Source organism: Zingiber officinale, chromosome 5A (assembly GCF_018446385.1).
Source record: "Zingiber officinale cultivar Zhangliang chromosome 5A, Zo_v1.1, whole genome shotgun sequence".
NCBI lineage: Eukaryota > Viridiplantae > Streptophyta > Magnoliopsida > Zingiberales > Zingiberaceae > Zingiber > Zingiber officinale.
In genome coordinates, this window is record NC_055994.1 from 126,554,946 (window position 1) to 126,625,788 (window position 70,843).

At 40.5% G+C, this 70,843-nt stretch overlaps 5 protein-coding genes and 1 long non-coding RNA gene across 8 annotated transcripts; 4 read left to right on the top strand and 2 right to left on the bottom strand.

Moving 5' to 3' along the window:
• Nucleotides 1-7,484: 7,484 nt before the first annotated feature.
• On the bottom strand, nucleotides 7,485-8,670 carry LOC121981656 (protein PHOSPHATE-INDUCED 1 homolog). The gene has a single exon (XM_042534274.1). It carries the CDS (start codon nucleotides 8,531-8,533, stop codon nucleotides 7,607-7,609), a length of 927 nt encoding a protein of 308 aa, XP_042390208.1. The 5' UTR covers nucleotides 8,534-8,670; the 3' UTR covers nucleotides 7,485-7,606.
• Nucleotides 8,671-9,064: 394 nt separating this feature from the next.
• On the top strand, nucleotides 9,065-23,375 carry LOC121981655 ((3aS,4S,5R,7aS)-5-hydroxy-7a-methyl-1-oxo-octahydro-1H-indene-4-carboxyl-CoA dehydrogenase-like). The gene is made up of 6 exons (XM_042534273.1): nucleotides 9,065-9,363; nucleotides 9,584-9,796; nucleotides 10,035-10,130; nucleotides 22,500-22,645; nucleotides 22,732-22,951; nucleotides 23,015-23,375. The coding sequence occupies exons 1-6, from the start codon at nucleotides 9,187-9,189 to the stop codon at nucleotides 23,201-23,203; spliced, it is 1,041 nt and encodes a 346-aa protein (XP_042390207.1). The 5' UTR covers nucleotides 9,065-9,186; the 3' UTR covers nucleotides 23,204-23,375.
• Nucleotides 10,144-13,962, top strand: LOC121981657. Its single transcript, XR_006111897.1, has 2 exons — nucleotides 10,144-13,398; nucleotides 13,463-13,962. It is a non-coding gene; the product is annotated as an uncharacterized LOC121981657 (long non-coding RNA).
• A 2,341-nt stretch (nucleotides 23,376-25,716) lies between the features above and the next one.
• Nucleotides 25,717-33,677, top strand: LOC121981658 (probable pectin methyltransferase QUA2). 3 transcript variants are annotated; one of them, XM_042534279.1, is made up of 11 exons: nucleotides 25,757-25,845; nucleotides 26,104-26,155; nucleotides 26,257-26,262; nucleotides 26,477-27,113; nucleotides 27,181-27,307; nucleotides 27,948-28,188; nucleotides 29,063-29,285; nucleotides 29,411-29,580; nucleotides 29,680-29,983; nucleotides 31,151-31,289; nucleotides 33,158-33,677. In XM_042534279.1, the coding sequence occupies exons 4-11, from the start codon at nucleotides 26,497-26,499 to the stop codon at nucleotides 33,311-33,313; spliced, it is 1,977 nt and encodes a 658-aa protein (XP_042390213.1). In that variant the 5' UTR covers nucleotides 25,757-25,845; nucleotides 26,104-26,155; nucleotides 26,257-26,262; nucleotides 26,477-26,496; the 3' UTR covers nucleotides 33,314-33,677. The 3 variants fall into 3 exon arrangements, with proteins under 3 accessions (XP_042390209.1, XP_042390210.1, XP_042390213.1); XM_042534276.1 differs by lacking the exon at nucleotides 26,257-26,262 and having other exon boundaries at nucleotides 25,747-25,845; XM_042534275.1 differs by lacking the exons at nucleotides 26,104-26,155; nucleotides 26,257-26,262 and having other exon boundaries at nucleotides 25,717-25,845.
• A 720-nt stretch (nucleotides 33,678-34,397) lies between these two features.
• LOC121983218 (SKP1-like protein 1B) lies at nucleotides 34,398-35,305 on the top strand. The gene is made up of 2 exons (XM_042536174.1): nucleotides 34,398-34,766; nucleotides 35,019-35,305. Exons 1-2 carry the CDS (start codon nucleotides 34,482-34,484, stop codon nucleotides 35,190-35,192), a joined length of 459 nt encoding a protein of 152 aa, XP_042392108.1. The 5' UTR covers nucleotides 34,398-34,481; the 3' UTR covers nucleotides 35,193-35,305.
• Nucleotides 35,306-35,749: 444 nt separating this feature from the next.
• On the bottom strand, nucleotides 35,750-51,564 carry LOC121981659 (diacylglycerol kinase 3-like). The gene is made up of 12 exons (XM_042534280.1): nucleotides 51,117-51,564; nucleotides 50,621-50,743; nucleotides 50,237-50,374; nucleotides 50,072-50,157; nucleotides 42,050-42,137; nucleotides 41,637-41,712; nucleotides 40,977-41,059; nucleotides 39,801-39,871; nucleotides 39,221-39,298; nucleotides 38,187-38,274; nucleotides 37,558-37,674; nucleotides 35,750-36,169 (listed from the first exon to the last, which is right to left on the bottom strand). The coding sequence occupies exons 1-12, from the start codon at nucleotides 51,462-51,464 to the stop codon at nucleotides 36,011-36,013; spliced, it is 1,455 nt and encodes a 484-aa protein (XP_042390214.1). The 5' UTR covers nucleotides 51,465-51,564; the 3' UTR covers nucleotides 35,750-36,010.
• Nucleotides 51,565-70,843: the final 19,279 nt, after the last annotated feature.

The window sequence follows — 70,843 nt, forward strand, 5'->3', positions numbered from 1 at the left end:
CTTTTGATGGACATGTTGAAGGGTTGGAAATTAGATGTATGGCAGCAGATATGGCTGCTTAGTCTTTTAGTATAAGTGGGAGATTGTTAGAGTGGATACTAAAAGCCTAGCTTTTGGTATAAACATTTATCTAGAAATAAGAATCACATTGGTCAAATGTCTACATTTATGATAAATGTAGTTGTTCAATTAATTTATATTGTAGATAACATGGTGTGTGGTGTCACACACAGAGGATCATGTTATCAGTACCTTATAAATTATAAACAGTAGCTCACGACCATAATGGAAAGGAACAAACCATTGGAAGGTCGTAGTGTAATTAGGTATTAGTTTATCTTAACTATATAATTACACTAGTACACTTAGAGTGTATTGAGTAGGACCATTAGAGGTCGTTTCTTTTATACTGATTTTATAAAGAAACAAAGACCTCAGTTATTATGGAAGTGTGTGCTCTTAATCCTAATATAATAACAAGCACATATATTTGATATTTATTTCTTTAATTTATCAATGGGTGAGATTTAGTTCGATGAATCAATAAGCCCGATAAGTTGGGAAATAATATCACTTATAGTGTGTGTTGTTGATTATAGAAGGAAACTGTGTCCTAGTGATCTAGGTTGAGAATGTCCCCAAGAGGAGCTCATAAGGATTGTCATGTTAAACCCTGCAGGTGGACTTAGTCCGACATGACGATGAAGTTGAGTGGTACTACTCTTGGAGCTAGATATTAATTAAGTGAGTTGTCAGTAACTTACTTAATTAGTGGGCATTGGTTATCTTAAACACAGGGAGACTAACACACTCATAATAAGAAGGAGCCCAAAATGTAATTTGGGATTGGTGCGGTAGTTCAATAATAGTTCTTTAGTGGAATGAATTATTATTGATGAAATTAAGTTGTGTGTTCGGGGCGAACACGGGATGCTTAATTTCATCGGAGACCAAAACCAATTCCTCCTCTCGGTCCTATCGTAGCCTCTAGTATATAGAGATTTATACCCACCGATACCCACCTTCTTACCCATCCAATCGGGCGGCCAAGCTAGCTTGGAACCCAAGCTAGGGCGGCCAAGTCCAAGTGGATGAGCCATGTGGGTGGCCGCAAAGCTTGGGTCCCAAGCTTGGGTGGCGACCACTAGAATATTAAAAAGGATTTTATTAAAATTATTTCTTATGTGGATATCATGATTTTAAAGAGAGTTTAAAAATTAAAATTTCCTTTTATAACTTTCTACAAAAGATTAAGAGAAGAGATTAATCTCTTTCCTTATTTGTAGATTAAAAGGATGGTTTTAATTTTGGTAAAACTTTCCTTATTTGTAAATCATCTACATGTTTAAAGAGAGTTTAAAATTTGAAATCTTTCCTTATTTGTTGATTAAAGGAGGATTTTAAATTTTAAGAAAACTTTCAATTTTAATCATGTTCATGATTTAAAAGAGTTTAAAATTAAATATTCTCTTTTATAAGTTTCTACAAAGATTAAGAAAAGATTTGATATCTTTCCTTATTTGTAGATTAAAAGAGATTTTAATTTTTAGAGATAACTTTCTTTTATCCACATGTTAAAAAGAAAATTTTAATTTCCTTTTTATTAACCAATCATGAAGGGATAAAATTATTGGAGAAATTTTATAAATTTCTAGAAACAAATTAGGAAGTTTTAATTTTGTTTTAATTAAAACTTTCCTTGATTTGTGGAATAGTGGCCGGCCAAATAAGTTGGAAAAAGGAAATTAATTTTTAATTAATTAATTTTTCTTTTCATGGCAAAAGAATTAAGGAAGGTTTTATTAATTTTTCCTTATTTGCCAAGACCAAGGATTATAAAAGAGGGATAGAGGAGGCTTCAGGTGAACAACTCTATTCTTTTCTTCCTCTCTTTTCTTCTTTGGTGGCCGCCCTATTTCTTCCTCTCCTCTTGTTCTTATCTCTTGGTGGAACCTTTCTTGTGGAGATCAAGGAAGGAGAAGAAGGAGAGAAAGCAAGCCTCGTTTCTAGCATCCTTGGAGCATGGTGGTGGTGGCCGAACCTCTTCATCCTAGAAGATGTTTTGATGGCCGAAACTTGCAAGGAAGAAGAAGGTGCTTGGTGGTTCTCATCTCGGAAGATCGTTGCCCACACAACGTCCGAGGTTAGAAGAGGAATACGGTAGAAGATCAAGAGGTCTTTCTAAAAGGTATAACTAGTAATTTTTCTTTCCGCATCATGCTAGTTATTTATGGAAATAATACCAAATACAAGAGGCTTACGATTCTAGTATTTCGAATATGTTTTTCGAAGTTGTGTTCTTTTATTTTATTTTTCCTTGTGATTTGATTGTTTTTTTCGGTTAACCTAAAGTTATTTTAGGAAATTAAATATTAGATTTCTATAAAAGGTTTTGTCTAGTCGGTGGTGGTTGCTCCCATATCCAAGAAGGCCATGTGCCTCGCCACGTCAGTACTGGGAACCAATTATGGAAATTAATATTTAATGGAATTAATAACTTAAGGTGATTTGGGTCGAACGTGTTAAGTTCCGCAGGAGATCCAAGTCAAAACCTAAAAGAACAAATAGATTAAGTTTTGGATCAAACGTGTTAAGTTCCGCAGGCGATCCAAAATTTAATTTAAAAGAACACATGGTAGCTAGGAAAAGGTTCAGACCTTTGTACAAAATTTTTGTACAGTGGAACCTCTAGGTTTTCCGAGTAGCAACCAACACGAATGAGCAGCAACGCATTAAAAAGGGGCAATGAAAGGCAAACAAAAAATACAAGGCGCATAAGGGAGCCGAACGGCACGTACAAAAATTTTACATCCGCCGAGCGGATGAAATACAGAAAGTACTTGAAATAACCCGCATCACTCCGGATCCTCAAAATTAAAAAAGGTGTCCGGGATGTCGTCAATCATGACTGCCAGTTCGGGAGGGGGAATGCTCAGGTCAGCAGGAAGATGCCCCCCCTTCTTAAAGTACGCCGTGGTGACCTTGACCGCCTCGAGGAAGGTTGAGGAGACGTTGCCACCAAACTTTTCGCCAAAGCGCTCCGAGCGGAGGTATTCCTGGCGTGCTGCGGCTAGCCGACTTGGCTCTCCCTCCTTATATTTCTTGAGTGCCGCTCGGGAAGCGGTTAAGGTATCTTGGACAGCCTTCAAGTCCATCTCAGCTTTTGTGCGTTCGGCTGCACGGATCTCCCGCTCGGCATTCAGATCGGCCTCTAGCTTCTTAGACTGCTGATCTAGGGCCCGGACTTCGACTTTCATTTTGTCCAGATCAGCAATCGCCCGCCTCTTCCGGCCAGGCGCGTTTCACGTCCCGTCCCTTCTTCACCAAGTCTTGGTCGGGCCACCTCTGCGGACGGATCGTGACCTTCTTACATTCGCCTCGAGTTTGTTTCTCCCGCTCGGCGATGGACCCCGATACTTGGAGTTTTCCAGAGATCCTCCACTGCCCGGTGGGTGGTGGCGATTCTTTCGACCCAGCGTGAAATAATAAAATCGAGTCAAACAATAGCATGGCACATGAAGAAAGATGAATTCACCTGTGTGGCCTTCGCCGAGCTGCTTGGGCCTCATGAGGGCAACTGAATCTGGGCGTCCTCAAAAGCTTGGCGAGCGGACCCGTTAATCGTGAACAGGGCTCGATGGCCGATCGGCAGACAGTAAATATTCCTCCGATGGGAATCGGAGGGTGGTCTTGATGGTCGGATGGCCGGACGACGCTTCTTCAGTTGCAGCCGCTTGTTGCGAAGACTCCCCTATGGTGGAAGTTTCGCCCAACCGACGTAAACGGCGACGAGTCCGGGGAGGAGAGCCGGAAGGCTGTGCGGTAGGCGAGGCCGCTGGAGTCCCGATCTGTGATGGCGTGCTAGCAGGCGAAGTTACGCCGATCGGCACCTGTGGTGCTCCCTCTTGTGGCGGCGGAAGGCTGGAGTCTCTTCGACGCTTTCGCCGAACTTCCAGCGGTGGATCCCCGACCTGAGGGACCCCCAGCTCGGCGGGGGCTGAGGAAACAGGATCCGCCTCAACCTCTGTTGAAGCGGATGGGGCAGCATCTGTTTCAGGGGCGGACTGCGCCCCCCCTCTCCCGCGTCTGCCGGGCGGCTGGGAATGAGACCCCGCTCGGCGAGCTCCTTTTTGGTGGCCGCCTCAATTTCCACGGCCTTCAGTTTCAAATGAGCGGTAGCCTTAGAGCGCCACATGACTTCAGCTGCAGTAAACGAAATTAAAATCAATTAGACAAAAAAGACTAAGAGAGTAAAGAATCCTTACTCATGCGGACGGGGAGATTTGCCCGAACGGGAGACAATCCGAAAATATACAACACCCCCTTGAGCAGCAGCTGATCGATCTTGTATCGCTGACCGGACAACCAGTTCGCCGCATGAAGATAGGCTGGATTGCTTCTGAACTTGCCGAGCTCCGGCTGAGTCGGCACAGCGGTCTGCCATTTGGTTCGGAATGCTGGCCGCTCGGGAAGTCGGATATAAAAGAAAAACTCCTTCCAGTGTTTGTTGGAGGTCGGCATATTGTCAAAAAATTTAAAGCCTATTCTACTTTGGAAAATAAAAGTCCCCAGCTCGGATTGTTTGGGGTAGAAGAAGAAGTGGAATATTTTAGGGTCAAGAGGGATACTGTGCAGCTTGAAGAGGACGACCATCCCGCTCAGCAGCCTAAAGGAATTCGACACAAGTTGGCCGAGCGGGATGCGAAAATAGTTACAAACCTCTAAAATAAAGGGATGGGTAGGAAATCTAAGGCCACCCTCGAATTGGTCTAAAAAGAAACAGATTGTGTCGATCGGCGGGTCATGTGGTCGGTCGGTCGGGTCGGCTACGACTATTTCATAGTTATCGGAAATTCCATACGTCCGAACAAGACGCCGAGCACCCTCCTCATCAAATCGACTCTCCATGGTCAGGTACCAAGGGCCATGAACACCAACAGTGGGTGCAGAGGAGCTTGCCATCTCGGAGAAGCGAAAGAATGGCAAGAAATCGAAGGAAGGGAAACGAAAGGGGCGAAATGAGCAGAGAAGATCTTGTAAGGGAAGGGAGAAGCTTACTGAGGGAAGGTAGACAGAAAGGATCACCAAAGAGCCAAAGACCAACAAGAGGCGAGAGCTGGGACGGCCGGAATGATGCAGCAGCAGCGGGCACCTTCGACGGAGAATACGCGATGAAACAGAAAATGCGGCGTAAAAGGCGAAGACGAGGGCTTTATACGAACGAGGCTGGTCAGCCTCATCCGTCGGATGCAGGTCACGGAAGACGAAGTCATCATCTAGCCGTCCGTTTCAAAATGACCAGCGTCCCATCGTACGGATCATCACCGCCACGCGAGAAGAGCCACGTGGCGCTCTGTCGCCAGGCACAATTAATGCGCCCATACCGCGCATGCTTCGACTTAATGGAGAAGATTTGCGTGATTTTCGAGAAGATCTAGACAAGCAAACGTCCATGTTGAGCGACAAGACAACTGGAATGAAGAGCCGAACGACTGAATTTGACAGAAGGGCCGAACGGCCCCAGGGATATTATAAGCTACGGAGAGGCGGCGACCGCCCGCTCGGACACATATAGTCCAGTCAGTCGGACTCACTGACTTGAAGGGAAGGCAAGTGATCCGGCGGTAAGAATGGGGGACCCATTCTTTGAAGGGTCTCAGCTTGAGGACCGATGAAGGGCTGACTAAGCGGTTAATGGCCACGCCGAGCAGCTGAGTACGTCCGAGCGGAGCTAGACATAACCCATCCAAGGGTTTGGGTTTCCGACGCCAAGGCAGGAGGATCGAAGGGCCGAGCGGGATGCCGCTCGGCTGGAACCGAAGGGCCGAGCGGGTCGTCCGTTCGGCCAAGATAAGGGCGAGGGTACAAAGGGGGCCGAGCGGCCTATGCGCTCGGCTCGGGATATGGGATATCAGCAAAAGCAGGCCGTACACAAGATCGCACGATGAAGGACCTTGCCGTCACATCATGGAAAGGTTGATACAGTAGCAGTATGGTCTCATGGACATCTTCCTGACATATCCGTATCTGGGCATGGCCCTTCTGACAGACTCATACCTGGGCATGGTCAAAGGCAGGTGGTTACTTTGATTGGTGCGCCCAGGCTTCTTCGGGAGGTCTATATAAGGCCTCCATTTCTTCACCGGAGGTATGAGAAATCTGGATCTGGAGACCACCTTCTTGTTATTCCTCGCCTGACTTGAGCGTCGGAGGGTCGTCGCCGGGACACCCCTCCCGGCTCGGTTTTGCTGCAGGTTCACCGGAGCACTCGAGGACCCAGCAAGGAGCGCCGCATCCCCAGCGTTTGTTGACCCTTGGTTCGAACAGGATCACCGGGAATTGCTCATTACTAAATCAAACAAGGTTTTTATGGATAACCTATCAAGGTTATCAATGATAACCCTCAACCAAATACTCTCTTAGGATTACTCTATTGGTAAATGAATGAGATATGATTGTAATAGTAAAGAGTTAAAATTTAGTAGGATACTTTATCACCTCTGTAGATTCACTTCCATGCACTTATTAATTTGGGTTCTTATTGAACTCCCTCTAAATAGTATTGGGCAGTCGTAAGGTGACCGCTAATGTGACAGTACCAAGTCTAAGTGTGGAATTTAAAATTTTCAAGGTCGAGATGAATTACAGAGAATTTCCTTTTTTAGCGAATTTAAAAAAATAGAAGATCACCACGTACGTCTTTTGATTTACTTCGATGATTGGTGATAAATTTTAATAATATCATATTATTGTTCTCAAGTGGTTTAAAAAATTAGATATTTAATGACAACTAAAAAAAATCTATAAATTATCACTCTCCTCTAGTCTGCCACATAAGTATGGTGCAATGATGGTGAAATGCTTATTTGCTAGTCACTATTTCAAATACTAGTAGTCATCTGTGATTTATCTTCTCCGTGTTGGCCTTGAGACGAATTAACGGGGGCGCTAGAGGTGAAAATGTTCATCTTTTGTCACCAATGATGGTGAAATATTTATTGTCTCAACTCCATTTTACATGTATTATATTACTGAGTAAAACCTCCTTAAATTTACATTCTTTTTTTTTTAAATAGTGGAAAGTTATCCTAAAAGGACAGTCAAGACTACTAAAATATGGTACAATGATAGAATGTATTATCAAAATAGAATGCAATGACAAAATGTACATATAATGTCTCAGTCACTTATTGTTAGATTTCAATGATAGAATGTACTATCAAAATATAATAGAATGACAAAATGTACATATAATATCTCAGTCACTTATTGTTAGATTTCAATGATAGAATGTACTATCAAAATATAATAGAATGACAAAATGTACATATAATATCTCAATCACTCATTGTGTATATATAGTGTCTCAGTCACTCATTATTAGATTTCAATTAGGATTATATTTTCTTTTTAGTTGGATCATCAATTTAAAAAGTTAAATTGTTGAGTAGTTCACCCTTTCGAATTTACTATCACATCTGAAATTTTGTAACAAATTTTAAAACATTTCATCCAATAAATGAAAGAATTATTACAAACTAATAAGCTAGTAATGACTGCGTGGTTGTTAATGCTCCTGTCCGTTTCTGTCAACCGAATGCCGAAACTATACCAAGGTGGAGCAGGATGACGTGGATGGATCAAAAAGAGCAGGGACCAAGTACTTCCTCCCGCTAGTCCCGTAGGTGTTGTAACTGGCTCCTGTGGCCTGGTCCACCAGTAGGTCGCCTGCGTACCCTGGGTACGCCCCCTTCCCGTAGACTCCTGTGCACGCCGTCGCCGCCTCAAGCGGCGCTTCCTTCGGACCCTGGAAGAATCCGTTGCCGAAGGGGTTGGTGGCGGTTCCGGCGAGAAGAGCGGCTAGATTAATTATCATCCCGTCGATCCCGACGTCTCCGTTTGGCGCCACGAGCGGCGGAGACTGCGGCCCATACTCCGGTTGATGGAAGGGCCACGCGCACAGCCCGGGGCACTGCTTCGCCGAGTTCCCAACCCACACGTAGGCGAACCGCCCAGCGCGGCTCCGCCCCGACGCCGCGTGAGTGCCGCACCGGCTCACGCAGAAGCCATCCGCGGCCACATCCTCGGCGGTGAGCACCACATTCACGGCACCACGCGGCTCACCGCGGGCGGCGAGGTCAGCATCGCCGAGGGAACGGCCGAAGGAGTAACCCTCGTCGAGAATCTGCTCGCCGAGGTAGATCCTGGGCGGGCGGGTGCGGGAGGCGGCGTAGTACCGGGCAAGTCCGCGCCACCAGGTGGCAACTGAGGGTTCGAAGGAGCCCTTGTGGCGGATATGTGGGGAGAGTGAAGCGACGAAGTCGGAGACGATGGCGCGTTGGGTAGCGGAGAAGCTACCGTAGAAGATGAGATTGACGGAGACGTTGCCGGTGAGAAGGGCGCCCCTGTGGTAGGTCATGGAGAGCGGCTGCTCCTCCACCGGAGCGGAGAGAGTAGTTCTGCCGCCACGGCAAAACTGGAAAGCGAAGGAGAGCAGCACCAAGAAGAAGACAAAGGTAGAAGAGATCGCCATGGATGGAGAGAGCAAGAAGAGCTTGCTCTGTAAATATGAGAAGTGGTTTGTTTATATAGAGCTGGGAAAGAAGTAGACATTTGAACGGGGAAGCAGAGACGAGCTGCCCTGAGGGCTAATAAAGAAGGGGATGAGGAACGGTCACTTGAAGGACACTGGAATTTCTAAAAGAATGGCGTTCCCAGCTGGCATTGCTTACTTTGACGAAACCACCCTTGATGATTTTCGAAATAAGGCTATAAAACAGCTAGAAGAGGGGTATTTTGGGAACAATGCGTTTCGCTTCTTGAGGCATTCAAATCTGGAAAGAGGGAAGGAGTAATGGAATTGGGATGCGGACTCGTGACAGCTGTCGAGGAGGTGGCCGGAGCGTGGCAGAGTGCGCCGAATAATCTCGTGAGTCCACTCATCGGCGCGTCGCCATACTCATGCCACGTAGTCGTTGGCTCATTTTGTCTCCGAAATGGAGATGATGTCAGTGATGATGCAGTAGTTAAAAATCTTGAAAGTATTATATTAGTGTAAGTTTAATCAATTACAAGTTACAAATGATTGGGGTTCCGCCGCCGGCGAATGATGTCGTCACTTACGTCTCGCCGTGGCTCTCTGTCCCGTGGCCTTCTGTCAGCCCGTCCTATTAAAGCTGCTTGCAGATGTCCCCTCAGCCAAATCCATCGACGACAGATCGTTGGGCCATGGGTTGGAGAGGCATCCTCGGCTTCGAATACGGCATCGTGCAGGCGCCCCTGGGCCCCGATATCTCCGGTCCTGAGCTCGTCGCCGCCGTCGCCAACGCTGGCGCCATCGGCCTCCTCCGAGCGCCGGATTGGGTACTAACCTTTCACTTTCTTCTTCCCTCGGTCGTTTAAGTTGGATGACTTATTTTTTTATTTGTTAGAAAAGCGCAGTTCCAAGAAATTCACAGGACTTTCCCGTTTTTCTTTTCTCCAGTTAAACGGCTTATCTTCATGTTCCTCTAGCACTTCCAATGAGCTTTCTAATCATCTCGTCCTCTACATCTTGAATTTTTTTTTTTTTTTGGTTCCCCAGGAGGCACCTGATCACCTGAGGGATTTGATACAAAAAACTAGAACTTTGACAGACAAACCGTTTGGGGTCGGTATGGTTCTAAGTTTTCCACACAAAGAAAACCTGAAGGTTGTGTTGGAAGAAAAAGTTGCAATATTGCAAGTTTACTGGGGAGAGTTCCCAAAAGAACTCGTTTCAGAGGCACATCTTGCAGGAGTCAAGGTCATTCACCAAGTAGGTAACTATGATACACTTCAGCTTTCCCAATTCTCACATTGGCGGCTTAAGAACTTATCCTGAACTGCTAAAGCTCAGAAATTGCCTGAATAAACTATTTAGTAAAGCGTTTCAAGATGTTTTCATCGCGTTTAATTGTTTGATATAGTAATTACATAAATTGAGATTCTTGACATTTTCTAAGCGATCACTTCAATTGCCTTCCTTCTACTAAAAAATTCAATTTCTTGCATAGGTTGGTTCTTTTGAGGAAGCCAAGAAAGCCAAATGTGCCGGAGTTGATGCTATTATTGTTCAAGGTCGGGAAGCTGGGGGGCATGTAATTGGTCAGGTATTATCATTATGATCGTTAACTGAATTCTTAAATTTAGATATATGATGCACAAACTTTTGTAAATGCTTATGGTGTCTATGTCATGCACATATTGAATACCTTATCTATATTGTGTTTTTGTGGTTATTTGGATTTTGGAGCACATCACATAAGTCTCCTCCAAGATTTCATAATAATTGTATGTGATCTGTCCGAAAGCGTGAAGCTGGAAAGCTGGGAGGTGGCGTCTTCGTTGACCGGACGTGGACTTCGCTTCGCTCTACAAAACAAATAACCTCAGTGCTGGGCTAAGGAAGGGGTCTCCGGCGTTGCCCCTCCGACACTCAAGTCAGTGACTGGAATATGGAGAAAAACGGAGCAACAGTAGCAACAGTAGAACTCAAGAATAACGTGCACCTCTGTCGATGATGGCCTCCCTTTATATAGAGCCTTGATGGGCGACGTGCACACTTCCCAAAGCATAGACACGTTCTCCAATATGTCCTATGAAAGAATCTGTCAGGAAAGTACCTTTGACATCATACCTTAACACGGCATGCATATCCTTGACAACACAGTAGAAGCTTTCGCCGTACGATCCGCCTGTCGACCATGCCTCATGTTAGCAACACTATCTCTCAAAATGATGTCGAGAGATACTACAATGGTCCCGTTGCTGGGCCAAGCGGGGCAACCGCTCGGCCGGGACTCCGCTCCGTCCACGGCTAGGTCCCGCTGCTTAGCCGAGCGGGGTAATCGCTTGGTCGGGACCCCTCCGCTCTGACGACCTCAAGTGGCTCCTCCGTGCGGTGACTGTTTAGTAACACGTCCTCCCCCGTTCGAACCAGCTATCCGTTCTCCCTCGAACGTCCTGCTACGCCGTATTGAGCGTCAACTGTCTTACGCGTCATCCCGAGCTGGACGGGTGGCCTGCTCGGACCTATCTCCCGTTGATCTAGGCCTGACTGCCCGACCAACTATTTCCATTGTCTTCCGTTCGGCCCTCTAGCACCTAGGCGTTGACCACTTTGACTTTGACCTCTACCATGACAATTGACCCCGTGCCATATAGGCCTGCCCCCATCGCCGCATCACAAGCCTCCCCTCAAGTTTAGTCGAATGAGGCTGCAAGTCCGACTGACTGGACCAGTAGAGTCTTCGATGACTCCCACGCCTTTGTCGTTCGGCTTCGCATTGTCAGACTGGGTATATAACTGTCGCTCGGCCCAAGCCTTTTGAAGCAAACTGTGTCTCAACCATTCGGATGTGTGATAATCGCTTATCCGTGCCGCTCGGGCAATGGGTGACAACACTTGGTGAAAAAATTCCTTTTCCTTTAATTGCGCTCCTCGGCCAAGAGCCCTGTTGTCATCCAGATTTCTCGAAGACCATGCAAATCTATGATTATTATAGCGGAGCACGCGACCATATCTTTTAATTAAGCCTCATTAATGTCGTCCGATGGTTGAGCGTCATGTGTCTTTCTTTCTGTCGTCGCATGTTTGACGTGACAGACGGATATCCGCTGGCGATGTGATAGACGCCTTTTCAAATTCATTCAATGGCTGGATCTTCTCTTAGTTTTTCGCAATCGTGGATCAAACAACTCAGGTCGATCGGTCGCAAGGTTTATAAACCTCGCGTGCGTCGTCGTCTTCTTCATTTCGTCTTCGAGCTTCCCGACGACATTTCACTTCTTCTGCCTCTCCGGCGATCCCTCTTGTAAGCCTCTTCATCTTTTCAGTCAAATCTTTTCGTTGTTCTTCGTCGTCCTTGTTTTTGATGGCCAGCTCCTCACAACCCCCACCTCCGTCCCTGGGCTCTGATACACTTCCACTGAGTCCAAGTTCGATGGGGGTGACGTTGAGAGTTTGAAATCTACTTACCAATTTCCATCTGGCTATCAAATCGTTCTTCCTTCTGCTTTCGACCGGCCGTATGAGCCACCGCCGGGTTTTTTTTGTTTCTTTGGTGTACGGTTCCCTATCCACCCATTTTTCTCCGCGGTCTGTAAATATTTTCGTATTTCCCTTAACCAATTAGTGTCAAACTCCTTTTGGCTGTTGTGCGGGGTCGTCGTCCTGTTCTGCCTACACGACATTCCTCCGACTCCTCGACTCTTCCATTATTTTTATTATCTGAAATTGTCCGAGCCGGGGACTTTTCTCTTTCAGGCCCGAGTGGGCTTAGTCTTCTTTGATAAGATGTCGTCCTCCAACAAGTATTGGAGAGACTGCTACTTTTTCGTTCACTTTCTCAAGCAGCCAGATTTCCCGACTAGCTGGTAGCTAGAAGTATCGAACCCTCCGGATCTCAAGAAGTACAAAAGCCGATCGGACTATTTCCATGCAGCCTCCAGCTTAGCCAGTCAGAAGTACCATATCCATAAGTTGCTGCTGGAGGGTGTCCTCTACGTGTTCGGCTTGAGTCCAATCCACACTAAGCTTCCGTTATGCTCTTTCTTCTTCCAGTCTTTGAATCTTACTGATTTTTCCTCCTTTTGCGCAGCTCGAATCATGTTGCGAGCATGTCTGGCCGGCAAGTGCAAGTCGTGGACGTAGAGAGGGCGCTTGCAGCCAATCGACTCCCATAAGTATCCGCTCGACGAAAGCGAGGAAGCGTTAGTGCAAGGGAGCGAAGCAGGACCCAGCCGAACAACTGGCAGTGGAGCAGCTGGTACAGCTGACCTTCCACCAGAGCAACCCCTGGTGCTTTCAGTTGCGGAGGCCTCCGAGTCGACCTCTTATGGGGAGCCTTTGATAAGCCGGAAGAGACGTCGTGCGGAAGCTACCTCCCAATCCGCCTCCTCCGCTGTGCAGACCCCCACTCGAGCCGGCTCACGCCCTCTATCCGAACGGGGCGAAACTTCAACACCCGCTCCTCCTGAACAAGCAGCGGTCGCCCCCCATATGTCCGTTTCCTCCGACCGGACGTTGTTGTTGTCCGGGCTGCCCCATGGAACCCTCTGTGTGCCTCCAGTCACCTTTCTGCCGCCTATATCTCTGCCAGCGGTCGGAAAATCTCGCATCTGATCGGCATCAACAACCCAGTCGGTTGGCAGAGCAACCTCTGCCCCGTCTGCTTCGAGCGGCCAACGCCAAATAACGACAATTATGCATTTGTTGACAGACAAATGGCGCGACCCGGACGACGCCGCATCACGGAGCCCCAAGCACCAAATAATTATTCAGGGGCCGCTCACATGGATATGTGCCGACGCTCGGGCTCATGCGGCGGTCATGCCTCCAGGGGTACTTGTCGACAGTCATGCCCAGATGTCCACTAGGTAAGTATTTTCTGCGTATTTGTTTATTTCCGCTCTACCTTTATAATTTCCTTGTTCATTACAGTATGGTAGAGAGCCTGACCATATTTGTCAAAGACTCGTATTTTTGAAACACGAAGTCCAGCAGCTGCGTGCCCCGAATGACCAAGCAGTCGCAGGAGTGCTTGGAGCAGATAAGCGCCGAGATGGCCTAACTAAAGGCTTGAATAAGAGCTCCGAGCTGCTGGAGGCGGAGAGGGGCAAGAGCGCCGAGCAGGCTACGCAATTGGCTCGGCTTAATAAACAGACGAACACCTTTGAGTCCAAGATCCACTCGGCCAACACCAGGAAGCTCCGAGCCATCGAAAACTTGGAAATCAAAAACAAAGAGTTTCGGGTGTTGACTCAAAAACTGGAGGAGGCGAAGACCTCGCTGAATGCTGAGCGAGAGGGCAGGTCAGCCGATTGGTCTGTGGCGAAGGCCCAGCTTGACGCCAAAGATGCAGAGCTAGCCACTTTGAAGACGGATTTAGAGGCATCTCGGTTGGCGCTAGAAGTTTACCAAAGTGCGAAGTCCAGCCGGTTCGAGGTGCAGAAAAAGGCTTACCTCCGTACGGACGCCTTTAATGACCAGGTCACCGATCGGGCGCTCCGTCTTTTCAATCTTGCCATCGACGAGATGCTCGACCAACTGAAGAGCGGCGGCCATATCCCAACTAGCTTGACGAGAAAGGTTATCAGCCAAGATAAGATGACCGAGTCGTTGCCCGACGACGTACTCGACTACCTCGAGTGAGCCTACTCCTGCGTATCTTGTCTTCTTTTTGTATTGCCCCTTCTGGCCTTGTAAAAACTAGAAGTGTTAATGAATGGTCACCCGTTTGGCGTACCTTTTTATTTGATGTCGCTCATTCGTGCTGCGCTATTCGACACTTCCTTGTTTTATTTTCTAACTTGTTTGCCCCTGCATTACCGCTCAGGATCGATTAGGACTACGAACTGCTTATCATTTTATGAAAAACTCCCAAGTGTGGCTCTGTGACCCACCGGTCGGTGTTTGTACTACTTGTTTGGATAAGCCGTTTTTTGTTGGTCCCGAGTTTATAGCCATCGCTTAGCTGTTGGAGCCGCAGACTTGGATTTAAGGTTGTTGCTCGACCGTTGACATGCGTAGACAAGGATTTAAGGTTGTCGCTCGATCATTGACATGCGTAGACAAGGATTTAAGGTCGTGGCTCGACCGTTGACAAAGACTAGGGTTTAACGTGGCCACTCGACGGTTGACGAAGACGAGGGTTAAAGGTCACCACTCGACCGTTGACGAAGACCCGGGTTTAAGGTCGCCGCTCGACCGCTGATGTAGACAAGGGTTTAAGGTTGCCGCTCGACCGTTGATGTGGATAAGGGTTTAAAGTCGCCGCTCGACCGCTGATGTAGACAAGAGTTTAAGGTCGTCACTTGACCGTTGATGAAGACTAGGGTTTAACTTCATCGCTCAACGGTTGTAATGTGTAGACAGGGGTTTATAGTCGCCGCTAGACTTTTAACTTGACCGATCGGTTCAAGAGTTTGGAATACTTGTGCTTTTATTCATATTTGTCCTGGATCTAGAAGACATACACACTTATACAGATACATCGATATTCACTCACACACCTCTCATCCGACCTTGTAGGGTTGGAGATGATTCGCGCTCCATGGCCGCTCGAGCTGTCTTTTGTCTTCATCATCCAGGTAGTAGGCTCCTGTGCGAAGTTTTTGCATGACCTTGTAAGGTCCCACCCATGGCGCCTCGAGCTTGGTGACATCGCCGACTAGTTTTATTCTCTTCCACACTAGATTGCCGAGATGGAAAGACCTCGGGATCACCCTTCGGTTGTAGTTCTGTTTTATCCGCTACCGGTACGCCATCAGCCGAACAGTAGTCTTATCCCGTGCCTTGTCCACCAAATCAAGCTTCATGAGTTTTTGCTTGGCGTTCCCCTCGTCGTAGAGCTACACCCGATCAGGTTCTACTCCGGCCTCCATGGACCACCGCTTCACCGTCGTACACCAAATGAAATGGTGTTACGCCGGTCGCCTCCTTTAGAGTCGTGTGGAGGGCCCACAGAAACTAGGGAGTTCGTCGACCCAACTGCCTCTTACGTGGTCGAGCCGAGCTCGTAGGCCTATGAGGATCTCTTGATTGGTGACTTTCTCTTGCCCGTTGCTCAGGGGTAGGCCACAGAGGTGAAGGCCTGCTGGTTGTCATAGCCTTCACACCACTCTCTGAGCCTTCGACCAGCTAACTGTCTCCTGTAGTCTGAGACGAGTCAGCGGGGGATACCGAACCGACACAGGATGTTCTGCCAGATGAATTTAATAACTATCTGTTCACTTATTTTAGCTAGCGGCTCGACCTCCATCCACTTTGAGAAGTAATTCACTATGATGAGTAGGAATCTTCACTGAGCGATTGCTATGGGGAACGACCCAACGATCTCCATGCCCCATTGGTCGAACGGGCAAGACACCGTAGATGCCTTCATCTCTTCGGTCGACCGGTGCGGGATGTTGTGATACTTTTGGCAGTACAAGTAGGTGACTACTGTCCGAGTGGCATCCTCTTGGAGAGTGGGCCAAAAATATCCGACTAGGAGAATCTTTTGAGCCAGCGAACGACTGCCTGGATGGTCTCCATATATTCCGCATCCTCTGGTCCGACGCACTTGAGCAGGGTCTGGAAAAGACTCTTATACAGCTGATCTCCGACCAAGGTGAACCGCCCGACCCTCTTTTTTAGTAAGCAGACTTCTTCTTGATCGGCAGGTATAACACCCTATTGGAGGAACTCTATCAGTGTCGTCCTCCAGTCACTCGGGAAAGTTATCCTTTCCATCTTGTCGATATGCGCCACCAATGAGACTTGCTCGATCGGTTGCTCTATCATGATCGACGATAATGAACTGGCTAACTTAGCCAACTTATCTGCGGCCTGATTATCTGCCTGGGGAATCTTCTGTATAAGGATTTCTTGGAAATTCACTTTCAGCTTCTCGAAGGCTTCTACGTATAGCTTGAGTCGGGCGCTGCTTATCTTGAACGTCCCTGATAGTTGCTGAGCGGCCAATTGAGAGTCCGAGTGAATGAGGACTTTTGTGGCTCCGACATGCCGCGCTGTCTGTAAGCCGGCTATCAATGCTTAATATTCAGCTTCGTTATTGGTGGCCCGATAATCCAGCCGCACAGAAACTTGCATTTAATCCTCCCATGGTAAAATTAGTAGTATGGCGATCCCGCTGCCTTGCCGGGTGGAAGAACCGTCGACATATATTCTCCAAGTTGCTTCCGACTCAGCATTGTGGACCTTTGTGACGAAGTTAGCCAAGGCATGTGCTTTGATCGTTGTTCGGTGCTGATATTATATGTCAAATTCACTTAGCTCGGTTGTCCACTTGATCAGCGGGTCAGACGCCTCTGGGTTGAGAAGGACTCTCCCAGGGCGCTGTTGGTCATCACGACGATTGGACGCGCCAGGAAGTACAGGCGGAGTCTTCGAGCGTCTAGCACTAACGTATAAGTTTACTTTCCAAGATAGGTGTAGCGAGATTCTATATCTTTCAATATATGACTCAAAAAATACACAAACTGTTGTTCGTGGTCGTTCTGCCTAACTAATGCCGAGCCAACCACATATTCGATGGACGACAGGTAGATCCAGAGCGGCTCACCAGCGCTCGGCTTAGCTAACACATGCAAGGAGTTAAGGTACTCCTTAAGCTCTTCCAACGTCCGGTCGCACTCCGCGTCTCATTGAAACTTTGTAACTCAACGCAGCACCTTGAAGACCGAATGATTTCGATCGAATGACTTGGAGATGAACCTGGAGAGCGCTGTGATTGGTCCGGTCAGCTGTTGTGCTCCTTCAAGCTGCGGGGCGGAGGCATGTCTTGTAGCGCCTTCACGTTGCTTGGATTCGCCTCGATGCCCAGTTCGGTGACGATATAACTGAGGAAGCGACCACTCTTCGCATCGAACAAACATTTACTCGGGTTCAGCTTTATCCCATATACCCTTAAGGTTTGGCATGTTTCTTCAATATCTGCAGATAGATCAGCAGCTTGAAGGGATTTTATTAATATGTCATCAACATATACCTCCATATTGCAGCTGATCTATCTTTGGAACACATTATTCATTAGCCTCTGGTATGTGGCGCCGACGTTCTTTAGTCCGAACGACATGATGTTGTAGCAGTACATTCCGTCGGCCGTGATGAAGTTGACCTTATCTTGATCCTCTCTGGCGAGCGACACTTAGTGGTAGCCCTAATACGCATCGAGCATATAAATCAGCTCGCAGCCCGTCGTGGAGTCCACCATCTGATCTATCCGGGGCAGCAGATAAAAATCTTTGGGCACTCCTTATTCAAGTCAAGGAAGTCGATGCAGACCCGTCATTTGTTGCCCAGTTTGGAGACCAACACGACGTTAGCGAGCCAGCTCTGGAATTGGATTTCCCGTATATGGCTGGCGTCTAGCAATTTCTCTATCTCTGCCCAGATGATCAGGCTTTCCTTCACTCTGAAGTCCCTTTTCTATTACTTTATCGGCCGAGCGTCCGGTCAGACATGAAACTCGTGTTGAGCCACGCTCGATGAGATACCGGGAAGTTCGTGTGTCGACCAGGCGAACATGTCGTAATTTTGTCTAAGGCAAGCGACCAGCTCTGCCTTCTTTGCGCTTTTCAGATCGGTGACAATGAAGGTGGTTGCCTCCGACTGGCACGGGTGGATCTGAATCTCCTCCTTCTCTTCGTAAACTAATGTATAAGGTTTTGTTGGAGGATCTTGCGGCCGGCTTGAAGGGGGGTTGGATAGACGGCACCCCCAAATCGTTAGCTTCCTACACTATTGTTAGCTTGTGCAGCGGAATACAAACTAATACAAACAAGCTAAACTAAATACAAGATAAAGAAAGGAAATGCAAACCAAACCGCTAACACGTTCGATGTAACGTGGTTCGGAGATGATGCTCCTACTCCACGGCTGTCCGTAAGGTGGACGATCCCTCAATCCGTCGGTGGATTAGTCCCCGGAAACTCCGGCTAGCTCAACCTCCTTGTGGGTGGAGAAACCTCACCACAACACTCACCAACAACACTTGGACACAAGGGAACCTTGAGCACTTTGGTGACTACTAATTAGGCTTTAACCAAGTCTAATTTCGTCGCCTTGGCCGGCCATACCAAGCTCCTTCTTATAGAGCTTGGAACAAATCAGAACCTGATTTGCCCGTTACCAGTCGACTGGTCCATGCATCAGTCGACTGGTCCATACACCAGTCGACTGCTACATTACGCTACAGTAACTGCTACAGTGCCGCTATAGTAAAACCCTAAAACTAGGATTTTACTCCGAGTACAATCTCTCATGCACTCGTACCCTCACGACTCATTTGACTCTTCTTTGCAGCCTTGACCTCTTGCCTTCAAGCTTACTTCCTTTGGCTCTCGTCCCTCGGATGCATCCAAGCCCGCGGCTCGTCCCCAATGCCATCCTTCGCGTATGCCTCGAAGTCGCTTCCCTCGGCCCTTGTCCTCGCTGCCTTGTCCACGGTCCCTCGGATGCTCCATCCTTCACCGGACCCGAAGCCATCAACCTGAGTCACATGTGTCACCTGCAGTCCTGCACAACTCAAGTACACATATCAAATAACGAGGGTAAACCTAACTTAAACCTTTTGCGCAAACACCAAAACACATGGTCCCGCGGACCATTGGGATTGCTCCAACAGGTTTCTCTGTGATAGCGTTCACCTCCAAGCGCAGATTCTTCCGAGCGGCTCTTGCTTCGGATTTGATTATCTCGACGTAGCATCGCTGAGCGGCCAACTGATCGCCCTTGACCTCGCCCATCTTGTCGTCCACCGGGAACTTAATCTTCTAGCAGTAGGTGGACACCACCACTTGGAACTCGTTGAGGGTCGGTCAACCCAATATGACGTTGTAGGCCGACGGTGCATCTACCACAATGAAGTTTGTGGTCCTTGTTCTCTTCAGTGGCTCCTCCCCGAGCGAAATGGCCAACCTGGCTTGGCCGGGTAGCAACACTTTGTTGCTGTAAAACCATAGAGTGGGGTCGTCATCGGCAGCAACTCGCTCCGGTCCATTTGCAGCTGATCGAATGTCTTCTTGAATATCATGTTCACCGAGCTCCCTGTATCAACAAAGGTTCGGTGAATAGTGTAATTGACAATTACCGCTCGGATGATCAGCGCATCGTCGTGAGGGATCTCCACTCCCTCTAAGTGTCTTGGGCCGAAGCTGATTTCGGGTTCCTCGGCCCCCTCTTTGCTGCAGCCTACTACGTGAATCTTGAGTTGTCGAGCTTGTAACTTTCTAGCTCGGTTGGAATCACCTCCGGTCAGCCCATCAGCGATCATTCTTATTTTCTCTCGAGCGGCATTGTTCTTGTTCTCCTCCTCTCTAGTTGAAGGCCTGTTCCGCTCGGTAGAGGCTCGGGAGGGACTTGGATTGTTCCTTCGCTAGTGCGGATGGTGGCCTGGCTCGACTGTCGTCATTTCTCCTTCCCTTCGACCGATTGATTGACGCCTGTGTCGTTGATCAGGAGATGGGGATTGACAGCGATATCCCCGCGGGGCCGACTTGCTAACTGTCGGCATCAGATCGTAGCAGTCCTGGATGTTGTGTGTCGTCGATTGGTGGAAGGAGCAAAACATCGACGTCCACACCTTGCCTTTTGCAGCCTTTGGGTGAGCGGCTGCCACATGCTGTACGGCATGTGTCCTGGGCTCATGGTGTGGCGGCACTCCTCCCGATCGAGGCCCCTTAGGTGTTGATGGCTACTCGACTGTCGTCGTTCAGATGCTCCTGCGGGGCGTCTCCCTCCTCCTTGTCACTTAACCTTCTTCCACGTTGATGTATTTGGTGACCTTCTTTTGCAGGCGGTCGAAGTCCCTTGGTGACTTTCGAATGAACGACCGAAAGAACTCTCCTTCGGTGAGCCCTTGGGTAAAGGTGTTCACCAACACGCCCAAGGAGACCGCTGGGATGCCCATCGCTACTTGGTTGAAGCGTTGGATGTAGGCCCTCAATGCTTCTCTGGACCCTTGTTTCAGCGAGAACAAATTCATGCTCGTCTTCTGGTGGCGGCGAATACTGGCGAAGTGGTGAAGGAATGCCGCCCGGAAGTCCTTGAAGTTATGGATTGATCCGTCCAACAATCTTTTGAACCAGTGTTGTGCTTATCCAGAGAGAGTGGTGAGGAAGACCCGACATATAACTCCGTCGGTATACTGATGAAGTGTGGTCGCATTGTCAAATTTGACCAAGTGATTGCCTGGGTCGGTGGTTCCGTTGTACTCTCCGATCGCCAGCAAAGTGTAGTGCTTTGGTAGAGGTCATTCAGAATCCCCTCCGAAAACTGTTGATTGATTCGCTCGGGTGAATCATCCTCCCTGGGTGCCTTCCTGTTCCTTGTGTCCCGAACGGGCGCATCGTCTGAGGAAGACCCCCGGTTCTTATCCGCTCAACCCCGTTCCTCTGATGGGGTCCTGAATAGCGCTCGGTGGAAGGGGATAGACGCATTGGGCGCTTCCCCATACATGCCAGCCGACTTCTTGCTATTACCCCGAGCAGATACTCGGTCCGCTTGGTCACCGTGCTCAGCTTGTCGACCAACGACTGATGCCACGGGCTCCTGCTTTTGGCGTTCGGCCAGCGCCTGTTGTTGTTGCTGCTCCACTATCTTGGCTGCTCGGGCTTGCACCAGCATGTCGAATCCTTCCGGTGCCAGTGTCACCGTTGTGATTCGTCCAGCGTCTTCTATCTTCTCGTTCGGATGCATGTTGTGTTCCCACAAATGACGCCAAAATGATCCTGTCCGAAAGCGTGAAACTGGAAAGCTGGGAGGTGGCGGCTTCGCTGACCGGATGTGAACTTCGCTCCGCTTTGCAAAACAAATGACGTCAATGCCGGGCTAGGGAAAGGGTCCCAGTGTTAGCCCTCCGACGCTCAAGTCAGTCATCGGAATATGAAGAAAAATGGAGCAACAGTAGTAATAGTAGAACTCAAGAATAACGCACACCTCCACCGATGATGGACCCCCCTTTATATAGATCCCTGGTGGGCGACGTGCACACTTCCCAAGGCATGGACATGATCTCCAATATGTCTTATGAAAGGGCTTGTCAGGAAAGTACCTCTAACAGCATACCTTAATAGGGCATGCACTGTAAAAGCTTCCGTCGTATGATTCGCCTGTCGACGATGCCTCGTGTCAGCGGCGCTATCTCCCAAAAGGATGTCGAGAGATACTACAGTGGCCCCGTTGCTGGGCTGAGTGGGGTAGCCGCTCGGCCAGGACTCTGCTCCGTCCGCGACTAGGTCCCACTGCTTGGCCGAGTGGGGTAGCCGCTCGGCGGGGACCCCTCCGCTCTGACGACCTCATGTGGCTCCTTCATGAGGTGACTGTGTAGTAACATGTCCTCCCCTGTTTAGACCAGCGATCCGGTCTCCCTTGACGTCTTGCTACGTCGTATTGAGCATCGACTGTCTTAAATGTCATTCTGAGCTGGACGGGTGGTTTGCTCGGACCTATCTCCCGCCGGTCGGGGCCTGACTCCCGACTGGCTATTTCCATTGTCTTCCGTTTGACCCTCTGGCACCTGGGTATTTACCACCTTGACTTTGACCTCTATCCTGACAATTGACTCCGTGCCAAGTAGGCCTGCCCCATTGCCACATCAGTATGTATGCTATATTTGCATTGGATGTTTTTACAGCATTGTCTATGACTGTATCATCTGGCAAGAGTTTACATAGGATTGATATTTCTCTCAAGTTATTATTATAACTCAAAAGCATATATTCATCAGTTGGATTTATTGACTAAATATTTTTTGGAATTACTCTAATGCAATGTCTGCCTCTTTCTGTTTCTAAATTGTGTTCATGCCTATGATTCATAACCTATCTTCTAAAAGAAACTGCTAATGCTTCATAGCTTATTTTCAAAATGAAAATTCACATGACTGATAGCTATGAATCATATTGAAGTTCTTAAAGCTGTCAGATTGAGATCGAACTGTTCTTCGGGTATTTTAGATGGTTTCCTTTTGCAGGATGGATTGATCTCACTACTGCCAAGAGTAGTAGACTTGGTGTCGGATTGTGATATTACTGTCATTGCTGCGGGTGGTATTGTAGATGCTCGTGGTTATGTTGCAGCTTTGATACTCGGTGCTCATGGTGTTTGTCTCGGGACCAGGTCTTCAGTCTGCTATTGTTTCCCATTTCAAACTCTTATTTCTTCATTCTCTATGATTCTGATCTTTTAAGGAAATCTGTATACAGGTTTCTTGCAACCCATGAAAGCTTCGCACACCCTTATTACAAACAAAAGCTGCTTGAATACAATGAGACAAACTACACAAATGTATTTGGCCGTTCAAGATGGCCTGGCGCACCGCATCGTGTGCTAAGAACACCTTTCTACACTGAGTGGAGGCATTTCCCAGATGATGAAAATGAGGAAAATCAACCTGTCATTGGTCATTCAGTAATTCATGGCGTGGTGAGCTATTTGTATAATTCATCGATTACATTATCCAGTTTTAACGATCCTTTCGTCTGACAGCCGAAGGAGATACACCGATTTGCCGGTACAATTCCAAATGCGACGACAACAGGTGATTTGGATTGCATGGTTATGTATGCTGGTGAAGGTGTCGGCATGATCAAGGAAATTCTGCCTGCTGCAGAAGTGTTGAGGAAACTAATCGAGGAAGCACAACAAATCATTCAGCAAAAATTCTCTCATGTTTGAACTCAAATGAGTTCATAAAATCAATGAAATTTCAGTAGTAATTTTCAAAATAATGTAATCATGATCCGTCTGCAAGTTTCATGATCCTTTTTTCTTGGCTGAAAAAACAGAATTTTATGGTGTGTTTGATTTATGAAAAAAAAAAAATACTGAATGGAGTATTTTCTTTGCTTGTCCTTTGAGCCTTGTGATTCCACTGATTCGAAAAGAAAAAAAAACAGCATAATGTCAGAGAATGTCAGGGATTTGATATTCTTAATTCAACCTGCACATAAATAATTAAAAAAAAAAGATATTTGTTTGTTTATTTGCTGATTGTTTTCCATGAATAAATCAATTACTCAATACAAATAATGTCTATAGCTATAACAAAACGTGCAAATATCCAAAATATATAAATTAGTTCTTGCTTCTCATAGAAAATATAGAAGCACGTGCTTCAAAGTTCAGAGCAGGAAATTCCGTGATCTGTGCACTGCCCGCCTTAGATTTCAACCCAACATTCTCTTCTCACATAGTCAAACGCTAAGGTCAAAATTCACCGAACAGGAGTCAACGGCAGCCAACCACTTGCGAATTTTTAAGGACCGAATACTATCTGTCATAGATTGCTCTTTACACTCACTTGGCTGCACAACCACTTGGCCATGTGTAAAACCTTGACTTTTATTCTTGTTTGGTTTCTGTTTGACGTTGCCCTCGGTGTCAATTTCAGCAAATGGACCATCATCCCCCCCCACTACAATGTTTATGTCTCTTCTTCACGCTCAAATCCACTTCTTTAAACTACTAGCCACTGCTTGTGTCGATTGCCTTTAATGATGTTTCACCAAACGAGTCGCAGAGCTGGATTCCACTATTCTTTTTATATAATATAGATATGAATTTTGTAGAGGGAGATATCTCTAGTGATACATGAGCGTGCTCACTTTCACATAATAATGTCTTTTTCAATCTTTGAAACGGAGATTAGCTGAAGGATTAGGATCGTTTCCAAGTGTCGGTAGATAACAAGATTATATTAGTCAATTCATTAAGGGGACCTAAAAGCAACTCGAGAGGATGAAGTCACATGCATCAGTATACATCCATCTCGCCCATTATCAAACACATGGAATAATTGTAAGCAATCCACGGAGCTAAACGTGATAATCCTCAATGATCCACCTCAAGGCATGTAGAAAGACGGTAAATTATGGTACCGAATGAGCTCATAGATGAGAGGAATTTATTCTTAAGATTGTAAATGAATCAAACGTTCGTGAATAAATTTGATATTCAGTTTGATAAGAGTTTGTTTATATTCGTTTAATATACATAAGATTAATTAAATAAACAAGCTTGAACAATTCGTTAAATTAAATAAACAAGTTTCAACACATATGTGTTCAGTTCGTTAATATTCGTGAACAATGTTCATGAATATTTGTTCATTAATAAAACTTTTAGCAATATACTAAATAAAATAAAACAAAAAAGTAAAATAAAATAAAATAAATAAATTTAAATTATCAAGTTCAATAACTAATCAAAAAAGTAAAAAACTTAATAATCAAACAAATATGAATTAAAAGCTCGATAATATCTAAACGAACTAACCTCAAACCAAATTTGAACCAAGGTTGAATTGAGAGTTTAATAATATCTAAATAAATCAACCTCAAGTCAAGTTTCAAATAAGCTCAAACTCATAAAAAATAAATCAAGCCAAGCTTGAACAATCTTTTTAAATGTTTGATTCATTTTAAACTCAACTCAACTTGGCTCGATTATCTAATCAAATAAACTTGAACATCTCAAAACTCGATTTAACTCGACTTATTTACAATCCTACTTATTTTCAGAAGAGAATGACTCTAAGAAATTCGTATCTTGCTCTATAATAATAATTCTATTACTTAGAGTACCAATTCAGTTATGCCGTGGAAGGTAATGGTAAGCAATCCATGGTAGAGGTCTGTCATGTATTTTAGTATTAGATTTTAAAAATAAAGATTTAAAATTATTTATTTCTAATTTATTAAAATTTATCGTTGACAAGAAAAAGACCTTACATCAATTTAGGACATTTTTGTTCTTTTTGCATCTAGTTTTGTTGCTATCCTTTTGTTAAAGCCAAATTGATATTTATTTATTTAAATGTACCTTTACTATAATAGAAATTATAGTCCCCCAAAAAATCAATCAAAAAATATAAGTGCAAGTTAGTGAAATTAGCACTCTTCTTTCTTAGGTAGTTTTTCACGACACTAACTGATGAGATCTATTTTATAATCCTTTAAATTTACACTAAATATATATTCGTCCTTTAGGCTTGTTAAAGAGAGAAGGGAAAAAGAATGAGAAGGAGATAAAAAAAATTTAAAAGATATATTTAAACATTTTAGTACTCGATTAAATTTCACTTTGGATGATATCTTAAATTGTTAGAATTTTTTGGAAAAGTCGGAAAATTTTAGGGGGGTTAAAATGATATTTATTCTATATTTAAAGTGAAATTCTTGTCAGAATTTGAAAGCTATAACTAATAATGACGCTTTCAAACAGCTGTTGAGTGCGACGCGGATCTCATTAGCGAGGGGAGCCCGTGAGCGAGAGAGAGGAGGAAGGGGAGGAGAGCAGCAGCGAGTGAGACGCAGAAGGTAGGTTGATCTCCTCTGTCCTTTTCTACTCTCTTTCTGCAATTCTGTCTAGAGAGAGACGAAAGCGGCGAAAGAAAAGATCTGGATCGAAGAAAAAAATGAGAGGGCCAGGTCCGCGTGAAGGCGGAGCTTGTTAGATCTCCATTATTCTGAGAAAATTGTGGTGTTTTTTTTTTCCTTCCGTCGTTTGCTCTCCCGTTCCCAAGACCGTTTTTGTGTAGAGTTTGCTCCTTGAGTTGAGTTTGTTTCATGCCTTAGGTTTTGAGCTGTTGCAGTCGGAGTGTCTGAATCGATTGGGCGGCATTAATAGGTAGGAAACTGAAACCAAGATGCTAATTTGCTTACTATACTGAACTTGAACGCGAGATTGGTAATTCCCCTTTTTACCATTTTTTTTCTTTTTTGCCATAGAATGAGGTAGACGGTCCATTCCATAGCTATTTAATGCGGTTCAAAGAAGCGTGACTGGCCAAACTCTTTTCTTGCTTCTTTCCTATTGATGTATTCCAGTTTTCACATTCCTAGTTGGTGAAAAAGGAGATTCTTATTTTCCTTTTCTTTTTCTTTTGTTGGATCTAGCATGATTTTTAGTAGATGCAAAGTTTTAACTTGAGTTTTCGCTGAACTCCAGTGAGTATTGGGAAAAAGGTGATGTCGAGACCGCTCTATCGTGGGATTTCTGGAGGCGGAAAAAGCAGCAGCACCGCAGGGCATGATCCGTTTGACATGAGCTTCCAGGGAAAGGATCTGGGAGAGAATGGATTTAACCATGAAACCCTGAGCACCTCTGGAGCAAATCGAAGCCGGCAAAGCCTCATTTTTACTTTTCTTAAGCTGAGTCTATTTTTCTTAGTAGTACTTTCCCTCTCTGGATCCTTCTATTGGGCCATCTCCATCTCCACCACCCCCCGGAGTAATATCTATCACCACTACCGGCGACTACAAGAACAGGTTGTCGCTGATCTCACACAGATCGGGGAGCTATCCCTCGGGATTGCACGATTGAAAGAACTAGAATTTTGCCCAGCTGAGTATGAGAGTTATGTGCCTTGTTATAATAATGTCTCAGAGAACCTAGATTCTGTAGATCCAGTGATACCAATTGAGTACGAGAGAAAATGTTTACATGACACCATGCTGGGTTGTTTAGTTCTATCTCCAAGGAATTATAGAATTCCACTAAGGTGGCCAAGTGGGAGGGATTTGATCTGGAAGGATAATGTCAGGATCACTGGACAAGAGTTCTCCTCTGGCAGCTTGACAAAAAGGTAGACTGTATTTGTAATGTTTTATAGTCATTTAAAGCATTTCACTTAATGACCTGTGCATTGGTAGGATGATGGTGGAGGAAGAACAAATCTCATTCCGATCTGGCTCCATCATGGTTGATGGTGTAGAAGATTATACCCACCAAATAGCCGAGATGATTGGGTTGCAAGAATCTAATTTCATCGAGGCTGGGGTTAGTGTTTGTTTCCACTAAACTATTTGCCTATTTGGTTGTGTCCTCTTTTGTAGCTGTAAGGGAGAAAATTGAACTAAAGGAGATATTGATTAATGCACATAACTTCATTGCTAATTCTACTTCTCGGAATCTCGGGGTACAAATCATTTTTACATTCCTATCTATGGTATCCAACATCTAGCCAAGTTAATGTATGAGTTCTGCTCTTGATTGCATATAAAGTTATCATCTCTCCTTTTGTAAATCATCATGAATTTGGGCTATGAAAGAACTCATTTTTGCTTAGTTTGTCTGTGGGTTTATTTGGATAATTGATGAATTATCTCTCTTTAGAGCCATTTGAAACTCAAATTTTAAACTATAGCAATAAAAGGTCAAGGCAAATTTGAAGTATATCCGGAAGCTATTGTAAGTGTGAAGGATAAATTGTGGGCTTCCTGTTATATCTAGATTTTTTGTTACCTTACACAATATATGTCCCAGAAGCTCCTCTGTGTACTTCTGCTGATCTGTCAGTTAAATCATGTTTAAGTATAAAGTACCATCGCGTCTAGTTTTCAAAATCTAACTTGTTGGATTTATGTGTATTTGTACTTATTTGGTGGCTCTCCAGTAACAAGGTTTCACTAATTTGCAGATAAGAACTGTCTTAGACATTGGATGTGGTTTTGGTAGCTTTGGAGCACATCTCTTCTCCAAACAACTCTTGACTATGTGCATTGCAAATTATGAGACATCAGGTAGTCAAGTCCAACTCACACTTGAGAGAGGCATTCCTGCATTGATCGGTTCCTTTTCAACACAACAATTGCCGTTCCCTTACCTTTCCTTTGATATGTTGCACTGTGCAAGATGTGATGTTGAGTGGGATAAAAATGGTAAGCATTAACTTATCACATTTATAGAATGAAAGATCATAAATATTATATGTTCTTATTTTTCTCGCTTTCTTGGAATAGACCATAGCAGGTACTTTTTTTTTCTGGATTGACAAGTAAATTTATATTAAAACAATTAAACAAGCCTTTGAATTTAGCCAAGGACAAGTGTCAGCATGACTAATAAGCCACGTTGTCCATAATTCATGTTGCTCTGCTGCAATGTGCAATTGACCTCATTTGGTTTGTAATGGCATATATCAAATTTATTTTCTTGAGAATTCTGTTTCACAAGCCATCTGCTAGGTATCTAAATTTAGCTGTATTACTTTTGATGCTGAGGGCCACTACACCTGCAATTTTATTTTAACTTTAATCATAGATATTATACCTTGGTTGGAAACTGATTTTAATTCAGCCCTGGATTCCTGTTTTACTAGTTGGACGATCAGACCAGTAGGCCATTCAAATGGAACATATTTATATTTAGTGAAGTACTTAAAGAAAATTGACTATATCAATCTAGGTTGACTCTGATAACTTGGGATTTTGGAATTTTCAATTCATGAACAAATAGGATTGGCTAGGATTCCCAATATTTGGCTTTTTGATCTAGCTAAGTTGATGCACAAACCGCATAGTCTCCCCTTTGCGAGAATAGTTTCCTATGAAAAGATATTAAAAGATTGATAAATTGATATAAGCAAAGTCCATATCAAACTCTCATGTAGCTTTACAGTCTCCTGAGCTTATGAGCTGTTTTAGATTTGATGTTTCTTGTTCAGAAGTAATAGGAATACTGCTCTTAATCTCTCAATGTTTGAGGATTTTATTTAAGCATTTTGTTTTTTTTAATATATGGATACCACTGCAGATGGTCTCTTCTTAGTTGAAGTTGATAGACTTTTGAGACCTGGGGGTTATTTTGTCTGGACTTCCCAAATGAATACTCATAGATCCCTGCGTGATAAAGAAAATCAAAAGAAGTGGTCAATAATTCGTGACTTTGCCGAAAATCTTTGCTGGGATATGTTGTCACAACAAGATGAAACAATTGTCTGGAAGAAGACTAGCAGAAAGAAATGTTACAGTTCCCGGTATTCCCTTTTCCCTGATACTTATGTTGAGTTATTTCCTTCATAAGGGAAGTCATTATGTTGAATCTGTTTTGCCACCCTTTTCCGTACACTGTACCTAATTAAAAAATGTGTTCTATTTGCAGAAAGGCTGGACCTGCAGTTTGTGGCAGGAGCCATGATGTTGAATCTCCATATTATCAACCACTAAATCCATGCATTGCAGGGATGAGAAGTCAGCGATGGATTCCCATTGAGTATCGTACTCCTTGGCCTTCTCGAGCAAGATTGAACTCAACTGAACTTGATCTATATGGTAAATATCAGATCTAGCTGATAGATTTTATTTATTGTACCAACATTAGTATTATGTCATCTTCTATATGGAAATGTTAAAATATTTTTCACTCAACAGGTTTACATCCAGAGGACTTAACCGAGGATGCTGCAAATTGGAATTCAGTGATTCATAATTATTGGTCACTTCTGTCACCTCTGATATTCTCAGATCATCCAAAGAGACCTGGCGATGAGGAACCCTCCCCGCCTTTTAACATGCTCAGAAATGTTCTTGACATGAGTGCTCATTTTGGAGGTTTTAATGCTGCTTTGTTGGATGCTGGGAAATCTGTATGGGTGATGAACGTTGTGCCTACAAATGGCCCTAATTATCTTCCTCTGATTTTCGACAGGGGTTTTATTGGCGTTCAACATGACTGGTATTGAACTCTAAAGACACTCTTGGTCCTCTTGGTCTATTGCATCCTCAAACTTGTACATATTTGTTTTCATTTACACGAATGGAGGGAAAAGTTTTAGTCAGTTTATGAGAAAAAGGGAGATAAATAATCTTTGTTTCGTGATGGTAATAACAATGAGTCGCTCTACGAAGTGGGTGGGAGTGAGGGAATGAAAATTGCTAAAATTCAAATTAATTTGATTTATTTGGTATTATAATTACCGAAAGAAAATATTGCAAGAGATTTCAGAAAAGAAGCTGAAGATAGAATTTCAAGACAATTGTTGTGGTGAATTTTAGAAAAGAAAGGAGTGGCTAGTAATTATTTGCTTTACATCCAGAGCTAGTTCTTTTTGTACCAGTAGCAACTCCTGGATTAGTTGTCATACTCAAGTTAAAGATTCACAATGTATGCTATTTGTTGAAGATATTTTACTAAGGAATTTTTAATTAAAAAATATTTTAAATTTGAATTTCGGGATGGTATTTAGAAACTGGACATTTTAAATAGATGATGGTGTGTTTTGGGTTACAAATTACAAAAGGAAATTAAACAGCTGGTCTACTTGTCTCTGTCATCGGTTGTTGAACTTCATGTTAGGTTATTAGTTGTCATACTCAAGTTAAAGATTCACAATGTATGCTATTTGTTGAAGATATTTTTCTAAGTAATGAATTTTTAATTAAAAAATATTTTAAATTTGAATTTCGGGATGGTATTTAGAAACTGAAAATTTTAAATAGATGATGGTGTGTTTTGGGTTACAAATTACAAAAGGAAATTATACAGCTGGTCTACTTGTGTTTGTCATTGGTTGTTGAACTTCATGTTAGGTTTCCATTTGAAGGTAGCTTTATGATGGACTAAAGCAGTTTGTTTTTGCCATTTCCCCTTCAATAAGCTATACGGCTCAATCTAAAAAACTCACATCTAACTGCCGTACTCTGCAATTTTTTTGGGTGTTAATTCTTTATAGTTAGGGTTTCGAACTTTGACATTATAAGATCCCATATTCTTAATGAATTATCATAGTTCTTGTTCCCATTCAGTTCGTAACTGAAAGTTGCCAAGTATCCTGGTAAAATAATAGTTAATGGCTCTTCTAGTTATTTATCCATCATGAGCTTATGTAAGTCTTTTTGTTAGGTGTGAAGCCTTCCCAACATATCCAAGAACTTATGATATGGTGCATGCTGAAGGATTGCTATCACTTGAAGCTCGCCAAATGCATAGGTGTTCCACATTTGATATACTCTTAGAGATTGATCGCATTCTACGACCTGAGGTATGTTTTTTTCTTTTTCCCTTTTTTCAATGAAATTACTTTTCAAGCATAGTTATTATTGGTATTAGCTGAAAATTTCCCATATAAAAATATTTTTGGTCAAAAATACTAATTTTTGGCATTGTATTAAGATATTGAAGTTGTTGAATAAGGTACACTAAAAGATAACAAATATTATGGCTTGTATTCCTCGACATTAACTAAGTTAGGGTAAACTTTTTATAGTGACTGGGGCCACCGCTTCGCGGCCCCATACCCTAGAAACCCCCGAAGGGATTTTTTGGGGAGCCTCAGTACCACTTGGTTGATAAGAGCATCCCACCGCCGAAGCAGCGACCTTCAGTCAACAGGCCCCAAATTGGGGACTTTTAATCGATAAGAGCCTGCGCAGGTGGGGGCTCGAACCTGGCACCTCAGTCAATGGGTAACAACGCCATAACCAGAGCACCCCTAGTTCAGTTGTTAACCTTCGTGTTGGCCCTGGGACGGGTTGGCAGGGGCACTGGGGGCGAGCGTATTCGCCTTTTGCCACCTTGTATTCCTCGACATTAACAATCTATCTGTTGTATCTTTCATGGGGATAAGATATCGAGTTTATTGGCTGTCACAGGGTTGCAAGTCCCTTAACGGAGAACTGAAAGAAATAATATCTTCATAGAGTGACTAGCACTAAGTTACAACTTATAAACATGTGGTAGGCAGTAAATTTGGTAATCTCTTCCACTTGCTACTTTATATTTTCTCATCTTACTAGTTTTCAGTTGCTCACCACATGGTCCACATTTGTTTCTCATATTCAAGCATTGCTGTTTTACCAAAAGAATTTCTCAACATGAAATACAGAACACTGCGTTTGCATCTTTGTTGATTCCATAGTTCTTCCTAATTGGTTAAGTTTTAGCACATCACACTGGGATGAAGTGAATCAACAAGTTGTTACTTTGTGTCCTTCCTTCTATGCGGACCCTTCAATTGTTACAATTCAGTTCAGCTGATCTTTTTCATTGTCAACATGAGGTATCTGTTATTGATTGTAAAACTCTTCAAATGGGTTATTTTCTTTTTTTTTGGCTAAAGAAAAGTTAATAGGTGAATATTTGGTCATGCACGCTAGAAGTCGGTCTAATTGAAAAGGATTATTAACTTAGGCAAGTTGATCATTTTATCTTGGGCTTGATCATTTGGGGTTACTGGTTAGTGGTTGTGCCTCATAAGATTAATGGGTAAATTCTCTCATGTGGAGTGGGTTGCTACACTGGTATCTATGCAGACACACAAAGGTTGCCTATTCATGGAACCACGGTTTCGTCTCTCAGTTCATCTGAATGAGAACTAACCAATTCACCTTTTTAGACTTAACCGCCAGTGATCCAACTTAAGCCGTAACTTTCCCTTTTGAGGCTAAAGTAGGATGTCACATCTGCTGCTGGTGGAGAGCACCTCCTTGTGGTGTATGGTTTAGTTGGATTTTCCTTTTTGAATATAAGTTATTTGTTAGCATTTGCAAATTGATATAATTAAGTTCATTATCCAATATTTTTGAAAAGAAGATTTGATGTGTGCAACGTTTCCAATGTGCATTTTTTGTCATCGATTGCATTTCTATAACTGGATTGGATCACCCTTGTTTATTTTGAAGAAAATATGTGAACATTTACATTTTTTATTTCAGTGTAATTGAAATAATCACTTATAAGTCAGGAATAATCTCTTGGTGTTGCACAAGCAGCTTCTGTAATGATGATTATCTATTCTCATTGCATATTAAGTGCCTGGTTAGGTTATACTATGCATCTTGGTTTGGAACTTGCTCTGAGTATTTGGTTGAATCGAACTAAATCCTATATTGATGCTGGAAAACAATGTAGGGTTGGGTGATAATTCGCGATACAACTCTTCTTGTTGAAACTGCAAGATCATTGACCACGCAACTGAGATGGGATGCTCGCTTGATGGAGCTCGATGGTAGCAGCGATGAGAAGCTCCTTGTCTGTCAGAAACCCTTCTTCAGGAAACAGCAGTAACTCATACAATTACAGCAGTTCTCCATAGGATAAATTATTTGTTATTATTCGTGATGGCGGTGTTCCATAAGTTCGGATGATGAAAAAATTCAAATCACAAGCAAAAAATTACAGCATTCTCCAAGATTTTGAAGAAGATATGCTCCTGTGGAGCCGCAAGGTTTGCACGGGTTATGTAATTACACAATAAATCTACATCTAAGAGCATACAAGCCATGATAGTTCACTGCATTCTGCTCGGCGTTGTGAAATTTATTCTGTTTTCGCTCATTATATACTTGTTTCTATTCGCCTGCAAATGCTGTTTCTATTATCTCATTTGTAAGACCAGTCATATATATCATATTCAGCCCGAATTCTGCGAGGTTGCTTCTTGGAAGACAAAAGGGAGGAAAATAAAGTAACGCAATTACTCAGCCACTATTTCAATATTGATAGTGGCATTGGAATCTCTTGCTTGTTTTGCACTTGCCATTTCTTTGGTCTGAGATTAACGGTTTGATCTGGAAGTTCTTGAGATGTATCGGAACATAATATTTTTCTGTTTAATAGAAACTATATTAGCGGGACATCTCTTTCTTCTATTCCAAGTAAGTATTATGACACAAATAATTCAATGCTACATTAACGAAGGATTTTTAAAAAATTATAAATACATTTTCGTTCAATTTTAGAGTAATTTTGACTATGCTAAAACTAATATTATTTTTAGTATGAAGATAATAAAAAAATAAAGGATTTTTAAAAGAAATTTGTCCACAAAATATTATGGATTTGTTAGATTGATTATAATTGATTGTTTTTACAAGATTTTAATAAATTACAAATTTAAGTTAGGAGTTTTAAAAGGTTAGTTAAGAATTTTTGTATAATTAAAGTAAATTTTAAGTTTATATCCATATTTAACAAAATACATTGTTTTGTATTTTTTAAATTTGATTGTAAATTTATGAATTGATGATGATAAAAGTTGTACTAGTTCAAAATAAAAACTAGGGCGAATTCAATTACGAGAGGCTTGGTAATCTTTTGAGCATTATATAAAGCGCTGCTCGGCCAGGGTGCCATTGTGGTTCCATCGACGCTTTAATTTTCCCCGTTCGAATCCTCTGGTTTCCGTCTCTCCTCGCTTCCTCCTTCGATTCGAGCGTTCGCCGATTGCATTGCCATGGACAAGAAGATCACTCTGTTGAGCTCCGACGGCGAGGCGTTCGAGGTGGACGCTGCGGTGGCCATGAAGTCGCAGACCATCAAGCACATGGTCGAGGACAACTGTGCAGAGGACGCGATCCCCCTCCCCAACGTCACCTCCAAGATCCTCGCCAAGGTCATTGAGTACTGCCAGAAGCACGTCGATGACCCCGCCGAGTCTTCCGACGACAAAGAAGAACTCAAGTCTTGGAGTGCCAAATTCGTTGACGTCGACCAGCCAACCCTATTCGATCTCCTCTTGGTAAGATTCGATACTTTTCTGATCCTTCTCCCCTTCAAATTCATTCAATTCGTTCCCAATTTGGATAATTTTGGAAAACAATTTAACTCTTTTGATTTGGTTTACTCGCCAACTTTCTAATGCATTATTTTATTTCGAAGGGATCTTAATCAGACTATTTAGTTCATCCAACGCCCTTATTGAACTTGTATTTCTTATTATTTCTGAAGATTTATTTTGTATTATATTGATAGCATGTTCTGGTGTATTCAGGCTGCAAACTACATGGACATCAAGGGGCTGTTGGATTTGCTATGTCAGACTATAGCTAATATGATCACGGGGAAGACTCCTGAAGAGATTCGCAAGACATTCAACATCAAAAACGACTTCACCCCCGAGGAAGAGGCAGAGGTTCGCAAGGAGAACCAGTGGGCCTTTCAGTAAATCTTGGGCGACGCATTTGCTCTGTTTATTATGCCTTCTCTCGTGCATTTTGTTATTAGATATTGTTTTTAGAACTCATATTCTCTTGCATATTTACTATCAGTTTAATCTTATTAATTGACTTGATCCAATTGCTACGTTCAAACAAATTCCATAAGAAATGATCATTCAATAATATCCTCGTCGAGTTTTTTGTTTTGTTTTGTTTTTTTTAAATATTCTATTCAACCTCCTTTTAAGTTTTTAAATTATTGTCATTATTATGTATCTTATAATTATCATTTATTTTATAGAAATTATTTACTTATAATAAATATGGAGCACAAAGATTTTTTTTTTTACAAGAAGATAAATAAACACTTATGTTTAAAATTTTAAGAGGATACGCCTGTAAAGTGTACAATTCCGAAGGCAAATTCACAAATATAAAATTTTGTGACTCTTTCCGAATCTCAAGGACTAAATAAAAAGCATGGATGGATTATAATTAAAAAGCATATAATTTTGTAGATCCCATATGGACATACCAAACCAACACCACGGCCAAACAAGGGCAATGGACCTAAGCAATTAGATGATCTTCATCACACTAAGCACACGTCCTAACTGTTTACATCATAACCCATTTTACATTAGAGGCAGCCTCGGTGCTCAATTGCATTACACCTCGATTTCTCACACATCGATTGCAACAATCTCATATGACAAAAGATTAGCTACTTCCTAGATATTTAAGGAGTCAGATAAAAATTGGAAAAGAATATCCCTAAATACAACATTGCTTATGCTACTAGAGCCTTATCGTCGAGGAAAATAATCTATTTTCCACTTATCATTTGTGATTGAAAAGGAACCCGCTCTACCGTGAGAAATGTAGAATGCTCCCTGTTTAAAGGATGTTTCCATGGCTCTCCATCTGTCTGCAAATAAGCTCTGTTCCAGTCGCCACCACGTAGTTCCAACTTGACAGCAGCAGCCTGTTATAAATGTTTGTTAAAGTTTTCATGCCCAATGATGGGGTGCTAAATCTTTTCAAGAAGATAAATTTAGCATGCTCATAAAAATGGCAATTTAATATAATGAATCAACCAATGTGATCCCTTAACTAATAGAGGTGGGAACAAGACTGTCATGCTAGTTCAACTTGGCACATCCCACTTAAATTGTGAATCACGCTTGTACCAGTAAGGACCTCCAATTTCCTACTTTTTCATGATAAATTCATGATAGGAAGCTTTATTTTTGCTTATATCGCTTAGTTTCCTCATCCTTCATTGACCATAATTGCACAAATTATGAGTGTGAATCCTCTTATCTGCTTTTCTATGGTCCCCTCCTACTCCCCTTCACAATTATGGCTGGATCACGATTGAAATTTGACCGCAATTGGCTGTGATCCCTCCCTGGGTTCACATTCCCACTCAGGTTATAGTTTGGATCGGGATAGGGCCGGAGGCTGCCCGAAGGCCGCTGGTGGTGGGCGGGCAGCCAGGCTGATGAGCGCCGAGCAAGGGCGGTCTCCGGCCGCTTGCCCCGACCCAAACTATAACCTGGGTAGGAATGTGAACCTAAGAAGGGATCACAGTCAATTACGACCGGATTTCAGCCGCGATACAATTGCAATTACGAAAGAGACTAAGAGGGGACCATGGAAACGCGGCCACAATTGTCGGGCACTCAATTTCTGACCAAGATGGAATTAGTTAACTAATTTATGGGTTGCCACATGAAGCGAAGAATTTCAGGTAGCAAAGCAATTAACACAATCAATTTGGAAAGTGATTGGCACCTCAAGTATAATATGGTCCCTTCACTTATTATGGAGTTACACCATGAATGTTTTTCCAATCATTAAATAGAAAATTCTCGACAAATTCTTGTATTTCGTAAACAAGAAGTGACAATGTAAATGTCTCACAGATAAAAAGATAAAAAAACAAGTAGGGATAACTAAGAAATATGATCCTCAATGGAAACCTGACTCTATCAAATCTTCTAGTTCAGTTTTATTTTTCAAATCTGGTAGGGTTCAGGTTTTATATAAAACTACAAAAAAATTTGAGTTTTTATTAAACCATACCATCGTTTTCTTCTTCCAAGACTGACCTAACCCAACCAGACCTAAATATGTATCTGAGAATTCTTGCTGTACTTTGCTCTATATTGATAATTATAATACGTCCCAGTCATTGCTCAAATTAAAACGATTTTGATTGTTTATTTCTAGGAAAATACACATCCAGTTGACTTGTATGAAACTAAATATTAGAAGCAGCAAAAGCTTCGTGATCTAGTAACCCTAATACATTTCAGAAAATTACCAAAAATAAAATCACAGTTAGAAAGTTAAAGATAGAGAAGAAACCTGAGCAATGTGTACAGCAGAGATAATTTCAACCATAACCATGGAAGCATGCCATCCTTGTTTCAATCCGAATATCTCGAGCAGCCCATCATCTGCTCGAGCCTCATAAAACCTTCTCTGAGAATGAAAATAGCAACAAATATCAGTGAAAAACCTATGCACGAAAAAACTTCAGTGAACAGAAATCACCACAAAGTGGAACGAATCTAACATATGATGCTTCATAATAAACAGATAGAATAGAAACTATATGTGAGTTACTATTCTAAAGAAGCTTCACAGCGTAAAAAGCGTAAAACTGTAAGAAATAAAATGGAGTGTCTTCTTGAAGAAACAAGGATATAATTCTCCAATCTGAAAAAGAATACATATTGGCATATACAATGGCACGGGTGATAAGCAAATGATGACAGATAGAACTGCCAATCTGACCTGATCACAAGTCCAGTAAACTTTACCAAACAAAAACATAAAGCTTAATTACTCAGAAAAACTAAGATCTAGATTAACAGCAAAGTCAATCTAGACAAAAGACTCTCAAGCCAAGACACTCTAAGAAAATTGAGATCAAAGATTAACTGCGAAGGTGTCTAGACAGTAAAATTTTCATACAGATGAGTAATATCAACCTGATCAAGATATTTAGGTGAAGGATGCCCCCATGGATGCCTTCCGCTTCCATAACTGTCAAGATTTAGAAGCACAAGGGACCTAACGCTGCAGCAAATGGACCATTGAAGAATTATTTCCTTACCAGAAGAATAAATAAGTTGAGCATGTCAGATATGAAAGAAATTGCATGAAATAACAGCATCTTCCATGTTAATTTTCTCAGCAAGAAAACTAATGTAACAATTAGAAAGGCTATTATGCAATTTCAAAATTTTCATTACTTGTTTCAAACATTTCCCGAATTCTTTATTTCAGTAGTCTAGAAATCAAGGCTATACCAAAGCATGATAAATCAAGTTCTAGAATTTCCACTGGGTAACTCAAGAGTTCGGACGGATGAAAAATCCTAGTTAGTGAAAAAACATTATCTCCCACAGAGAAAGCTTGCCAGAATGGAAAATTTACTATGGTGTGGCACTCCTGTCTGTGGACTAATAAAGAAACCTTGCGAAGGCTTAGATGAGTAAGCTACTATTAACTTGGGTTCAAGCATTTTTGACTAGAAGTTAGGCTTCCCAACGTAATAAGTCACTTCTGTTATCTAATCCTAAGGAAGGTGAGGTATTGGAAAGAATTGTCTGTGTAATGGCATACCCACCATTGGACCTCATGTTGAGTTGTGGGCTAATAAAAAAAAGTATGTGCAGATGAGCAAGTTACCATTACTTCATGCTTAAGGACTTTTGGTTAGTGATTAGTGGTCGGAGCTAAAGTAAAAGTAGAAAGCATAATAACCCATCATGGAAAAAATAGAAAGCATAATAGCCCATCATAATACTCATCTAATGTACAAATACAGAACATATTTCTAATGAAAGAAAAAAATATGGATCAAATATGTTATCATGAATAAAACCATAGCAGTTCAACAAAATAATAAAATGTAACTCAGTGATCATCAATTATGAATAACTGGAGATATTAAAACATGATCTCCTGAACATTGCCACAGTATATTAGATAATAAAAATAACAAATTAAAGTATGTCACCTAGTAGGTATTGGAATCTTCTCCCACTCTTTGCTGTTAACCTTTTTGACATGAAGGGATAAAATGTTTTTAAGCCCCCTGCATTTGAATCAAGATCAACTTACTGAATACTGATTCATTTCATTTCTTTTTTTTTTTTTTTTTAAGTTCTATGAATTTGACCAATAAGAAGTATATTCAAGTGACAGAAGTCCCAGATCTATTGCATCCATTTATAATGCAAATAGATGCCTTGGACGATTGAAAAAAACCAGTAGGTTTGATAATTTCCTGTCCTCTAAATAAGTAATTAGCACACTTCTAGCAGCAATAAACTGTTGTCAAGGTGTGTCAACAATAATTTCACAGAAGATGTATCACAAAGCCATGATAATAGTTCAATTAACATTAGCAAAGTGGAATTAAGCTCTTAAGTTGGAATAATAATGTTTTATATTCATGCATTCAATTGTGACTTCTAATGTAACATCCCTCTGAGCAAATAAGAGTAGTTCATAGTTAGAATATTAATTGTGTTTTGCTCTAGGAAAAAAACGAAGTTCAAGAAGTAAACAATTGATAAATAAGTGCTATTACTAACCTTAGATTTGGAGTTCTCACACATGGTGTAAGGAACCAACCTTGTGTGCAGCTGTATCCAGCGTATATCAACTGCAAAACAAATGCTACTTGTTTCATTTAAAAGTAGTAGAAAAAATATTCATTCTAAAAATTAAGAAGATTATTTATTATGTATCATTAAATATCAAATTATCAATAATACATATGCAAATAATAAATCACATTATTAGTCTAGAATCAAAATATTATATAATAGTAACAGTAGATATTTATACATATATAGTTTTACTAAACAACAGTAGATTATTTATATATTTTTTAAACGAATGATGTTATTACTTAGTATCCCATGTTATTGGATAAAGACAGTTCCTGACTGCATCCAAGTCAAGTTTTACAAGAAGGAAAGAGAATTTTAGGCTTTCTAATCAAGAGGTTTCTGACTTCTATCTCGAGGAACAATAACCTATATTGAACAACGAGCATAAGAGAAATGGATAGGGCTCAAATCTAGCAAGTGACCATAAGGTCAAACTAATGATCCTCAAGCTCATGGTAAATCTCCAATTGTGGTGAGCCCAAACAATGATCCTCAATAAAGACTCCATCCCCTACTTCATCTCCTTCTTGTGATTGGTAGATGAAACCGAAACATGGGTTTAAGAAAAGAATTTTGAAGTTTCAGTCAATATGACTGAAAGTGTGTTGGAAAGGCCACACTATGGCATTTCCTTATGCCAGCACAGTATACATATGAATTGGTGAAGGGAACTATACGTTTTGGCAGTGCCAACCAATACTTACTATTACACTTGAAACCATTATTAAAATATAATACTAATATGGCAGCAAAAATCACCAATTCCACCTCGTGGGATAAGACTTGGTGGTGGTTGTTGTTGTTGGCAGCAAAACATCATTTTCCTGGCAACTTTTTAATAAGAAAATTATAAACAATAAAGTAATTGTTATTACTTGCAGGTTAAAAGTTTCCAATCTTTAGCATGATTTAAAAAAAAAAGAAGATTCTGATAATAATTGGAATATGGAATAGAATTCATTCTCTAATTAATATTTTAATCATTAGTTCCCATTTCAAATGAACAGTAGAAATGACTAAAAATGACGTTTATTTTATCCATCGTGCTACAAGTTCCTCTGACTGACGTGCAGTGTGATAAAGATAGGAACATACTTTATTTGAAATTGGGCCTTGTGCAAGGTATGGCTTTGTGTCACGTAAATGGTGGAAGCCATAGGCAACTTTGGCATCCATTCCTGCAACACAAGATATCGAAAAGAATAACAATTTGCAAGCACTAAATCGATGAAATACACAGCCACATAAAATGTTATGTGGTCATATAACATCTAGCATAAACTGAAGCAATATCACCATAAAACAAGGCCCTCATACAACAATACAAGGTCCTTACCAGATGACCTAGACGTAGAAAAGAGAAAAAAAAACATTTTAAGAAGTTTGGAGGAATAGGCAAAAAAACAAAGATACTACAGACAAATTGTTGATATGATACAGCACAGTTATGACATGATAGTCATCCTACATACAGGCAACTGAGGCAAGAGATAAATTTATAGAAGTAAACCTTTCATTAACATTTTTTTGACTACATATTATTCTGCCAGAAAGTTCAATATTTAATGAAGTAAACATATCATCCAAATGGTAACATTATTTGCTGTAAGGGCCTTGCAACCATATGGAGTAGAATAAAGATGTTAGCCTGAAAAGTAAATTCAGATCCAAGATACTATTGGCTCAAAAAATTCCCCAAAATTGTTCTTAAAGAAATGAAAATTTTATGAATTTAAGGAATAGGACAGAGCATACCGATGCTCAAGTAGTTGTAGAAGACTCCTTCAAAGCAAGAAACTTTTTCAGGTAATCCTCTTTGTATATCAACATCCTATAGAAACAGTAAGTTTTCCAAAATGTTACCATACATCTTAAATGATAGCAAATCTGCTTAACTAAGCACATATAGAACAAATGAGAAATCATACTTGAACAGGCATATACTAGACTTTACTCTTTAAGAGCGATTAGTATGTCATAATAGATGTTTTCATGTCAATAAAATAAGTATTAATATCTTCTAACCTTGAAACCTGCATATGAAAACTATAACATAAACTTCTTTACTAGAAAATGCAATGGAACCAAATGCTAATCAGAAACCTTTGGAGGAGCATAGCAACCATAACTGAATTGTAGATAGAATGAGATCATGTTTAACATTGTACCTGATTGAGATCATACTCTACCAAAGGCTTAAGACAATAAGGCAATTGGATCCCCTGCGTTTCTTGCATTATGATTGTAACATGCCAACTGCATGATAAGGGAAAAAAGAATTCATAAGATAATTATCTCATGATCAATTATGTGTGAGAAGTTTTCCACGTTACTATACTGCTGGTGGAGCTTCCCCACTGAAATAAAAAGCAGAGAATTATGACTTAGTGGATTAGAAAGGAGAATGTAGGAGAATCTCTAGTACATTTCTAATGTAGCATACTCAATTGGTTCCATAGGATGGAAGGGTTTTTGTTAAGATATATACATGAAAGAAAGTCATGCACAATGCATTAACCAACAAGATTTAGAGATGATATATAAATGTGGATAACAATGCATACGCATAAGCATCATTGTTATATATATCATTGCATCACGCTTGATACAAGTGAGATGTGTTATTCTCAAGCAAGATTGACACAAGGAACAAAGTTATGAAGGAACTGCTATGTGGGATATTCACGTTGCAATTGACCATCAAAGACAAGGGAGATTTGAGGCTCATCTAACGTGAAAGCTGTTGGAGCAATCCCAATGGTCCGCGGGACCATGTGTTTTGGTGTTTGGGCAAAGGGTTTAAGTTAGGTTCACCCTTGTTATTTGATATGTGTATGTGAGTGTGCAGATATGCAGGATACACATGTGACTCAGGTTGATGGCTTCGGGTCTGGTGAAGGATGGAGCATCCGAGGGACCGCGGACAAGGCAGCGAGGACAAGGGCCGAGGGAAGCGACTTCGAGGCATACGCGAAGGATGACATTGGGGACGAGCCGAGGGCTTGAATGCATCCGAGGGACGAGAGCCAAAGGAAGTAAGCTTGAAGGCAAGATGTCAAGGCTGCAAAGAAGCATCAAGTGAGTCATAAGGGTGAGGGTACGAGTGCATGAGAGATTGTACTCGGAGTAAAATCCTAGTTTTAGGGTTTTACTGTAGCAGTACTGTAGCGCTACTGTAGCAATACTGTAGCAGTCGACTGGCAGCGAACAGAATGTCTCTGTTCGCTCGGTTAGTGTGAAATCGAGCCGTTGGGATGTAACGGTCGAATTTCCACAGAGGGCAGTCGACTACATGTTTTAGCAGTCGACTGGTAGGCGGGGTTTTCCAACCCGTGGCCTATATAACCAAGCCTTGGGAGCTTGGTTGAGGTGGACGAAATTAGTGGTGGGTAACCTCTAATTAGTAGTCAACTAGTGCCCTAGCAATCCAAGTGCTCTTGATCGAGTTGTGGCGAGGTTTCTCCACCGACAAGAAGGATTGTGCTAGCCGGAGTTTCCGGGGATTAATCCACCGACGGATTGAGGGATCGTCCACCTTACGGACAGCCGTGGAGTAGGAGCAAGTTATCTCCGAACCACGTAAACGTGCTTGTTAGCGGTTTGCATCCTTTCTTATTCTTGTCTTTAGTTTAGCTTGTTTGTTTTGTATTTCCGCTGCGCAAGCTAACAAGTGTAGGAAGCAAAGATTTGGGGGTGCCGTCTATCCAACCTCCCTTCAAGCCGGTCGACCGATCCCCCAACAAGTGGTATCAGAGCGAGGACGCTCTCCGTTGGACTAACCGCCAAGGAAGCACAAGATGACCGGCTTGATAGAACCGCCAAAGTTTGAAGGAGGAAGCCTTGGGGACATCACACTTTGGATGATGAAGATGGAAGTCTTCTTTGACACAGATTGGGATACAATGATGGTGATCAAGTACCCGTTCGAAGTCCCAAGAGACAAGAAGGGAAAAAGGCTCCGACCACGACATTGGACGGAAGAGCAAATCACACGATCGGAGGCAAATTCAAAGGTAATATCTATATTGATTGATATTTTGCCTAATCATGTGATAAATGGTGTAGGTGAGTATAAGAACGCCCACGAGTTGTGGAGCAAGGTGAAGATGGTTCTACAAGAAGAACCTAAACCTACACAAGAGGACGAAGAACCCATTGAGATGGGTCTTGTTGCTCAAGTTGAAGAGGAACAAACGGAAGTTGAATCATGCTCAACTTCCAAGGAGGAGAAGGAGGATGAAGAAGCATCGTCAACATCCTCAAGGGTTGAAGAAGAATCCAAGACGGAGGAAGAAGAGATCTTGGAGGTCAACCTAGTGAGCACCTCCACCGAAGCAAAGTCAAAGGAGCATATCATTTGCTTCGGTTGCAATGAGAAGGGACACTACAAGAGTAGGTGTCCATTGGGTAAGAAGAAGGTAACTCCTGAACCCAATCAAGTTATTTTGAATACTAACATGGGTTGTAGGAATGAAGAAGCCCAAAGGAGGAGAATGTGCATTACATGCAGGGCCACTATCACACAAAATGCCCCAAGAAGAGGGAAATCAAGAAGCTTGCGCATCTAAAGAAATGGGAGAAGAAGAAGAGGAGCTCAAATCAAGGGGGAGCTCCAAAGCTAAAGGGTAAGGTAAACCCAAATTTAAATTTGAAATCAAATTTAAATTCCTCCATGCATGATAGGAATAATTGTTATTATTTACCTATGCCAAATTTTGGATTTAGATATCATGATAGGAATATGGTTAATGTAGATCAAAATCCTAGGAAATCTATGCATGAAAAATCTAGAAACAATAGACTTAGGGAGACCCAAGGCATTAATCCCAAGAAAGGGAGACACATGCCTAGGAAGGGTAGGTCTAGGAATGTCCAATTTGGACAAATTAACTCTAGGGTTAGAAACCTAGAGAAGGAGAATCAAGCTTTAAGGGGAAAGCTTGATAAGTTAGAACAATTCCTTAAGAGATTCAATGTTGGATCTAAGGAATTAAGGATGATGTTGGGTAGCCAAAGACCCAACAATGATAGATCGGACTTGGGATACCGATCTAGTCCCTCCAAGGCCAAAAGGAGACCATGTGCTAGGGTGACACATGATAAGGGCAAGGGAGAGTCATCCAAGGCCAATAAAAAGAAATATGCTAGGGTTTCATATGATTATGGCAAGGATGATGTGTCCAAGGTCAAGAAGATAAGGAGATCTTCTAAGGGACATCATTGTGGTTTGGTCACAATAGATGAGTCACCTAGGGAGGTGGCTAAGGTTAAGAGCTCTAGGGGGAGTTCTAAGAGTCAAATTGGGACCCATGGCCAATGGATCTCAGGTGGGTTGTACTTGGGAGTCTAGAGGGGTCATGAGATGTGCCAAGTGGTTTGGAGACGGACTTGAGTCTCAAACCTAGAGTGTTGGCACAATTTAGTTTTGTTTCATGCTTAGAAATATGACATTGGGGTCATATAGCATGATAATTGATTTTGGATGTATAGATGTCATATAAACCAATGCTAGAGATGCATTGTGAGTTAGTATGGGCAAATACATCAAGAGGAAGCCAAAATTAGGACTTTAGGTCAAGGTTAAATTGAACCATTTAGCTAGTTTTGAGTTTTGTGTCAAACTTGGGATTGGTGATAGATACATTTTTGAATGTATTTTTCCCAAGTAGACATGGGTAAAACAGACCTCTCCACAAAATTTGGAGATTTTTGGAGGTCTGTGGAATTATTGGTGCATTTCTGAAATTGGGTCAGAAACTGTGCCAGTCGACTGCTAGTTTTAGCAGTCGACTGCACCAGTCGACTGCTAAAACATGCAGTCGATTGGCTGGAAACAAAAGCATTCTGTTCGCTCAGCCAGTAGCAACCAGTCGACTGGTACTTCTTGCAGTCGACTGGTACTTCTTGCAGTCGACTGATACCAGTCTGAAATTGTCTTCAGCACTGAATTTTGACCAAGTCAACTCATACAAGTGTATGAAATTCATGGGGGATAAACACACGAGTTTAGGGTCAATTGGAATGACAAGTTTTCAACAATTGGGATATTGTTGGAGGACTTTTTGGATGTTAGGCAAAGGGGGAGAAGTAAGGTTTAGTTGGGAAAACTTGAACGTGCCTTTGCGTAGGGGGAGCCTTGGGATAGGTTCTTAAAAAGCCCGTTGTAAAAATCCTAGCTCATGGGGAGCGTAGGTGTAGGGAGAGCCTTGGGATAGGTTCAAATGCATGATGCATTGTTACGGCGGTTGCCAAGTGTGTAACCTTGGCAACTGATCCTGTCCGAACGCTGACTCAACGGACGCTGGGCACGTGACGCTCTCCTAGTCGATGATGTGGGCCTCCGGCTAGTCGTACGAAGCCCCGGCGAACCTGCACAGAAGTCGGGCCGGGAAGGGACTCCCGGCGGCGACCCTCCGACGCTCAAGTCAGGCAAGCAGATGGTGGAAAAAGTAGTTCCAAAGCTTGTAGAACGCGTACCTCCGGCGAAGTCTGCGGCTCTTTATATAGAGCGGTGAAAGAGCTTCTACACGCCCACCGAGGCGCGTACGTGTCCGCAACCCAAGCTTACCTGACGCCATACTGCAACAGTCCCATCGCGCCTTCGATGGGACAACAGGACACCCCGTTGTCAGACTAGGAGTATGGCTTAGCCATACGACTTGACGGCTGTCAGCAGATGTTCCTGTCCCTATTTACCCACCGCCGGCCAGGACATCCATCCGGCCGGCTAGACGAAGAGAGCCGTCCGGAAGGCTTTAATTCCCTGCGCCGGCCGGGCGGTGCGCCCATTACGTCCTGCCTTCTCTTAGGCCTTCCGCTCGGTCATTATTTACTGTTTCATTGAGCGTCGGAACCCCGATCCCTGTCAGGGCGCCTTTTACTATCAGATGTTTACTGGCAGACCGATCGGCTTGCCCTTTTCTCATGAGTACGGTTGGCTCACCCTTCTTTGACGGACCACTTGGCCTTTTGACCTCTACGTGGCGTTGACCCCTCGTTAGGGGGTCCCGGGCTCTTACCACCGGATCAACAACGTAAGTCCATTCGGCAGTGTAAGTCCAAGTGTGTAGCCTTGACAACGTAAGTCCATTAGGTAGTGTAAGTCCAAGTGTGTAGCCTTGGCAACGTAAGTCCATTCGGCGGTGTAAGTCCAAGTATGTAGCTTTGGCAACGTAAGCCCATTTGTTTTAGCATGTTTATTTGCTATATGTTTTCCCTAACTTAAACGTATTGCCAAACACCAAAAAGGGGGAGATTGTTGGAGCAATCCCAATGGTCCGCGGGACCATGTGTTTTGGTGTTTGGGCAAAGGGTTTAAGTTAGGTTCACCCTTGTTATTTGATATGTGTATGTGAGTGTGCAGATATGCAGGATACACATGTGACTCAGGTTGATGGCTTCGGGTCTGGTGAAGGATGGAGCATCCGAGGGACCGCGGACAAGGCAGCGAGGACAAGGGCCGAGGGAAGCGACTTCGAGGCATACGCGAAGGATGACATTGGGGACGAGCCGAGGGCTTGAATGCATCCGAGGGACGAGAGCCAAAGGAAGTAAGCTTGAAGGCAAGATGTCAAGGCTGCAAAGAAGCATCAAGTGAGTCATAAGGGTGAGGGTACGAGTGCATGAGAGATTGTACTCGGAGTAAAATCCTAGTTTTAGGGTTTTACTGTAGCAGTACTGTAGCGCTACTGTAGCAGTCGACTGCATGTTTTATCAGTCGACTGGTGCAGTCGACTGGGGCAGTCGACTGACAGTGTGGAATCGAGCCGTTGGGATGTAACAGTCGAATTTCCATAGAGGGCAGTCGACTGCATGTTTTAGCAGTCGACTGGTAGGCGGGGTTTTCCAACCCGTGACCTATATAACCAAGCCTTGGGAGCTTGGTTGAGGTGGATGAAATTAGTGGTGGGTAACCTCTAATTAGTAGTCAACTAGTGCCCTAGCAATCCAAGTGCTCTTGATCGAGTTGTGGCGAGGTTTCTCCACCGACAAGGAGGATTGTGCTAGCCGGAGTTTCGGGGGATTAATCCACCGACGGATTGAGGGATCGTCCACCTTACGGACAGCCGTGGAGTAGGAGCAAGTTATCTTCGAACCACGTAAACGTGCTTGTTAGCAGTTTGCATCCTTTCTTATTCTTGTCTTTAGTTTAGCTTGTTTGTTTTGTATTTCCGCTGCGCAAGCTAACAAGTGTAGGAAGCAAAAATTTGGGGGTGCCGTCTATCCAACCTCCCTTCAAGCCGGTCGACCGATCCCCCAACAAAAGCTTGGCTAGTGAAAAGAGCTATTAGGAAACAAGTATCAAAAAATAGCATAAATGACAATGCCAAAATGGATATATAGGTTACTAAAAATAGAAATACAATCGCCAAAGAAATTGTCCGAAAAATTAGGTGCAGTTCCAACCGATATAAAATGAGTCAAAATGAATTGAGATGGTAAAGATAGAAAACTCAAACAAATTAGAATTAAAAGTATAAGGGGTTGAGACATAGAAATGGTAGATAATATAATAAAAATTGATATAATTGATCTAGATATAATCAACAAAGTCTAGCATAAGTTAAATGAATGGATATAAAAACTACATAACTAAAACCAAATATTTAGAACTACATGACTTGATGGTGGATGATATCAAATCAATTAATCATGAAAAATCTGATCACCATCAACTCATGTCAATCTGCTATTTGGGTTGACTATTTGAACTTTATCCTCCATTGAACTCTATGTAAAGTTATTTCACTAGTAATATTCAGATCTCTAACACTACTTACAATTACAATAATTGTTCTCTTTGGATATCACTTAAAGAAGACATGACCCTAAAATCAAAAGGCAAGTGCCTAACAAATAGAACAAGCTATACTTTTGTATAATTTTATTCAACAAAAAATTTCCCTTTATGGCACACAAAAAGAAAGTTTCTTTCAATTAGAATTAAGGATTTGTTTACTTGGATGGACAGTCAAGAGGAAGGCAAAAACAATTACAAAATTAAATATGGAGCTCCATCATTATATACACCATTTGTGTCACATTCCCTCCCCTCATATCTTCCATCCAAGTAAATAAACCCTAAAAAAAAAATGATAATCCCAGTTAGCCTCATAAATAAACCCTAAAGGTATTAAGGGTAGAGGGAAATGATACAAATTAAATATAATAAAATTGATCCATTAGCAAATTCTTGCATAGAGTTCAATGGAGGGAAAAGAATCATATAACCAACTCTAAATAGTTGGAACTACATGGCTGATGATAATGACATTAAATCAACTTATCACCTAAAACTAATTACCACCAAGTCATGTTAATCCCACTGTTTAGTGCTAACTCCATGGATCTTACCCTCCATCAAACTTAATGTAAGACTATTTCAATAGTATTATTCAGATTTCTTATACTAATTCTAGTTACATTAACTGGAGTTCTTTTTGGATAGGATTTGAAGAAGACATACCAAAAGCAGAAGGTCAGTTCCTAGCTAACAGAACAAATCGTACTCTTGTATGGTTAACACAACCACAGATTCTGTTTGTGGCACAAGAGAAGAAAGAGTTGCATTATCTTGAAATGAGTATTAGATTTTTTTTCCCCCTCCATATCCACCTCAGGAATGGGCACTATTCAATGTAAGCAATCAAACCCAAGACCTAGAATCTATCACAGTTGATGAATCCAACACCCATGATATGCGGAAACCCACAAATACTGGCAACCTTAGTGTAAGCAATTCGGTGGGTCAATTTTGTAAATATTCAATGCAATTGATAACTTGAAATGTGTGGGAAATGTATGAAGTTTGTGGGGTATATGGTGTGAGGAATCATCATTATCATCAAGTCATGTTTGTTCCAAGTTCCAATTATTTAAGGTTGTTCACATAAGGCTCTATGGAAGACAATATCACTAGTTGTATTGAAAAATGAGTGAACAGCCATCACTCACTCAAGATCCTTTTTTCATATATATACCACCTTCTACATCTTCCACTCCAATAAATTTAACACAACTAAAGAACTTATCGGCTATCTTTGAACATGCCTAAACCATCACAACCATATGGATTGAAATATGGAATGAGATGACAATAAGCATTCCATAATGAAAATTCTGTATGTGGAAATACATAATTAAAAAGTTTGCACTACCAATCTTGTGATAGAAATAGAGAAAATGCTCACCTATCAAGGTTTCGAACAGGATTAGAAACGGCCTTAAAAAGAGATTGTTTCACTGCTGACCTCCATGCAAAAGGAAAAGAACCACCCTGCAATGGTGTACCGCAAGTAAACTGATGCTATCAATTAAATTGGAACAATCAAAGATAGAGATGTACAAATTTTTACCCATCCAAAACTCCTAGAAAGATCATTCCCCGTTCCAAGCGGTATAATACCAGTTGGAGGAACAGGCTCTCTGTTCTGCACAAAAAGTTCACCAAGACTCCCCAGAATCCAACCTACTGTACCATCACCTCCTGCAACCTGAAAAATAAAATAATCAATCAAGAATCATTTTGTCATTATCAGGAAAGAACAAATTAAACAAATCTTGTGAAATTGCATCAAACCATGAATGGGTCAAATGAAAGGTAATATTTGACTGATATCTACTACATTAAGAAATTCAAACATGCAAAGGTCAAGTATGCAACCATAAAAAAACTTACCTAAGCTCATAAAAAAGTAATCAGTAGGGTAACTTTAATACATATATATATATAAACATACCATAATTCTTAGCTTCGCACGGATGGCCTTTGCACAATCATCACCCAGAGATGCCAAATTCTCTAAGCAAGTTAAACCATAACGAACAAAATGAGTAGGTGGCGTCGCTGAAAGATCAAAGACCTGGGCGGGAAAACATTCAAGAAATAGTAAGTGTCAATCGATGTTTTCCTCCAGAAACGAATTTGCGATCACTCACATCAGAAAATTAGCTTGGCTTCAACCATAACAAGGAGAAGAAGTAGACGCAATTTATAAGTCAGAAATAAAAGAATCAAAACCTCCCAAGTAATGCTTAAGTCGATCGAGAGAGGCACAGGACTTGCTATCAGACTTACGGGATTTAAGGTTTTCACTCGGAAATTGAAGAAGAGTATGCGGAAAGTTAAGGTACTCCCTACAAGCTACTACTGATCTTTCGCCAAGGAATCCCAATTAAATATCATAAACGCGGCAGCGAGAGCATGAAAGAAAGAGGGAAAAAGTTCACTTAAACCTGTTCGTCGCTGATGAGATCCTGCAACCGGATCAACAGCTCGGGCCCATGGCGCCCACCACTGCGGGAATTCACGAAAACCACAAGCGGCGCCTCCGGCATCTCGTCCGCCTCCGTGCCGCTGCGTTTCTCAGCCGCAGCACTGACCCCCGCGCCTACATCCCGGACCCGGATGGATTCAGCGACAGCCGACCTAAGATACGCCGGCATCACGATCCGCCGCCTGAGCTCTTCCTTCTGGACCTTCGTCCCGAAGATCCCGCACGCCCGGATCGAATCCCACAACGACGACCGCGCCTTCACGTTCGCTCCCCCTGCCGCCTCCACTGCGGCCTTCGAGTTCGACATCTCTCTTCCTCCCTCTGTCGGTGGGCTTCACCGGAGAAGTCGAATAAGCAAAAGGAGGAAACAAATTTTGTTCTTGTTCAAAAGGGAGACTCAGACTAGACTGGACATCTGACCCACTGTTATTTCTCTTCTTTTGACTACCATCCGTTTCTCTTTTTTTATTTTATTTTTAATTTTTCATTGAAAAAGAAAATCATTGTGCACATATTTATTTTTGAAAAAATACCTTCTAAAATTATACAATCATCATATATATATATATATTTTAACATTTTAAATTCTTATTATTTTATTCTGAGTGGCATACCATATACGCGTTGTATATCTATTATATTATTGCTTCGCTTGGTAAATTCCAACTGTTATGATAAAGATTTTGAAAATTCTTATTATTTTCAAATTCGTCGTCGGCGACAGAGCGGTTGGTGGCCCCTCACGCAGGGAAAACAACTCAGAAAAAGCACAACGCGATTACGAGAGGAAGAAGTTACAAACACTGCCAGCCATCCGCGCCATAACTGGCCGTAGGCAGTGGGTGAATAGGCCCCTCTTGTCCACCCCTCGTCATTACCGCCAATTCGTGTCAACTGGTGGTGGCCCGCAGATCGTTACTAGAAGCGTCTAGTCGGCCGACCAAACACGGAAGCGGCGTGAGATCTTGATTTTCCGCATTGGAAAAATGTGCGGACCGTGTAATGATTTCGATATTACTTAAATCACGCTTAATTTGGAAATTTCTAAATCACATCCTATATTTTTTAAAATATTCCTTCTCATTATTTATAGGTTCATTCCGTCATTTTCGAACTACCATGAATATTTTTAAAAATTTCCTTTTGAATTTAAATTTAATAGTTTATATTGAGAATAATAAATTAAATTAACAATATATCTTTAAAATTTTATTTTATCAATTTAAAATTTTAACAGAATTACTTATTAGTATAGTTAGTTAGTAAATATTATTGTCTTAAATTTTATAATGAGTTTATGAAAATTTTTATAAATTTAAAAATGAATCATTTTTAATTTACATTATTAAATTTAAATCTACAAATATAGATACATAAAATAGTTTTTTAAAAATAAATTAATTTTAATTTAAATGATTCTTTAATTTCGAATAAAACTGACTCTTAAAAAAAATATTATTGAAATATGCATGCGATTTGGATAACAGGTGCGGCCGCGGGTTTCCAGTCATTTTTTCCAATTTATTTAAATTCTTAAAATTCATATTATAATTTTAAATTAACCAAATTATACATCCATATATTAGAAACCGCAACATGCCAAAAACAGTCCACGCCTCGTGATTCGCGATCGTCGGAAAACGACGCCGGTTGCCTTTCCATTTTTGTAAACCGTCATCGGTCGTTCACATGGCGAAGGCGGGGAGAGAAATCCCTAGCCCACGCAATTCTATTGCTTTCCGCCTTGCTTCTCCCGTGTCCTCAGTGACCGCTGCTCCGCTCCTTGCTCGTCTCCTCCAGGCCTTATCAATCGTATCTGATCAGGGTTTGCAGGTTCCAGGAGCGTAGATCGGCACCGCAACACAGAGGTTTGAATCAGAATTGCCAATCTACCATGTAAGGCGGGATGGAGGCTCAAGACACTCCCTTTTTGAGATAATCTTGAGTTATTTCCTTTTCTCACTAGGATTTAGACTAAACAACCACAATTACGTGATTACGTCGATCGATTTGGGTAATAGAATTCGGATCTAGAATTTTGATCCTGACGGATGGTGAATAGGAGCTGGATTACATACGTAATTGGAAACGAACAATTTATGTATTGTCTATTGAATTTGAATCCAATCCACCCTGAATGAGTTATGCAGTGTTTCTAAAAATTCTATCTTGCACCTGAATCAAGAAACTTAAATTGATTGGTTTGTTGTGGTTAGATAAGAAGGAAGCGATTGCTTTGATGAGTTGGATGATTTATAGAAATGTACCTTCTTCTGGTCATATATATTCAATTAGCTTAACTTTTTTTTTTCCAGTACTTTCATTCTGTATCACAACTTGTATCCTGAATCAAACAGGTTATTATGGTTATTTGGTAGTATGAGATCCAGGAAGGGTCAATGCAACAAGTTTTACCCATACTAAAAATAAAGAGCCGTAAGATCAGTGGCCCCTAGAGTAAGTCCCACGAATATGAAAGGAGGTAAGTACAGGTACATAATTAAAGTACATAGCAGAGATGTTAACCTCAGACCGTGATACTCCGAGGATCGAATTCTGGACCTCTCAGCTACAAGACCATACGCCCCCAACTGTGCTACGCCCTGAGGATAAGTTTTACCCATACTAGTGTTAATCCCGGGTAGCTTCTGGAGTATACAAACTGATCGTCGAGGCTAGTGTTCGACACTATCTCCATAAACGATATTGCTCCGCTACGGTGCTTAACGGATTGTTGCAATTCGTTCCCAAGATACAACGACGACGAACGTCTCGGAATCGTAGCACTCTGACTTCCGAGACCAGCGAACCTTCTAGTAGACTTCTTGGACTCTTGAATACACAAGATGAGATGAATGCTTGAGAAAGAGAAGAGAGGATTGAGTTCATATTCCATCATCTGGAGGGTTCTATTTATACTGAAAGAAGAGGTTGAGTGTCCTTTGGGTGAGTGGATGTGTTCCTTGGGCTGGATCGATCTAGATCATCCATTCTAAAGGGTTGTAACCCTTCACCAAGCCCACTTCAATCTCATCCATCAGATCTGAGGAGTTGTGACCCTCAGATCCCGCCTATTGTCATCGACCATCGGATCTGGATCCATTGATTCGATGCTTCAGATCAAGTCTCATCCCAAGCCGTCAGATCGTTACTCTTTGCGATCCAACGCTCTAGATCGCATCACAAGCGATCCATCATACCTATTTGATCAACGTTGATCAACGGTAGCCATCCATTCCCTAAGTCAACTGTCAAGTCATCTCCCTTTGCCCACGAGGATGCCGCATAGGTACTACCACGTCAGGTACGAGCCTGACACGTCACCCGAGTGCCACGTAGGCACTGCAAATGTCACCTGGAGCATAAATTTAAGCTCCTCAATGCTCCTCGCGACGATGCGTACGTGCGCCTATAAAGTGCCCATTGCGCACGTGCGCACGTGGCGGGCTCACAGGTGCGAGCACCTGCTCGCCCTGGGCTAAGGGAGCACCTGTCCTTTTATTTTTGTGTTAACTCCATTAACACATCTTCATTAATAAGTAGAGAACACACATCGAGAATTTCCGATGTGGGACTATTCTCTCATGCACTTTATTAATGAATAATAAATGTTATTTTGGGCCGATTTTAAACATTAATTTCTCATTCACCCTTAATCGGTTTTGAGCAAATTAATAGTCTAAATCTATCTACGCGAATCGTAGATTTCAATTTTGAAGTTAATTACGACTTTCAATAATTGATGGCTTCCTTCCTCAAAATTATTTTGGTCCATTTAAGGCTCCAATATCTAACAATCCCCTACATGAATGGAAATTAATGCAATGCGTGTATGCATGCTGACACTTTACAAGAGTCCAATCGATAAGTCACTGCATCGGGAGAGGTAGCTTGTGGCTTTGAACCTTCCGTAGTGAAATGCTATCGAGTATACTAGGCTGCGCAGTGAACGTGATGTCTTGAACTGCTCAGCTGTTGGTGTATACTTAGACAATAACACCCACACAGAGATCTATCTCACCTACTTTAGGTTCTCATGGTTGGTTCCGTTTCGGCCATGGATACCATCTTGGATTCATGAGTGTTTCATTGAAGCGACCTGTCTTCACACTCACATAGGTGACACTTCTATCAAGAGTATCCTACCATACTCCACCTTATCAGGTATAGAAGTCACTAAAAGCATAAGCTTAACCTCACTACATGAGATAGGACAGCACAAATTCATCCTAGGAGATAAACTATCTAATGTGCTGGACCACAACTTCTGTAACTTCGTTGTCCCATTGAACCAAGATCTTGGGATCTCCAGTCAATAAGGTTGGGTTACCGCTACAGTCATTTTCAGTTGTAGATTTTTAATCCCATTTCTCTTGATGAGCAGTATACTTGATCTCGACTCAACCCCTTCGTTAGAGGATCTGCCAAATTATCTTTGGACTTAACATAGTCGATTGCAATCACTTCATTCGAGATCAACTGTCTAATGGTATTATGTCTACGACGTATATGTCGTGACTTCCCATTATACATATTACTCTGTGCCCTTCTAATCGCCGATTGACTATCACAGTGGATTAGTACGGCAGACATAGGTTTCATCCAGCTCGAAATATCTTCCAAGAAATTCCGCAGTCATTCAGCTTCCTCAGCTGCTTTGTCTAGTGCTATAAACTCGGATTCCATAGTTGACCGAGCAATGCAAGTCTGCTTAGTGGATTTCCAAGATACTGCTCCCCCACCGATCGTGAATACATATTCACTAGTGGATTTGGAGTCTTTTGTATCTGATATCCAATTAGCATCACAATATCCTTCCAACACAGCGGGATATTTTCCATAATGTAATCCATAGTTCATAGTATATTTCAAATATCTGAGAACTCGCATCAATGCTTTCCAATGGGTGTTGTTTGGATTACTCGTAAAATGACTCAATTTGTTGACCGTACAGGCAATATCTGGACGTGTGCAGTTTGTGAGATACATCAAACTGCCTATTATCCGAGAATATTCCAACTGCGATATGGTCTCACCATGATTTTTTGCTAAGTGTTGACTTAGATCCATAGGTGTTTTCACTGTAGAGAGATCGTACGCATTGAATTTTTTCAATACAGATTCTACATAATGGGATTGTGTTAAAACTATCCATTCTGATGTCCTGAGAATTTTAATTCCCAATATAACATCTGCTTGACCCATATCTTTCATATCAAAATTTCTGGTCAACATTTTCTTTGTAGTCATGATTACATCATGATTACTGCCCATTATTAGCATGTCGTCTACGTATAGACAGACAATTACATAGCCTTCAGGTGTGTTTTTGACATAAATGCATTTGTCATATTCATTTATTCTGAATTCGTTTGACAGCATTACTTTGTCAAATTTTTCGTGTCATTGTTTAGGCGCTTGCTTAAGTCCGTACAACGACTTAACAAGTCGACACACCTTTTTCTCATTTCCAGGAGCCATGAACCCTTCGGGTTGCTCCATATAAATTTCTTCTTCCAACTCACCATTTAAGAACGCAGTCTTAACATCCATTTGATGTATTTCAAGGTCATACAGTGCTGCAATGGCTATTAGCACTCGTATGGACGTAATCCTTGTCACCGGTGAGTATGTATCGAAGTAATTAAGGTCTTCCTCTTGCTTGTATCCCTTGGCTACAAGTCTGGCCTTATACTTGTCAATTGATCCATCAGCTTTATACTTACGTTTTAGTATCCACTTACAACCTAATGGTTATTTACCAGAAGGAAGGTCTACTAATTCCCAAGTATGATTATTCATGATAGACTCAATTTCACTATTGACAGCTTCTTTCCACATTGGAGCATCGGGTCTAGAGAGAGCTTCACTTAATGTTCTTGGTTCCATTTCTGATATGAAAGTCATGAAATCTGGCCCGAACGATTTCTCAACTCTAGCCCGTTGTTACGACGTGGCTCTTCACTTTGATCGTCAATAGTCCTTTTATAACAGCTAAGTTCGGTAACGTCATTTTTGTTTGAACTTCCGTTGTTATCACTTTCAACGTTTCTCTTTTTATTTGGGAATACGTTTTCAAAGAATATCGCATTCCGAGATTCTATGGTTGTTCCCACATGTATATCAGGAATGTCTGATTTGTGAACTAGGAAACGATATGCACTACTATATGGGCATATCCGACAAATACCGCATCGAACGTTTTAGGTCCGATCTTTACTTGCTTTGGTTTAGGTACTTCGACCTTTGCCAAGCACCCCCACACTTTCAGGTATTTGTACGATGGCTCACGGCATTTCCATAGTTCATATGGAGTTTTATCATTTTTCTTATAAGGGATTCTGTTGAGAATGTGATTTGCCGATAATATTGCTCCCCCCCACAAGTTTTGAGGTAAGCCTGAATTTATCAACAAGACATTCATCATTTCTTTTAGTGTCCGATTTTTACGTTCGGCAACACCGTTTGATTGAGGTGAGTAAGGCGCCGTTGTTTGATGGATAATGCCAGATTCTGTACAAAATTCATCAAACGGTGCACCATATTCTCCACCTCTATCGCTTCGAATTATTTTAATTCGTTTGTCAAGTTAGTTTTCAACTTCTGTTTTATAGGTTCTGAACGTCTCTAGGGCTTCGTCTTTACTTCTTAAAAGAAAGACATAACAGAACTTTGTGCAGTCATCGATAAAAGTAATAAAATATTTTTTACCTCCTCTAGTTTGCACAAATTTCAAGTCACATAGATCACTATGTATTAAATCTAGAGAAGTTGTTGTCCTTTCCACCGAATGAAAAGGTAGTTTCGTCATTTTCGCTTCCACGCACACTTCACATTTGTGTGTTCCGTCAACATTGACGTTTGGTAATAAATTTAATTTGACGAGACGTTTGAGAGTATTATTATGCACATATCCGAGTCGATCATGCCATAAATTAAAACACTCAACAACATAGCTGGAAGCATTTATTTTATTACCATCAAAATTTCGGAGTACAGGCATTACAACCATTTTGAATAGACCCTTTTCTAGGTACCCCTTTCCTACGAAGACACCATTCTTCGTAAGTACAAAGTTGTCTGACTGGAACACTAGCCTAAATCCGGCCTTGACCAATGCCGCTCCAGAAACTAGGTTCTTACTGATGTCGGGAACATGGAGTACATCAATGAGTGTTAGCTCCTTTCCGGACGTCATCTTCAGAACAACCTTTCCGAGTCCAACAATTGGCGTATACTTGGAGAACTTCAGAATTACCCATATAGAGCTTCCTGCCATTTATCGGAGTATACTTGGAGAACATCGCCTTATCGTAACAGATATGACGAGTTGCTCCAGTATCAATGAACCACTGCTTCGGGTTGGTATCCACCAAGTTGGCTTCAAATACAACCGCAGTGAGATCCAAGTCCTCAAGAGAGGTTGCGACATGATTCACAACATCCTTTGGCCCCTTGGTTGGCTTCTTTGGGCGTCTGCAGTCCTTGGACAGGTGTCCTGCCCTTCCACAGTTGTAGCAGGAGTCTTTGAACTTCTTTGCTTGAGCCTTCCTTTTGAACTGCTTCGGCTTTTTAGCGTTCGGCTCGATCAGGTTGGACATTTCGTCTATAGTCCACTTGGTTCCTCTGGAGTCGGATAACTTTCGATTATCCTCCTCTATTCGTAGCCTCAGGATTAGGTCTTGCAGCCCTATCTCCTTTTGCTTGTGCTTTAGGTAATTCTTGAAATCCTTCCATGACGGAGGGAGCTTCTCAATTACCGCAGCAACTGCGAATGTCTCATTCAGCTTCATGCCTTCGGCGTCCAGATCATGCAGTATTAATTGCATATCTTGGACTTGAGATGAGATGCTTTTTGAGTCCACCATCTTGAAATCCAGAAATCGACCGACGATGAATTTCTTCAATCCAGCATTTTCGGTCTTGTATTTCTTCTCAAGGGATTCCCACAAAGATTTCGCCGTCTCCAGAGAACAATATACGTTATATAACGTGTTGTCCAAGGCGTTGAGTATATAATTGCGGCACAGAAAATCTCTGTGAGACCACGCATCGCTAGCAGCCTTACTACCTTCCGTAGCGGCTGGCGTGTCTTCGTGCAAAAACCGTACAAGGTTTAGCGTTGTTAGATAAAACAGCATCTTCTGCTGCCATCTTTTGAAGTCGGTCCCGGTGAATTTCTCCGGCTTTTCTCCGTGCGGAATGGTTGTCGGAATGGCGGTCGGAACGACGGTCGGTACGGCCGTTGGTAGCCATATCAGTTTGCACGAAATATCGTTTACGACTGTTAATCCCGGGTAGCTTATGGAGTATGCAAACTGATCGTCGAGGCTAGTGTTCGACACTATCTCCGTAAACGATATTGCTCCGCTACGGTGCTTAACGGATTGTTGTAATTCGTTCCCAAGATACAACGACGACGAATGTCTCGGAATCGTAGCACTCTGACTTCCGAAACCAGCGAACCTTCTAATAGACTTCTTGGACTCTTGAATGCACAAGATGAGATGAATGCTTGAGGAAGAGAAGAGAGGATTGAGTTCATATTCCATCATCTGGAGGGTTCTATTTATACTGAAAGAGGAGGTTGAGTGTCCTTTGGGTGAGTGGATGTGTTCCTTGGGCTGGATCGATCTAGATCATCCATTCTAAAGGGTTGTAACCCTTCACCAAGCCCACTTCAATCTCATCCATCAGATCTGAGGAGTTGTGACCCTCAGATCCCGCCTATTGTCATCGACCATCGGATCTGGATCCATTGATTCGATGCTTCAGATCAAGTCTCATCCCAAGCCGTCAGATCGTTACTCTTTGCGATCCAACGCTCTAGATCGCATCACAAGCGATCCATCATACCTATTTGATCAACGTTGATCAACGGTAGCCATCCATTCCCTAAGTCAACTGTCCAGTCATCTCCCTTTGCCCACGAGGATGCCGCATAGGTACTACCACGTCAGGTACGAGCCTGACACGTCATCCGAGTGCCACGTAGGCACTGCAAATGTCACCTGGAGCATAAATTTAAGCTCCTCAATGCTCCTCGCGACGATGCGTACGTGCGCCTATAAAGTGCCCATTGCGCACGTGCGCACGTGGCGGGCTCACAGGTGCGAGCACCTGCTCGCCCTGGGCTAAGGGAGCACCTGTCCTTTTATTTTTGTGTTAACTCCATTAACACATCTTCATTAATAAGTAGAGAATACACATCGAGAATTTTCGATGTGGGACTATTCTCCCATGCACTTTATTAATGAATAATAAATGTTATTTTGGGCCGATTTTAAACATTAATTTCTCATTCACCCTTAATCGGTTTTGAGCAAATTAATAGTCTAAATCTATCTACGCGAATCGTAGATTTCAATTTTGAAGTCAATTACGACTTTCAACAATTGATGGTTTCCTTTCTCAAAATCATTTTGGTCCATTTAAGGCCCCAATATCCAACAACTAGCTATTAAAGAATGTGCTTATCTATATTAGTGGCCATGGCTGAGAACTCTGAGTCTTTTCGTAAGTATCCGATCAACCTGATTTACTTCAGATCTATCCTCAATTATATCATTTATTGTGACCCAATGAAGGATAGTCAATGAGATTAATTGGATTTATCATTTATTATGACCCAATAATATTCACACATCTCTATAATAATATAATATTAACTACTTTAGATTAAGCCTTGATAATTTTACTTTTGTGCTCCATTTAAAAAGTCTCATGTCAATAAAAAATATATACATCCTTTTATAAATTTGTAATCTTTTTATCTCATTAGAAGATATAACTTTGTGCTAATTGACATATTTTATTTTTTTTATGCTATCATATATTTTTTGTCGTATCAATCCTTTATAGTACATTGTAATTTTTTTCACTGATAAGCTATAAGACCTTCTATTATTTTTTTTAATGAAATATAAGACCTTCTATTATGATTATATTGTTTGTTGCATTTGTTTTTTACATTCTCAGTATGTATACACTTGATGCATTTTTCTTTCTCCAACGTGGCTATACAATGCTGCGGGATAGTAAATATTGATATTGTATAAACTACTTGCCAAATTATTTATTTCTACGTGGATAAAGATCCATATAAGTGGCGTTCTAGTTGGAAGACACAATAATGCTCACAATAACGGTATTGATCCGTGTTTTGATATGTTATAAGCATAATAATATATGAGGAAGGAAGTTTTGAAATTTATTATAGTTGTACCTATGTCTTTTTAAATCAATAATAAAGGAAGAACAAAGTATTTGCATACAACTTAACCTTTATAGTCCAACTGAAGCACCCATCTGCAAATTGAAGACCAATTTAAATATTTGGTGCTGAGAAAATATATTGATACGGATTGTTACTAATGGATCCAAGTATGATATGTTAGTTAAAGTCAATGTGAAGTAGTGGTCCAAGTCAAGGGAAGGTGATAGTCAGATAGTCACTCACCACAAGGCTCAGTTCCTCGTCCAGTACTAAGACCCTCAGTACAAGGACGCTCGACCAACAAACTAGTTAGGCCAAAGGGGTCTAGCGCTCCTCTCCTGTAGTAAAACACCTAGTATATATCCGACCGTCCATCATTCATTCGGATTCAAAAGACTCTCGACCAACCAAGGGTCGATCGAGAATAATATCCAGATGGGACCTGAGACCTAGCATCCTGCTCAGGGTGCCTAGTATATAATGAGCTAATATGGTAGCCGACCAAACATAGTAGTTTTCATGTTCATTCACTAATCTGGTAATCGACCAAATATAGTAGTTTTCACTATTCATTCTCCCGCCCTTTTGTATATGGGTGACCGAATATACAACTAACTAGAGTTACAGGACAAATCCTAGAAGAAACCTGACCGAATTTCCAGAGCTCAAATATCACCTTAGGACAAGCCTCCTTGTACAAGGACGATCGGTTGAAAGTACCGATCGGGCCTCGCGGAAGCTCAGTGTTGGTGCAGGTTACACTAATAATCTAATTTTGATGTATGACAAATAGATTAAAGTTAAATGTGATGTTTGTCTAACCTTTCTACCAAGTGTGTAGGAGTTGACTGGTCTGAATGACTTGACACCAGGCTAAAATTTAGCTAGGTCTGCAGGATCCAATAGCTGATAGGAAATCTAGATAGGTCCATAAGACTCGATATTTGGCAGGAAGTCCGGTTAGATCAGTGAGACCTGACAACCGGCTGAAGTCCAATTGGGTTTACGGACCTGACAATTGACGGGAAGATCTGGTGGGTTAAAGGAAAGTCAACTGCAGTTGGTAAGTGAAAGTAAGCAACTGAAGGAAAGATCTAGTGATCAGGGCGCATTCCCCGTTGAGGGAACTGTAAGCGTCGGTCCAGCTTAAGTCCATTTGGGAAGCTTAAGCTGACACCTTGATTAGATCCTGATTTCAGGGAGATAGAATCTAACTACTACTACTGTATTGTGTTGTACTAACTTTGTTTTGTAGGGAAAATATATTTTTTCTGTTGCCTAGACTAAACTTTTTCTGCAGGGAAGAAGTTGCTGAAGAAAAGGGGTATGAGCGCCCGGAGTCTGGGCGCTAGGACTAGGCACCCGGAGTCCGGGCGCTAGGACTAGGCACCCGGAGTCTGGGAGCCCGGACCAGGCTTGCTCGGGCGGGTGCCGCGGGTGACCAGGCGGTCTGGGGGCCCAGACTCGGTCTAGGAGCTCGGACTCGGTTCAGGCGTCTGGACCCGAAAATCCATCCACAAGTTGACGTGGAGTGCGTCGATTAGCTGAGCCACGTGGTCCAGGTGCACAAAGGGGTTCCGGGTGCTCGAAATGGACCTATATAAAAGGCTTCAACCAGGAGCTTTGAAACAATAACTGCTACAACTTTCGCTCTTGCTCGGTGTTCTGAAAATGCTCCTATAACACTGAAAAGCTCCTTTGATAACCGACGATCAAGACTTTCTTATTTCATTTGTTGTCGGTAACATTGCTTTTAGTTCTTGTACTTAATTTGTATCATCATTTGAGATATTAGTGGATTGCCCAACGAAAGCACTCGACGAGTGCGGGCTTTGGAGTAAGAGTCATCAAAGGCTCCGAACCAAGTAAAACTTGGTTTGTCAACATTGTTTTCTTTTCTTCCATTGTGTACTTCGATTTAATTCGCTCTCAATTTTTGACGATCACTATTCACCCCCTCTCTAGCATCTTTTCGATCCTACAAGTGGTATCAGAGAATGTACCGCTCTGAATTGATGCAACCACCAATCAGGCAAGGGGGGTCCTTTTTGAAAGAAAAAATTATATATAATTTTTTATTAAAAATTATTCTTACACCTTTCATTTTTCCCTCCATTTTTTTTTTGAAAAATTCACTTTCATTTTTTCACTATTAGTTAAAATTGATGAATAACCCTTCTTGACAAAATTTGTCATAATGTTTTTATTATTATTTTTCTGAAATTGCTGAAACACTTTCATTTCTTCTTCTCCTACACTACTAATCTAAGACCTAGACTTGAGACTTCTTTCCTTTTCTTCTGTGTGTGCAAGGTTCATGGCCCAAAACGAGGGGTACAACACCATTCGTCCTCCCCTTTTCAATTGTGATGATTTTCTATATTGGAAGAAGCGGATGGAAGTATACCTGAAGATAGACTTCGACCAATGGTTCAGCATCTGCAAAGGATACAAGCCTCCGATTGACAACAACACCAGAATTCAGATGGACATTGAAAACTAGACTCCAAAAATGAAGAAGAAGGCTGAGACATACAACAAAGCCTTAAACACCCTCTGATGCGGGCTGACGAAAGAACAACTGAGCCGAGTCGGACCTATCGAAAATGCAAAGGACCTTTGGGATAAAATCATCAAGTTACATGAAGAAACAAATGATGCAAAGGTAACTGAACAAAATTCACCTATGAATAAATTAGTTAACACTGATATACAAGAAAAATATAAGGTGACTTGGATGAAGAAGATTGGAAGCATCACAACTACATCGCATTGATGGCAATCGGACTGGATTGAGAAAGCGAGACAGAACAAGATGATGACTCTAAATACGAATCAACCCATGGGTCCGCACTCGTTTCTGAATGTTCCAACAAGGTATCATCTATCCTAACTGCTAGATTTTTTAAAATAATTGTATGCCCAAATAGAAAATTAATAAAATCTGAAACACAAAATAACTCACTCCTTAAGAAAAACCAACATCTTAAGGAACAATTAAACTCCCAAACAGAAAACACTAACTCAACTCAAGTTGAAAGACTTGAAGAAGAAAACTCTAAATTGAAAACTGAAGTAACTAATTTAAAAGATTTGTTAGAAAAATTCACAACTAGATCTAAATACCTAGACATGATACTTATATCACAAAGAGCTGTGTACAATAAGTTCGGACTTAGATACAAGTGCAGCTCGACTAACAAAACTTTTATATCACTTATAAGCCAAAATAAGAAGCAAACTAAAGTTTAGGTTTCGAAAGCGTGCCTAACCACACAAGTAGGACTCAATCAGTTTTATATACCTAAAAATGAAATTCATTATCTAAAACGAAATCCAACTAAACCTTTTAATTCAAAACTAAACCAAAATAAACTTTCAAAGCTAAAATCCAAACTAAAGAATGGATTAAAATCAAACAAATCAAACCTAAACCCAACATGTAAAATAAAGCCAAACAATTCAAACCCAAATAGAAAAAATAAATGCAAATCAAATAACTACAAAGCTAATTTAAATTATCATCAAGTTTATTATAACTATAAAAATTGACATAAAACTAAACCTAAATCGAAAAGATCAATACTTCAGAGGAGGCTCCAAACTAGTTGATACCTCCAAAATAATAATTTACATGGCAGGATAATTGGGATTAAATTAAAAAGGGACAAGAATTTAACTTGACAAACTGCACTGGAGAAGTTTTGGATGATAGTAGGCTAGGGAAACTCTGTCTATGCATGTCTAGGAAAATATGACTTCAACTTAGTGCATTTGGCTTAGTGGAACTAACTGAAGCTACCCGTTACCAATCCTACCTGGTTAGATCAAAGTTTTGTGCTAAGTTCAATGGGAGGAACTATTTGAAAATTTTTGAAGGTGTGATTACTCTAATGATATCCAGGTGACTCACCACAGCTTAGAAGTTTATCCAAAAAATGTTTACTTATTGAGCTCAAAACTAAACTTGAATTTAACACAAGTTAAATCAAACCCCGAAATTCAACTTAACTCATCTCACAAAACCATAGGATTCCTTTGTCTAAAAATTTAGACTGGGTGAGATGAATAAAGATTAAATAAAATTTAAATTAAATTAAATTTGACTAAATTAAAATAAATACCAATATTAATTTAATTAAACCCTAACATTAAAATTGAATTTAACAAATTAATGTATTACGTATAAATTATTTTAAAAATCTTTTAAAAGTTATTTTAAAAATTATTTTTAAAATCATTTTTAAAACCTTTAAAAAACTATTTTTAAAATATTTTTAAAAATTCTTTTAAAAATTATATTAAAAATTATATTAAAAATTCTTTCAAAATTCTTTCAAAATTCTTTTAAAATTCTTTAAATCTTATTTTAATTTTTTTAAAAAAATCTTTTTAAAATTATTTAAAAAACCCTTTTAAAAATTATTTAAAAATTCTTTTAAAAATTCTTTTAAAAATTATATTAAAAATATTTTTTAAAAATATTTTAAAAATTATTTTCAAAATATATTTAAAAATTCTTTTAAAATATATTTAAAAATCTATTTAAAAATTATTTTAAAAATTATATTGAAAATCCTTTTAAAAATTATTTTAAAAAATTGTTTTACAAATTATTTTAAAAAGTATTTTACAAATTATTTTTTAAAAAATTCTTTCATAAATTATGATCCTGTCCGAATGCTGGATCAACGGACGCTGGGCACGTGGTGCTCTCCGAGTTGCTGATGGAGATCTCCGGCTAATCGTACGAAGCTCCGGCGAACCTGCACAGAAGTCGGGCCGGGAAGGGGTTCCCGGCGGCGACCCTCCGACGCTCAAGTCAGGCAAGCTAGCAGTAAAACAAGTGGCTCCAAAGTTGTATATCGCGTACCTCCGGCGAAGGATGAGGGCCTTTATATAAGGCAGCAGAGAAGCGAGTGTACACATACCGAGGTGTACACGTGTCCGTGGCCCATGTCCCAGTAAGGGCTTGTCAGTGAGCTTACCTGATCCATACTGCTATAGTCAAAGCATGTCCTCGATGGGACAGCGGAATCCCCTGTCATAAGATTTGGAGTATGGCCTACATGTGGAGCATACCCGCTGTCAGAAAAAGATGTCCCTTGTCCTTTTCCACTTGGTTCCCGAACTAGCATCCGGCCGGCCTGCCTTCGAGCGTCCGATCGGATCGCATCCGCCTTACGTCCGACCAGGCACATACATATAACGGTCTAGGAAGATTCTCGGTGGTGTGCTTTGGGGAGACTATTAGCAGTATGCTACCCCATGTATTCGGCCAAGCGATCCGCTCGGCTATGTGATATTGTCCGTTGAGCGCCGGAATCCTGACTTTCGACAGGGCGCCTCTAACCATCACCTAGACACCGGCCGGCCGGCCGGTCGGTCGGTCGGCCCACCCCCTCTCCGGCCGGCCACCTGCTATTTTGACTTCCACGTGGCGCTGACCCCACCGGACGGGGGTCCCCTGTTCTTACAACCGGATCAAATTATTTTAAAATTTCTTTTAAAAATTATTTTAAAAATTCTTTTAAAATATTTTTTAAAATCCTTTTAAAAATTATTTTAAAAATCCTTTTGAAAATCCTTTTAAAAATTATTTAAAATAATATTTAAAATATTATTTTTTAAAATTTTTTTATAAATTATTTTAAAAATCCTTTTGAAAATTATTTCAAAATTATTTTAAAAATCATTTTGAAAAACCTTTTAAAAACTATTTTAAAAAATTCTTTAAAATTATTTTAAAATTCTTTTAAAAATATTTTTACATTTTATTTTAAAAATACTTTTAAAAATTATTATTTTAAAATTCCTTTAAAATGCTATTTTAAAAATCTCTTTAAAATTCTTTTAAATTCCTCTAAAAAATTATTTTAAAAAAATTATTTTTATTTTTTTTTTAAAAATTCTTTTTAAGAATATTTTAAAAATTCTTTTTAAAATATTTAAAAAAATCTTTTAAAAAAATCTTTTAAAAAATTCTTTTAAAAATATTTTTAAAAATTATTTTAAATTTTATTTTAGAAATTATTTTTAAAATAATTTTTAAAACTCTATTTTTTTTAAAAAAATTCTTTTAATATCCTTTTAAAATATTATTTTAAAAATCTTTTAAAAATTATTTTAAAAATGTTTATAAAACTTTGTAAAAAAAACCTTTAAAAATTATTTTAAAAATATTTAAAAAATTCTTTTAAATACTTTTAAAATTTATTTTTAAAATGTTTTTAAAAATTCATTTAAAAATCCTTTTAAAAATTCTCTTAAAAATCTTTTTATAAATGTTTTAAAAATTATTTTTAAATTGTTTTAAAATTTATTTAAAATCCCTTGTAAAATTATTTTAAAAATCATTTAAATCTTTTTAAAAGTTTTTTAATTCTTTTAAAACATAGACACCTAACTTAGAGCATCCACATTGCTCGTTAATGGGGGTGTTATAACACCCCCATTTGTGTTAAAACCAATGTGAAGGGGTGTTATAATCCCCCTTCACATTAACACGTCCATGACTTTGAACGTGCTAATGTGGTATGGGGTGGGCCAGCCGTGGCCCACCTTGGTAAGTGTATTTTTAAAATTTTTTTCATTAAGAAAATATAAATTTTAAAATTAAAAATCAAATAAAATAGGTAAATAATAAATAATGAGTGTATTTTTAGTAATAATATTATTTTTTTAAATGGTAATAATTTATTTTTTTACATACTTTTTTCCAATGATTTAGGCCTGTATTTTATATTATTTTATTTAATTTGAATTAAATTAAAAAAATTGTAGCGGCTAGTTAAATGCTATTATTAAAAATAATAATAATAATTTTAATATTTTAAAATTTATTTATTTAATATGATATAATTTTAAGATGATTGAGTGGACTGTGGGACCCATGAATAATGAGTATTAAGGTTAAAAGAAATGTGAGTGAAAGAGATATGTTGTTATAATGAGTATGTGACAGTGGACTCTATCTTTTTTGATGAGATGATGAATGTTATAACTTAGATCCATTGTGAATACTCTTATAAGTTGAAACTTAATTAAATAAGTAATGAAATTTATTAAAATTTAATTAAATTAAATTTTAAACTTAATTAAGTAATTAATAAGTAAATAATTATAATATTAACACTACTCTAATTCCTTTTAAATTAAACTTGACTTTACATTAAAAAAAGTTAATTGAAACTTAACCTTAATTTAACTTAATCAACTTTAATTTCAACGTAACTCAAAATCTTAACTTTATTTTAGTTAAATCATAATTTATCTTAATTAAAGATTGACTCGAATTGAACATTAACTTTACTTAAATTTGTTTAATAACTTTAACAAATTCAACTCTAAATTAATAATGACTCTAAACATAGTTAATCCTAATTTAACGTAACTTAAGTTAAATTTAATAAAAAATTTAAAGATAAGGTAAATGAAAAACTAAGTTAAAACTAATACTAGTCAATTAACTCAATCAATTAATACAAAATTTAAAGTGTTTTAATGAAATAAGTGTAAAATTACTGAATTAAGTTAAGTTAATCAATAAACTTATGATAATGATTAACTATTACTAAGTTAGTAACAAATTATTTCATTTAAACTGAATCTTAATTTTAACCTAACTAATTTAATCCAAAGTTAATTGGTTTAAGAATAATTGATTGGTTAATTTAAATAATTAATCAAACTTAAATGAATAATTATAATAAGTATGTCAAAATACTTATGAAAATAATATATTTACTGAATATAAGTATTACTGATATTAATTCCTCTAAACATTCAGGTATAACTTCTTATAACTAAAAAAAATAATCATAAGGTGGTCGGCTAAGGCTTTGAAATTTAACATACCTAAACCCTAGTACGAATTAAGGGGGAGTGTTAACTTAAGAGGGAGAAAGAGTTCAACTATTTTGAATTTCTTTGAAACATGGATTTGAAAAAACTCTTCTAAATTTGTCAAAAATCATTATAAACATGCTTTGTTGAATTTTGTTTGAAAAATATATAATGTTTGAAAACTAATTTACTTCTCTTTGAAATGTTTTTCAAAAGTATTACAAAGTTTTAAAATTTCCTTTAAAAAATAATATGTTTGAAAATTTAAACAGACTAAACTTTTAAAAATTATAAAATAACTTTGAAAATGGATGACTTAGAAAGTGTTTTTGAAAATATTTACTCAAAAATCATTGATAAAAGGTTTCTTAGAAATTTTTATAATAGTTTACTCAGAAATTTTGGAAGTAAATTACTCAGAACATTTTTTGAAAAATTACCTTGAAAAATATTTTAAAATACTTATATCATCTAAAAAGTTTTCAAAACCGTATTTTGAAAAATAACTTTATAGGTTATTCTATTTAAAAATTACTTTTGAAATGTTTGGATACTTACTTGCAAAATGGGTTTAAAATTTTGAAACTCCTTTCAATTTTTTTAGTAATTTTTTTCACAATATTTTTGCAAAATTTTCTTAAAAATATTTAATCCTCCCTAAAATGAACCTGATTCTTTACCTTTGTAAAGTTTTTATTTAAAGCATTACTTGCAAAGTTTTCTTTCAAACAATAAACACTTTCTATTTGAAGTAGTTGGTTTTCAAACACTTGTTTTCAGAACTATTTAAAGTACTTGACATTGAAACCTTTTTTGAAAAACTAAGTTTGCAAAGTACTTTTTGCTAAACCTTTCTTTAATTTTCTATGCTTCATGCATTAATTTTTTTGATGTATGTCAAAGGAAGAGGATAGTGGGTTAGGATAGAAAAATCAACTCACTTTAAATATTTCATACTTAAAAATGCTTAAAACATTTTCATGCTTAACACTTAAAACATTTTATGCTTAATGCTTAATTGCATTTATTTTTCTAACTTTAATTCATGTTGTCATTACATCAAAAAAAGGGAGATTGCTGGTGCAGGTTGCACTAATAATCTAGTTTTGATTCATGACAAACAGGTTAAAGTTAGATATGATGTTTGTCTAACCTTTCTACCAAGTGTACAGGAGTTGACTAGTCTGAAGGACTTGACATCAGACTGAAATCCAACTAGCTCTGCGGGACTCGATAACTGATGGGAAGTCCAGATAGGTCCACGGGGTCTGATATATAGCAAGAAGTTTGGTTGGGTCCACGGAACCTGACAACCAGCCGAACTCCAGTTGGGTTTACCGATATGGCAACTAACGGGAAGATCTGGTGGGTCTAAAGCAAGTCAAGTGACTGCAGTTGGTAAGTGAAAGTAAGCACCGGAGGAGAGATCCAGTAAGGACGCATTCCCCATTGAGGGAACTGTAGGTGTCAGTCTAGCTTAGGTCCATTTGGGAAGCCTAAGCTGAGACCTTAACTAAATCCTGGTTTCGAGGAGACAAGATCTAATTACTACTACTTTATTATATTGTGCTAACTCTGTTTTACAGGAAAAATATATTTTTTCTGTTGCTTAGAATAACCTTTTT

Bases quoted from the DNA above. Each gene is read 5' to 3' on its own strand.
- LOC121983218 (XM_042536174.1), top strand. From the start codon at position 34,482: ATGGACAAGAAGATCACTCTGTTGAGCTCCGACGGCGAGGCGTTCGAG. The intron at 34,767-35,018 runs GTAAGATTCGAT...TGGTGTATTCAG, and splicing joins CCCTATTCGATCTCCTCTTG to GCTGCAAACTACATGGACAT.
- LOC121981658 (XM_042534275.1), top strand. From the start codon at position 26,497: ATGTCGAGACCGCTCTATCGTGGGATTTCTGGAGGCGGAAAAAGCAGC. The intron at 28,189-29,062 runs GTAAGCATTAAC...ATACCACTGCAG, and splicing joins TGTTGAGTGGGATAAAAATG to ATGGTCTCTTCTTAGTTGAA. The intron at 29,984-31,150 runs GTATTGAACTCT...TCTTTTTGTTAG, and splicing joins ATTGGCGTTCAACATGACTG to GTGTGAAGCCTTCCCAACAT.
- LOC121981656 (XM_042534274.1), bottom strand. From the start codon at position 8,533: ATGGCGATCTCTTCTACCTTTGTCTTCTTCTTGGTGCTGCTCTCCTTC.
- LOC121981659 (XM_042534280.1), bottom strand. From the start codon at position 51,464: ATGTCGAACTCGAAGGCCGCAGTGGAGGCGGCAGGGGGAGCGAACGTG. The intron at 50,158-50,236 runs GTAAAAATTTGT...ACACCATTGCAG, and splicing joins TTTCTAGGAGTTTTGGATGG to GGTGGTTCTTTTCCTTTTGC. The intron at 42,138-50,071 runs GTGAGCATTTTC...CTTATCATGCAG, and splicing joins CCTGTTCGAAACCTTGATAG to TTGGCATGTTACAATCATAA.
- LOC121981655 (XM_042534273.1), top strand. From the start codon at position 9,187: ATGTCCCCTCAGCCAAATCCATCGACGACAGATCGTTGGGCCATGGGT. The intron at 22,646-22,731 runs GTCTTCAGTCTG...ATCTGTATACAG, and splicing joins GGTGTTTGTCTCGGGACCAG to GTTTCTTGCAACCCATGAAA. The intron at 22,952-23,014 runs GTGAGCTATTTG...TTCGTCTGACAG, and splicing joins ATTCAGTAATTCATGGCGTG to CCGAAGGAGATACACCGATT.